At 36.7% G+C, this 72,089-nt stretch overlaps 1 protein-coding gene across 1 annotated transcript; it reads left to right on the top strand.

The window, feature by feature from the left end:
- Window positions 1-21,301: 21,301 nt before the first annotated feature.
- On the top strand, window positions 21,302-45,602 carry LOC135088482 (ionotropic receptor 40a). The gene is made up of 15 exons (XM_063983307.1): window positions 21,302-21,483; window positions 23,242-23,335; window positions 24,073-24,168; window positions 24,798-24,934; window positions 30,704-30,863; window positions 31,470-31,576; window positions 31,705-31,798; window positions 32,793-32,951; window positions 37,562-37,715; window positions 39,940-40,172; window positions 41,177-41,336; window positions 41,630-41,726; window positions 41,801-41,960; window positions 43,277-43,370; window positions 45,403-45,602. Exons 1-15 carry the CDS (start codon window positions 21,302-21,304, stop codon window positions 45,600-45,602), a joined length of 2,127 nt encoding a protein of 708 aa, XP_063839377.1.
- Window positions 45,603-72,089: the final 26,487 nt, after the last annotated feature.

Raw genomic sequence — 72,089 nt, 5'->3', positions numbered from 1 at the left:
AATAATTATGCCTAATTTAGTAGATGATCTATAACTCACCGTACATTTTGAGCCTTTTTGCCTACCGGTCTATCACTTAATTGATAACTTTGTAATGGAAATTAATTAATAATAGGTATGTTATTGATCCTTTTTTCTAACTCTCCCTAACCTCTAGACATGAACTATGACGCATTATACTTAGAAAAAAGAAAGAAAAATTTGTTTTTGGTTCAAAGATAGTTGGTGCACACTATAAATAATTTGACAGAATTTCTTGAACCAAAATGGCTCCTACTCAGCGTGTATACAGAACAAGATGCTGGTATTCTGTAGGAACCATCTTGAAAAGAGCATTACCATGGACATGGACGCAATAAACATTGGCATTTCACCATAAACATTAGATAATAGCTAGGTACATTTTTAAAGTTATTATTCTGTCTTGTGTTTCTTGTGTCTTTAGTCAACTAAAGTTATTCAGGTTCTATTCTACAGCCATAAATTATAGAAACCCACCAAATCTCCGGTTGTTTTGTTTTACAAAAATCCTTGTTGAACATCGAGAGCGTTAGTTTCTTAAGAGATTTACCGACTTACAATATCGGTTGTTTGTGTGTAAGTGTGTTAGTTCAGGACGCGGCTTGGGACTGTACAGCATTGAGCGGACCTTAGGGCGTGGACACACGCCATTAAAGGGCAAGCGTGTTTATTTTTGACTAGCTTCTTCACACAGCTTTGTTCGACAGTGTAGCTTCGATAAAATTGCCTATTTAGGTACTATTCTGAATGCGGGCAGCACAGGACCGGTAGTTGAGGAAATCCTTGGAGAAAGCATTTGTCCAGAAGTTGTTGTCAACTTGTCATTTGTCAGTGAAACGAGACAGAACAGACTGAAACGAGTGTCATCAAATAAGTACTTTTTACGGGTTAAACTAACAAACACTCATTAATCCATCTATTTTTATACAGAAACTTTCAACTTTTTGCAGAATGTTCACAACACCTGATGACAATTTGATTAATTAAGTTATTTAATTTCTAGTAAATCGTATCTGACAGTACTTATACCATGTAACCGCGGCCTTAGACGTTACAGAATTTACGTTTATTGTCCCTGCTTAGATTTTGCTTAGGCTTAGATAATAAAGGCTGGGGTTTACTGTCTTGGAAACCAGGACTTATAGTGAAGTACTAGGCCTCTACATTCCTCTTAGTTCTAATAAAAATAGCCTTGAGGGAATCCTTGATAATAACATTAATATTATGGACTAGTGGTAAGTGAGACGAACTGTCTCATACCTATTGGTCCTGAGTTGGATTCCTTTTCATCAGGTGAGAATCAAAACAAAAGTAAATAATGACGTCAAATGTCTTCGTAGCATAATTTAAGTAAAGGAATCAAACACTGTGAGAAACCCGTCTGTATTAAAACCTGGCACTTATCAGAAAGATTAATGTTTTATTTCACTCGTTCTTGTGTTATTAAAAAAAATTGTTACATTACCATGAGCTTTTGAGTGTTTAAACGTTTAAAAATATCAAATAGTTTATTTTTTTTTAATAATTCCTAATGATAATAATTATATTTGCAGAAAACATTCTACAATAAACATAACTTGATGAGATTAATGTCACCAGAGCTCTTCGTAAAAGACAGTTATGTAAGTGTTTATTGGAAAAATATTTTTAAAGGTCAAAATTTTCCTAGAACACTCCCTGTGAAAGATTAAATCTGATCATTGACCGTCTGAGTGATGGTTTCAATACAAAATACTGTAAATATTTCTAAGTACAGTCAGTGACCTACGTTAAATAGTACCTTTAATTTTTTCTAACAAATAAAGCCTTTGTTGTTGTTTGATGTTTGATGTAGGAATTTAGTGATTATGAGATCAGTGTTACAACACTGAGGTGACGTTTGGTGCAATTTATGACGCTGTTTTTTCTGTTATAAAAAGCGAAATGTCACAGACTGACTCACTCATCACAAAATCTCAGAACTACAAGTGCTAGGAGTATTAAATTTTGCTTGGAACCCTTTTACTACTCATTAAGACGGGATTTTGCAAAATTCAACCCCGAAGAGGTAAAACAGAATCCACGCATACGAAGTCGCGGGCGGCTGCTAGTAATAAGTAATTTGCAAATTAAGTTTTGCTGTGCTGAACCCTTACCACAATATGTTCCGTAGTTCAGTCTTATATCATAATGCATTTACAAAATTGTTACGGACTATGTAAAGACAAGTCAAAAAAAGAACACCAAAAAAACGGTCACCAAAACAGGTGCGAAAGTCGGTCAAAGTGGGCTCGATTCGGCAAATCGTCTCAACTCGACATAAACGAGCGGTGACAATCGAAATACTTCTCGTTATGAAGACCCTGGGGTGATGACGTCGAAATGCGTTATCTTCGCGGCGCAGCACTTTGGGACCGTGTGAAACGTAAAACCATACGGTTTAGGTGAGACAGGTGCGATCGAGCAAATGAGTTACTCTAAAAACACACGTTTTTACAACATTCTAATGTTAAATCGGCACTCAAGAATTAGCGGTAGCGGGGCCTCCTGTAAGTGTATCTGCTTGTTGGTGAAATAAACGATTTTTATTAAAAAAAAAACAGAATAGATTGGAGCCTGTTAGATCTAAGTAGGTAGGTATTGAAACTTGGCTAATCGCAGACTGAAATTAATTAGTTAACAATTAATGATAATTAGGTCAAGTCTGTGAGTTTGTCAATTTTTTTTTCTAAGAGCGACGATTTCTTTTAATACGTCTTTGGATTGTTTTTAATTTATTTTTCCTTTATAAAGTGCAAAATAATTAAAAACACTTAGTTTTTTCATTGAAAACGTGTTAAATTCTTACAACGTCGTTTACAATACAGCACAATAAACTGGTGACTTAAACACACAAAACGTCTTCATTAACTAATTTACCAACCCCATAACCTTTGTTCTCCAAAATTAATGAAGTACAAATACAAATTATTCTGCTGTACACACCTAACAACCGTTTTAACCCTCTCATACCGAGGTACAGTCTGAAAAGGGTTGGTACCGATTCGGGAACAATTCGTTCCCTCAGCATAAACACAATGAAGTTAAAGAGATTTAATGAATGCATCACGGTAATTAGTGAGAGATCAAAGAACACGACAGTGATAATTGCACAGGTTTACGAGTATGTAGCAATGACAGAAGAGCCAGGCGTATCCATGTAATATGTAAAGACAGCACAACAAAGTACACACGGCCACAGTGTTAACTATCCATTTCCGTTTTTGCTCTCGCTCTCATTAAACTGTGATTCTTTGCGATAGAACGAGACGACATGACCGACAATGTGCAGTTAACACTGTTGCCAATAGTACAAATTTTTGCTGTAAAATCGCTGTTATTGTAACTTCATAAGGTCCTTTGATAATTTAGCAACACTACACGTGAAAAATATCACTTCCTTTCATATGAAGAAGAATAATGAATTCCAGATCCCATTATCAATGAAGATTTTTCATGTAAGTTGATATCGGCAAATAAATAAATATGCGAATGTGACACTGTTTTTACAATCTTACGCCTTATTGCTAAACTTAACTTAATGAATTATAACAGGTAGGTATTATCATTGTAATTTTGCTTTCGTGGAACCTCACTGAGATTAACTCAGTCGACAGTGTCCCACTCAATTAATGCTGGTACCTTTGAGACGTCCGGCAAAATCGCATAACAAATACCTGTGTCACTGGGCCAAATAAAGTTCAGATACAATCATGACCCGAAATTATCACACATTCTCTCTTATTCCAACGGGTCAAGGTCTAAAGTCCATTTGCCCTATTTTTATAGTATCCCAGTAGGTTGTTTACAAGCTACGTTGATTTGCTTGGCAGTTCTCTCGGTTTTGTTATTTTGAATACAAAGGCAGAATCGATCGTAGAAATTTTGGGGAAACTTGGGCCCTTTATACCCTCTATAGGATTAAAGCCTCGTAATCCAGGGTGTGGTCCGAGATATGGATAGACAGCGGACTTATATTTTACATAAGCAATGTATCTCTTATGTAAACCTATTTGACGAACGATTTGGCACAGCGGTTTCGGATACTGCGTCAGATTTCGCGAGTTTGATCCGCGTATACAAACATTTTATTAGTAGGTAGGTATACTTAATTACTTGTAAAATGTACATAATGCCTTATTACATTATTTACATACTAATATCGTAAAAACCATAAAGGTATGTAAAGGAAAAAGTTAGGTTTCGCAAAAAAGGTGACGGCTTACTACGAGTAAGTTACTACGTGTGGCGAGTTCGATTCCCTGTGCAGACAATACAGCAGCAGAACAAAAGCAATAGCAGCTATTTGAAAAACATTATTTTATTTCAACAAACTGTGTAGTAATATTACGTCACTTTACAAATGAAGTCATAATTAAATTAATGTTTGTCAATTAATATTTGAACTGTAGCCTCATTTAACTTTACGCAGGAGAAAATGTAATTCATACATTAATGTAAAGCCTCAAACTTCAAACTAAATTATCAATGCATTAAATTCGTCCAACATTATGAAAACTGTATAATACAAAAAAAATTTACAAAGCAGCAACTAAAAGAAAAGTTCGTCTCGCCCTTTTCCGATTTATATTGCTGTACAACAGTTTTATATTGGTGTACAACGGACCCATTGTGCAACCTCCGAGTTGCCAACAGTCGCCCAGTTGTAGCGACACGCGTCCCAGACTACCGACCGCGTATTTTCTAACACCTGTACAATATTATCTTGTTTACTTGCTTCACTTTGTGCTGTACTAGAGTACCGTTTGTACCGCTCCAAAGTTAACTTCTTGAGATTCAATGGCAGCAACACAAAATTCTTATTACCTATTTACTTTCACTTATTGTTGAACTAATTGTTACTTATTGTTGTACAATATGTATTATTTACCTAAGTATATTTCAACAATACACCTAAAGGTGGCACAATGATGCTTTTCAATAGTTTTTACAAACATTATTTGATTGACCTTAATCACTATCTGATTTCATCGTATTTTCTTATTTTTGCCAAATGTAGTATTTACCTAAATATAATATGTACACAACACACCTAAAGATTGGCATAATGATGCTTGTCAATAGTTTTTACATCAATTATTTAATATCAACCTTAGTCACTATCTCGATTCACACTCTTCTTTTCTTACAAAGTTTAGTTTCCACTACCAATTATAATAATCAACAATTTATCAAGTACACATCTAGTATAATATTTCAAACATAATAAATAATGTCATTTTACACAACCTCTATCATTTCAGACACTACTTGTATCTGGTTTTAAGAGATCCGCCTCCTTTGTTGGTCGCTTTATCTTTCTGTTTTAGCACCTGACTCCGGATTCACTCAGGCCAGCGAGGAGCCTCACTAAAACTAAAGGAAACTTTAGCTCTGAATCCACAGTGTTTTTTTTTTGTTTCTCTCTCGTGGCTGCAGTAACTTTTGCATTTACGAACATTTTTACTGTGTTACTTGCGCCAGTAAACAACGATCGATGTGAGTTTTTTACAATGGGAAAGATTTGATGTGATTTCGTTTTGGGAGTTTAATGGGTTTTTCAATTTCAAGTCACTTTTTGGTTCTCAGTAAATAAACGTTTATTAACAATATCCCTACTACGCAAGGGCAATAACTAAGCGCAGCGTGAGACGCCACAAGGTGGACCGACGACTTCATAAAGGTAGCAGGAAGGCGCTAGATGCAGGCCACCACCAACCGGCAGTTGTGGAAATCATATGGGGAGGCCTATGTTCAGCAGTGGACGACCTATGGCTGAAATGATGATGATGATGATGATCCCTATTTCTCTTTAGGAGCGTGTAGTATATCTAAATGAACAAAAAAGTACAGTCAACAGCAAAGAAGACTATGATTTTTGCTGCTAAAAAGCCCCTATCACGACTGCATAAGATGTTGATCAACATGGCAACAATTTTAAGATCCATCTACTACCTAACTTGGGAATCTTGGGATACGACTATTTACCGCCACTGCCAATATCACTGTATGTTATCAAAGCACAAACTTAGTAACTTTAACTAGGAACTTCCTATTCCAAGCCCAAGATTGGAATTCCAATTTTTCCAACACCCAATCGTTTATCCTTTGTTAGCCGACCCAATAAGTAAAGCGGCGCCTACACAGGGCCGGACTTTGTACCATTTTAAACGTACGGGATAAGATACAAGTAAATGATGTTTTGCCATCCATACTTGTTTTTGGTATATTTAGTATGGGTTGATTAAGAAATGCATTTGGGTAGAATAACGAAATTATGTAATGGGTAGAGCTAGGAATACTAATTTGGGATGAGTGATGAAATGGGTAGAGATGTCATGGGTGGAATACAGAATAACCCACAAAATAGTAGCTTGTCCATTGACATTAATTTGTTATCGATTAATAATGAATTGAGTTATCAAATAACTTCAAATAAGTAACGTTGTAGGTTCTTTTTTAAATATTTTGGTGTTACCACAGACTAACAGTCGCAACCAGAGGGATGGCAAAGATTAATGCAAAACAATTGACGAATAATGCAAAATTAATATTTGAAACAAAGTCCAAGGTTCTTAACCTTCGGAAGGCAACAGGGGTGACCAGTCACCCCACTAGTTCAAAAAAGTCTTCATACGTTTAGTTGCAGTTGTTGTGTCTTTCTGTTGTTTGGTCTATTCTCTAATTGGAGGGAGAGCTATCAGTCGCATGCGTCAACATATCGCGTTAGATTCATGTTTTTGATATTTTGACACTGCTGGGGTGACTCATCACCCCTGTTGCCTTTTACGTATACTTTATTTTTTCGTGTTGCTAAAGTAAATGGTTGGTTTTGGAGTAAAAATGGCTTTGTTTTCGGATGATCAAATCGACAAATACTTTCATGGACTTGCTGATGTCAATTCCTATGATAAACGCTGCTCAGATGATAATAAGATTTCTAAAATTGAAGACAATAATCTCAGTTCAGTCGGAGGAGGAATCCTTTATTTCCAATAGCGAAAATTGTTACGACAATGCCGTTCTACCAGGCCTGTTTCATCTCCGCGAGTTTACATTGAAAACAAAACACGCACGATGGCCCACCTACAGGATACTATTCGACAAGGCCTCACATACGAGCGAACATTGACTCACGCACGCGTATTCTTGTATATGATGGAAGAAAATAAAGAAAATGCTGTACTAAATACTGTGCAGTATTTAACTGCCTAAATAATAATAAAAACACAGAATGTACTTTTTTAAGTTGCCTCGAGACACTGAGAGGTAAATAAGTAGTTAATATAATTCATGCTAAATCATGTATTTCCTCCGCCATTTTCCGCAGTTTGGCACCTCACGTCACATCATTTTACGGAAGTCAGCCCTATAGCTTCGGCGCAGTGCCGATCACTGACGTTTGTCAACAAAATGGTGCTTGACTCTTGAGACTCTTGAGACAGGCTAAATTACACCATATTGTTAATGACATTGAGCATACATTTTTTTAAATACCTTCGCGAAGTAAAACTTCTGTACGTAGTACTTATTATTATTCTGTGGTTCTACTAGCACAATTCAAACAAAATGTGCTACTATGTAAGAACAGACATGTTTGGTCTTCTTGGTTTCATCACCTTGGAGTCAAATACCTCGACGAAATATAGTAAATCTTGCGAGAGATGCGAGAATTATAGATCAATTACACATGGCATTCTAAATAGGAACTAGGGACCTCCTGAGGGTGCACCTTCAGCAAAGTTATAGAAGCAGGCAAGGTGAGTGCTGTGTCAAAGAAAACTGAACAAAAAAGTTATGACATCTCATATAAAATGTCAACTACCCTCATGCCCTGAAAATCGAAAAGATATTTGCTCGCTGAGCTTTATGTTAAAAATTAATTTGTTAAAATTCTATAAACTGTTAAATGAAAGCATTTTTAGTTTTACAATGAAACCAAGTAATAGATCTAATCATTAATAAGTTTGATTTTTCATTACAAAGCTATTTTATTTCAAATTATATTTGTGGGGTGACTGGTCACCCCTGTTGCCTTTTACGTATACAAAAATAGTGTTGCCTGCCGAAGGTTAATGTTATGTTTCAATATTCCCAATGACAACCATGTTATTTTGGATTCTGTTTGGTTCCAAACTGCCACTTTAGTACCTAGCGTAAGTATGAGTAAGCCAAGGACGTGAGTATATGAGCAGATGCCCACGTCCAAGCTTCGTTGGGACCCTTCAAGGGCTTATTCTGAGTCCAGCCCTGCGGATGCCCATCGGAGCGTACTGACTCCCAAGGTGGCTTGATCTCATTTCTTAAAAGCCTTCCGCGATCACTGCTGCTGCTATATATCTGTCATCCGCGCGATCGCGGGGGAATCAATGCTGATTGTTTTGTGCCAATGTGGATGCGATGTACTATTATGGGTTTTTGCTGCAGCAATTCCAAGTAGTGGTTCGGGTTCCCCATAACTTTTGAATTGGTTTATTTACCTAATTTGATTTTTTTTATATAGCATTGTTATACAATCACCATCATCATCAGCATTATGAATACAACGGCTTCCATCATTAGGTATGCGCCATTTTTTTACAGATCGTTGCTCTACGTAGCAAGCTACTACGCCAAAACATGTTATACTACACTTTCAATGCTATTAAAATGAAAATGCAATGTTTTTATATTTTTCCCCACTTTTTTAAATAATGTTAGATAATAATCCTAGACTGCATCTCACTGAACATCAGATGTGATTGCAGTCAAATACCTGCATTGTCTTGCATAAAAAATATGTTACATTTACGCCCGTATTCACAAACATTGACGGACGCACAAGGTGACACTAAAACCAATCACAGAGCTCTATTCAACGCTGTGCGTTCGATTTGCTGTTTCACTTAAGCAAGCATCGTTTGTGAATTCGTGCGTTAATTACCTAAGAATATGTTATTTTAAAGTTACCATTTCGTTTAGTCACTGTTTCTTTGTTACTGTAAACTTTGTTACTGTAAAAATGTATTCTGTAAACTTCCAAGCACAGTAAAAACCACAGCGTCTCAAGTAAAAAATCTTCATTATGCTCGTATTTCTAATGAAGTTCAGACTGGACATAATTACCCCTTAGCAATGTAAAAAGTTGGATACGCGCAAAAATGCTGCCGCTGGCTGCTTGAAATACCGGAGCCGGCGAGATTGGCGAAGAAGGGTTGGGGCTTGTGCAAGGAAAAGTCGTAGAAGCTATTCTTGAAATAATTGTTCGAACTAAAAACCAGTCTATTGAGATATCTGTGATTATTTAATATGATCACTTGATTCAATAGTTCTAAGACAGATTAATTGCACTTAAAATAGGTTGGAAACACTAATATTTCTCACTACGAGTATTTAAGGAAATCATTCATTGAATCAAACTTAATGTTAAGGTACAAGCTGAAAAAGGTTTTGAAAATTTATTTGCAGTAAAAAACCTTAGGTGAGAAATCTGAATATGAAATTAAACACCGCCAGCTCTCCCAGAAATATGGTCTGAATTTCGACGGAAAAAATGCCCGATGTAGGTAGAAAATAGAATAGAGATTGACATGACTAGCTGGGGACATGACTGGATGAATAAAGATTACTTTTTTCATACGACAGTGGACTGCAATTGACTCTCTGATCGTTTTTTAAAGATCTGGAACACTCTTGACCGCTCTAACTACCTACTCGATTCTGCGTTGATTTTACAAAGAACTTCTATACTTTTTCCGTTCTCAAGTAAAACAAAAGTTTGTGTATGCGCAAGGCGAACCGATGCGGGCCGATGGAATCCAACCCTTTCATATCGGAGTTCAAAACTTGCGCGCTAAAAGCGTTTGCGCATTCAACTCTTTTGTCGATAGGCGATTTAATATCTTGATTGCACGATGTGGTTTTCTGGATTGATGTGTAAACCGGTAGAAAGTGGTTGAAAAGTAATTTTAGTTCTGCTTAATACGAGTTATTGAATTATATTTAGATTATTTTTGGATAATTGAATTATACATTAATACAGTCTATACAACCGTGTCTACGGTTTCTGTATTTTAATCTGGTACATGAACCGATAAACTAATCTAAACAATTGTGACTGTTACAAGATGTACAAAAAAAATATGTGCTTCTTTTTTATTTTAACTTAATCTACATTTTAGTTAAAATCAATAGTTGAAATAAAACAACCAAAATAGATTGTTGCTTACATTGACCACTATCCCATTTTAAATAGCGAAAAAATCCGAACTCGGTCTTTAGAAACTATTTTGAAATCACTCTACTTTTTGTACACTGCGTGAAACTGGACGCATCGGCGCATAGGTAAGGTATAGAGTAATTGTTTCCATTGATACCAGTAAAGACCGATCCATTTCGAGCAGTTCGCTAACTGCCGGCAGTTTGAAAAATAAGCGAACCCGTTGGTTGGTATCGAACTATTATTAAATTTCCATACACATTTTTTTAAATCCACAACACTTTTGTGTGCTGCTATTTTGCAATGGACGTGTAAACAAGAGTAAAGCAAATATTATATCTGAACAATGTATTTTTGAATACTTGACCTTTTTATTACACAAAAAGGATTTTAATTGAAAGGACTGTGTACACACAGCGTTTTGTTTACACCTACATAAAATATGTATAAATATGGGTGGGTGATGACAGTTTAATAGTACCGATGTATTTAAAAAGGATTTTATACTTTATCCATATCAGCCTACGCTGATAACCGTAGTAGATAGTAACGTCCCGTTCTTTCTATATGTGTTACTACGCGATCTATGCCTTATAAAAACAATGAAAACATTGTGTAAGAGTATAAGGCTGAGTTACACGAACTTACTTTAACCGTCACTTTAACAATAACGGGTGTATTTTGTATAAGTAAAATTTGACAGATTTTTGGCATTTGTTAAAGTTAAAGATGATAGTGCAATTCATCCTAAATATTAGTTTTGCAGGGTCTCATAAAAGGCCGTAACAAAACTCAGTTGAGTTTTGTTACGGCCTTTTACTACGGGGTTCTTAAGGCATTGGCTACCAATCCTTTCTCAGCAAAGCACAGTAGTATAATGTACCCAATCAGGGGACAAACGATTGGGATAATGAATTAGTCATTATCACGCCCCCGGGACAATTACAGCGTTCATTATCCCGACAATTAGTACAGATCGTTACCGCGCGGCGCTGCGGTCGGCACCTGTTGACGGGATGGTATGCTGTGGATGTCATTTTTCAAGATATTGTTTCTGTCTGGTAAAATATGCAGATGAACTGTCCTCTGAGACTCACTACTAAACGATAAGACCACCTTATGTCTGCCGTTCTAATTTTAGGACAGGGTGGGATGCAAAAAGAATATCTATTGCTAACTTTGCTTTTACTGTAAATCAGTCAGAACAAATTACTTTTTTATGTATGGATGAGTTACCAAAAACTGAACATTCTTGTGTTTATTTTTCGATAAATCAATGTACAAGGATAGAATAGATAGACAATGCATTCTACGAAGCTCTTACGACCTTTTAACTAGAACCGTGATTCCATGGAACTTTCGCTAAGTGGCGACAGATGCGACGTGATGGACAGAGGAGACAAAGTCAGCCATGTGTGACCTTTTAGGCCCGCCATACATGGACAGCATACTGCATAGCAGCTACAGTATTCCACGTACGCACTTAAATGGAACGCTCGAGCAGCCTCAACTGCTTCCATAGTTTGCTATGCAACTTGAAGCTGTCCGTGTATGGCGGGCCTTACATGAGTGTATGTACTTACACGTACTTACTACTTACATGAGTTACTTATCCACATTATAGCAAGATATCGTTAACAACATACACCCGCAATTTAAGCCGTCAAGGAATCCGCGAACAAAAGCACAAAAGCTAGTTTCGAAATAAAACCGACGCCTGATAAAGGAAAAATTATAGCAGAGTTAAAAAAGATATAAAGCTGTAATTAGTGTCCTGAATACAAAGAAAATTAAATCAGAAATAATGCTCTTTAGTTATTTCTTGATCTTTATAATTGTATAAATAAATCTGTATACGAACTGTTAATTAAAAAACATATAAATAATTAATAGAAACCTACTTAGAACCTATGTTTGTGGTATGCAACAAAACTGTTTATAAGTAAACTTTAATACCTATACCTTTAAACCTTTCTTAGTATTTCCTTTCTGCCCGTTTCTAAAGGTCCACTTAGTCACTGTACAATGCCAATTTATCGTAGGCACCCACATAAAAGATGTTTTGTAAAGGACCCAGAAAGGGCCCAGAGCTATACCTTTTAGGCCCAGCCATAAGACTCAATTAACTTTAAAATATCCCTTTGGCGATTTATAACGCCTCGGTGGGGTTTGAGCTCGCTTGGCCTTTGAGGTTTGGGTTTGGTTCTCGGTCAAGTTTGAGTACAGAGTCAGTTTGTTTGACATTTGAAGTAGGTACACTCGACAGCACATTTTTGTTGCAAAGTAGGTCCTATTACATTTTCGTAAGATCTACAATGCTTAGCTTGACTTGTCTATAAAGATGTGACTAAAAATTGGGATCACTTTACATACATTTTGAAAGAAAGGATTCCTAGAAAGTGGAATTTAGTACTGTTTAATTTTTACCCGACTCCACTGCGGTTTGTGAATGAGTTTGTTTGTCTTCACAAGGCTGTGTGTTTGCTCACAGACTGTGAAATTTCTTGGGATGTCTACAGTCTAGATCCCTTGTTTATAAAAATTTAGCTCAGAAAAAAATGGTCCTCAATTTAGTCCAAGACACACGTATCGTCTGGTGAATAAATAAATTAAAATACTTGGAAATGTAGACACAAACTAGTACAAAATCCTTGGGGGAGGTCTTTGTCCAGCAGTGTACGTCATTTGGTTGAAACGATGACTTTTTTAAATAACGTAAAAAAAACCTATTTGAAGCAGATACCATGTATTCTCCTGTACAACATGAAACATCGAATTATATTATTTTACAAAAAGAATATGACTAACAATATTGGATTAATTTACTTACTTAAAATAGCATTGCACAGACGTTAAAGCATAGTTAAACATACGGTTTGAGCGACGCGACTCCGCGATTGCGGCGGTTGGCCACAGACCGCGGCATCATTGGGGCACTGTATGACATTACCCGTGAAACAAATTTATACAGCTTTTACTCTGCTGGTTAAAATATAACAAAACAAAGAGCGTCTCGGCTAATGAAGCGTAGGACAAGATGGATGGATGGAAGTCCAGGATAGAAATATTTTTTTAGGCTACGACTTTGACTTTGCTAGTTAAAATATAATAAAACAAAAAGTGTCTGAGCCATGAAGCGTAAGACTAATAGTAACCTAGCGTAATTTTTTTTAAGGAAATAAGAAGCCATTCATCATCATCATCATTTCAGCCATAGGACGTCCACTGCGCCTTCCTGCTACCTTTATCAGGTCGTCGGTCCACCTTGTGGGTGGGCGTCCCACGCTGGGAGTCATTACATATTAGACAATTGACTAGGCATAATGAAGTTTACCTGATACGTACCTAATATAGCACTGACGTAGCGAAGTGTTGTCGATTTCGAATCATTGTCGCTTTTGAAATCTTTTGCAGTTTATGTCTAAGAAAAATGGACTCTACATTTAGATGGATATTTGTCGCAAAAACTACTAGACCAATTTTCGTTAAACTTAAAGTTTTAATTATTAGGTCTTCTTTATTAAAAATTCATCTAGTTTAAAGCTATAAATTGCCTGAAGCCCCAGAAATTAAGCCACCCCTATAATTTTACGTGGCTCTCCGCCCCATTGTTTTTCGTAGTGGTTAAACAATCCATTGGCCAGCGGTGGGATTCCCCGACCACAGCCTCGTTCAGAACGCACCGGGGAAATAATTAACGCCAACAAAATACAAACTATAGATGAGTAAAAAGTATTGTATGGCTATTAAAATATATAATAAGTTACCTGAATTTTTTAAACTGTTGCCGCTAGAGTTGTTTAAAAAAAAGTTGCATATCTGGCTTTTGAATAAATGCTATTACTCAGTACAAGAATACTTTGACGACAAATTATTATGATTAACAGACTATTTAATTTTCTCGACTAGAATTATTTATTGTAAAGCATGTTAATATAATCCATTGTAATAATAATCCTGACATTCAAACGCTGTAATTTATTATTGTTCTTTTGTACTTACATTTTTTTTTTCAATATTTGCACGACTAATTAAGTCAACATGTGGACATGCCAATTGTAATAATAATATCTTGTAAAACCATGTAAAAGCAAATAAATATTTCTGATTCTGATTCTGATTCTAAAAAGCAGCGATGTAACAGAAAATAATTTTGGCTCAAAATGACGTTGCGTTGAATGCTCAAACATTTACTTCATGAAATCTTGATGAACAGTATGACAATACCTACTACAATCTCCAATCGTAATAATACGTGATATAAGCCTAGATGTGAGCGGAGCAGGACCGATGCGAGGAAAATGTACTTATCTGCTATCTGTTTTAAATTAATTTTGTTTACTAATTTTGCTTTCAGCAAAAGTTATCAATAATACCTTCTTTCAATTAAAATACGATTCTATCTACTTATTTATACAGCGCACATTTTGATATCCATTATACAATCAAATATGTTGAATCGCGTCGATAAAATGTATAGACGATGGCAGATGAAGCTAAACACTGCGGTATCATAATTGGTGATAAGAACGAGTTTGCAACAATAATGTAGTCTGATGTAGGTACCAACTGCCGCTGTACACTGTGTCATACAGCCCAAACATACTGCAATCAACAAACTAAGTAAAACGATAAGTATCAAATCAGTCGATCTTTTTGTGACAAACTGAATTTTGCACGGCCCTTTGTACAGCACAAGCCTACTGCAATAATACCCAATGCCGCAGGTTTGGGCGGGCGGCGCGGATCTCCGCAACCGCGGGCGGGCCGCCGCAGCCCGCAGCGAGGCGGCCGGAATTATTTGACAGCACTATGATATTGTGTTGTGACTGTTACACCTTTACGTTATTCAATAAAATAAAACAATTTTATTAGTGTAGCGCTTGAAGGTAAATGAATTGGTTTCAAAAATACTTTGGCTTTTCGCATGATTCCGTATGCTCTTGTAACTTATGTGAGTGATTGCTCAAAAAATATAATTTGACTAAAGAAACTATCTTCATTTCAACACGATACTAAAAAGAACATTATGTATTTGATTAGCATTTATATTCTTGTCTTTGCATTAGAAGACGCTCTGATTCTTTAAAAACACACAAAGTTAACATGTGGATAATTATCGTTAAATAAAACATGTTTCAACCGGCCTCACAGAAATACACGACAAAAAGGAAAATAATAAAAGAGCAATAATATTAAGGTCAGACAGAAAAAGCCACTATAGCATAAAGACACCAAAATTACGAGTGCTCGATCTGCTATTGCCTAACCCACCGAAATAATAACGATACAGACATTATAAATATTAATACTCTTCGAATCAGAAATAACATCACAATAAACATAGAGAGGGATATTAAAAAAAATCTTCTGTGTGGATTCTTAGCCCGCGGCGCGACGGACGTGGTCGCGTGACGGGACACAAAAATGAGGGAATACGAGGAAAACGCTAGTTTTATTGTGACAAAATATCATCTTACTGATTAATTCTGTTTAGTATCGGACAGTTTTTCCTTTAGGAAAGAAAAGGTCGGTGGCGAATGTAAGATGCAGTCGAGGACAGATCTAATTGCTACTTTGATGATAATCATGTTGAATTTTGACTCAATTCATCATCATCATCATCATCATTTATCAGCCATAGGACGTCCACTGCTGAACATAGGCCTCCCCCAATGCTTTCCACGTTGATCGGTTGGTAGCGGCCTGCGTCCAGCGCTTCCCTGCTACCTTTACGATGTCGTCGGTCCACCTTGTGGGTGGACGTCCCACGCTACGTTTTCCGGTACGCGGCCTCCATTCCAGAACCTTGCTACCCCATCGGCCGTCAGTTCTGCGTACTATGTGCCCTGCCCATTGCCACTTCAGCTTGCTAATCCGTCGAGCTATGTCAGCGACTTTAGTTCATTCAATTACCCAAATGTAACTAATACACAGGAAGCTTTGCGCTGTTATATGCATTTGGCATGGCTGGCCGAAGACTTATTGTATCTTTAAAACTGAAACTACGTATATTTCGCAAATTCTGGGAATCGAAACAGGGACATAAAAATCATGAGAGGTCTAATCATAATTGAATTGTTGATACTTTACGATGCATTTATATTACCACAAGATTGTCCCCCTCTTAAAAACCCTGAATAAAACTATCCTATATTTTACTTGGATCTCAAACTATCTCTATAGACCAAGTAGGGTTACTATAGTTTTCGTGTACCGCGTAGCCTGGATATAAGGAATTTCATCATTATACAAGAACTGCTCAGTTATTACACTGGCGATTGTCTCAGCCCGCGGCCGCCGCAATCTCACCGCTTCTCGGCTTCACTACACAAATTATCACGTCTACCAAATTATTAAAGAGATTTTCTTTCCTCTATTTAAATGGTATTTTTGTTATAGAAAACGCTTTGTGACACCTGATATGAAAAAAGCTGAGTTTTGTTTTTAAGAAATCTGCTTACGCTTGTATACGACTGTGTTGAAGAGAACAAAGTATTAACAGAACAAATTTTTGATATTCTTTCTATCTACTTAGTGTTACATTTATATAAATAAATATGAGTTCGTTAGTAACCAAATCACTTGGGATCGGTCATAACATGGTACTATTACTTATATATTTGTCGGCCGTTTGGTGTAGTGGTTCAGAACGGACTACTGCCGAGAGGTCCCGGGTTCGATTTCCGGCCGGGCAGAAATTGAAATGATGAATTTTAATTTCTGTGACGGGTCTGGGTGTGACTATGTATAATATTTATGTATTTAAAAAAAAAAGTATATAAGTAGTATATCCGTTAAGCTAGCACCCATAACACAAGCATTAAGTTGCTTACTTTGGGGCTAGCTGGCGCTGTGTGAAATTGTCCAAAGATTTATTATATTATTATTATTATTATTCTGTGGTCATAGATACCGATTTGGCTATTTTATTTTAAAATTTTCGTATGAGTCCGAATTAGGCTTTCACGGAAAAATACAATCACAAAACATTGACGGAGATTTTCGAATTCCGGAAAACTGAAAGTCCTTTCCTCCATAGGATTTTGTAAGAACATCGATTTCACCATAAATCACGATTTAAACGATGGATTTTTTTTTCGTGGAGAAGTTAACTGACAAATTCACAAAACCAAATGGCTTGAAACGGGACGACATTATTTCTGTCGACATTTCATAAAAAGTTTTTGGAAATACAGGGTGGAAACGTTAAGTGATCTCATTCAATTATTTCTAAACTATACAAGACATTGAAAAACTGGTTACTGATCCTGAAAGTGCTTCATGAGTTCATTCAAACGGTACCAATAATAGGTTACAGAATAAACTGGATCTATCTGAAAATTCAATGTTTCCAGCTTCCATACTAAATGTATGCCAGACACACAATGAAATTTAGAAGTGTATTTTTTTTATTGAATTATAAACTCTTAAAATAAACTCGTAAATTGTATTCTTATTTAAAATTATTCATGGAAAACATTGGTTTTAGGCTTTACTTGCTATAATATTGTCAAGAGATGAGTGCATGACTGTGGTAGTACTAAATGTATGGAAGAAGGAAACATTGAATTTTTGGGTAGATCCAGTTTATTCTGTAACCTATTATTGATACCATTAGATAGAGCTTGTAAAGCACTTTAAGAATCAGTAATCAGTTTTACGATATCATGTGTAGTTTTTAAAATAATGTGCATTTACCAAATGTATGGAAACTGGAAACATTGAATTTTCGGATAGATCCAGTTTATTATGTAACCTATTATTAGTACAGTTCAATAGAGCTCATAAAGCACTTTCAGGATCAGTAACTAGTTTTTTGATATCTTGTATAGTTTAGAAATAATCGAGTGAGATCACTTATCGTTTCCACCCTGTATAAGTAGGTATGTACTTAATACCAAGAGTTTGCCTTGAATGTATCCATCATTATCATCATCTAGACTACGTTACACACATCTTATTATTCATTTTGCTCCAAATAAATAAATATCCTTGGACATTTTACACTACGCTTCTAGTCCCAAACTAAGCAAAGCTTGTACTATGGGTACTAGGCAACGGATATAAACATACTTAAATACTTTTTTTTGTGAATAAATACAATAATTATACCTACATAGTAACACCCAGACCTATCACAGAAATTAAAATTCATCATTTCAATTTCTGCCCGACCGGTAAATAGGTATGTAAAAGTATTTTGTAACTTCATGACACCATATTTAACTTGATAATAATATGCTGTCATCGCTCCCTGAATTAAATAACATACATCAATTACAATTTATCAAACAAGCAACTTCACAAGTCATCTCCCACGAACTCCACCAAAAAGGTGTCGCGACAACATCCACATGTTCCCGCGATGCAATATTAATAACGCGGGTAATGCTCACGGAGTACCGTCAAAGGAAAATGGCTTGTGGTAAGTTGGCCATAAAGTTGAGTTTAGAACAAATATGCAACATATTGTTCCGGTGTGTGGCCCAAGATAGGAGAGATTAAAAATGCAGTTTATCACTTAGTGTAAGGGCGTAGCAACTTTTGGTAACGTCCCGCTGTATTATTTGCTATGCATGTTTACACACTCGCAACACGCGCGCAAATAAGAAAACTTCGTATGCTGATAAAAACTTTATTAAACAGATATGCAATAGCCAGGAAAAAAACATGATACCGCGAGTCAAGTACGGTTAACGCCATCTATGAGTGAAAATAGGAACTAACATTTCCAAGGCGTGGCACCATTGCGCAGTGTCGTACATTTTTACCTTAATCTAAACAGTGCAAAAGGCATTGATGTGTAGTCACGGGTATTGTTGCTGTAAGAGTGGTTTAGATTTACGACAAACGGTGTCTGTAATTGTAATTTCAGCTAATAAGTATGTTTATTTAAAAACACAAGCTTATTTAGCTTAACTTTCAGCGCCATGCGTTGCACGTAGTGTCAACAGACGCGTCTCTAACTTCTAGATTGTTATGTAATGTAAAAATCTGATAAGCTTATGTCGGACGACGTAATGAGATACTAAAGGCTTGGCTGGCTTGAGATGGTAAATAGCTATGGTTTAAATTTTAAACTCAACAATATTCTCATAATAGCCATAAAGAAGAAGAAAAAGAGAGTATAGTCACTTTGACACTAGACTTATGAATAGAGAACGATTCCTTTATCAGGAAATGGATGAAATAGGTGTTAAGCCTTTCAAAAATGAGACTGTATCCCGCTTTTTCCTTACACACGCTCTATTCCTTGTATTGTAACAAAAACAAAAATATGAAACAGAAGGAGCAGACAGGCGTCTTCAGGCGGGTTTACCCGCCGGGGACGTGTCGGAACGTACCTGGGTACATACCCGCGTCAACATGTTGAAACATGTTCAGATAATAATGTACCCGCATTTTGTTACATGGTACAATTTATTTTAGTTTCGCTTTTGGACTGAATCGGTCCTAAAACAGGACAGAAGGCTTGAAGTTTGATATTTCATACTAGTAAATAATTCAGGGCCGGGCTGACAGCTCTCAGGCCCGACACGTCATGGCACTCTAAGGCCGAGTACTCACTGCCCTAGTTTTCATTTGTGAATGCAACACTTAATACCACCTAAAATGCTCAAAAATTAAATTACGAGTAAAACTTAATTTAGGGATAAAAAACATTTAATCCACTGATAATAATTAATGTTTATGTATAATTTAAAATTATGTAAGCTTGCAATTTGAAATTATGTAATCAGGTCAACTGTTTCCTAGTAGGTAGGTATTAATTTTGGGTAGGTTTAATCACGGTTTCATAGAACGGCTTTGGATTGTTGCTATTAATCTACCATTATGTTTATAATAAACTAACAATATGTTATTTATTTTGTATTCACAATAAACCGGCCACTATTCATGAAAACGTATATTTTAATTAAGAAAAGCTGGCACGTGCCATATTCAATTTTAATTAGATTTTTCATAATCATTCGGTCAGTTAATGTGACGTCAAATGTGGGTACCATCCCAACTCTATCAAGAATCAACGCTTTGACAGCTGATAAAAAGTATCTCAATTGACTGTTAATGTAGGGGACATTCAATAATCACCTATACTACTAAGGCTGAGTTGCACCACCTTATTTTAACCATAACAAAACATTAACCGGTGATTTTGTATGGAGTTTGACAGATTTTTGACGTTTGTCAAAGTTAAAGATGGTGCAACTTAGCCAAATGTTTTACTCATTGAAATAGGTTTCATTACTCCATCTAAAGGCAGCAATACAAACTCTAGGAGTGATTCAGTGATTATGTCCCACGTATAGACCCGTCCCTACGAAGGTGCTCGTAGTGGCTACATGGTAAAGCTTTCAAACCATCGGTCATGTAGGCCCTTCCGATGAAAAGTAGCCACTTACCTCGTCAAATGCCAATCTGGGGGAGGGCTATTTCTTGCAAGCTGACAAAGATTAACGGGTTGGAATTACAGATGCTACATAGTTTTGGAGTGGTATTTAGCATTGAAATATTGCCTGAGGTAATGTAGATAATGATAATTATAATTAAGTCCATTGAGTGGAAAAATCGGTGAAAATCTCATAAAGTCGCAATAGTATCTGATGAAACGTCATATTACGATAAATACTGTAACATGGATGTCTCCATTTTTTCTTTGATAAATGTTGAAATATATTTGCTGTTGTTAACTAATGAGAAGTAGATTTCTACAGTACTTAAACAAAGCTATTGATATAAACTTATAAAAACAATTGATAATTATGAGACCCCGACTGAAGAATTAGCTTGTGATGGGTCTTAATAACTCTATGCTTGTGCTTAAATCTAATTTGCGAGTGCCGTTTCTTAATATGAACTTTAAAAGCATGCTGCCTATTGATACTTCTATCTACATGATCTTTGACAAACCATAACCTTAAGTATCTCCAGAAATATTAATAAGGTCTTCTATAAACGTTGGCAAGACCCGAAACTATTATCAATTTCATTCCGAACACCTGAGCAAAGTGTACTCCCAATAATTTCTCCGACGGTTTATCTCCAAGATAAAGTTACAAAATGAAGTTCGTACCTTTTTTCCTTTTTCTGAACACCGCTCACTGCTTTTTCGATATACAAGATATTATATCGGAAACTATGACCAAGCTCCCAAAAGATTTCGCCGTGGCTATCAAGGACATAGCCGAGGGACTGCCAGCAAAAACTATAACCGTAGTGAGAGGAGAGTCTACTAAAATCAGGTAAGCCTCGCTCGGTTTATAGAGAAAAATACGCCCGTACTTTGTTCAAAGAATTTTCAGCTGCGAAAAAAGTTTTATGTAAGTAACCCTCCGATTTTGGGATGGGCATTCTTATTAGAGGTTCATACATAATATTATGGCGTAGGTGCTTTTCTACGTTTTTACTGAACGTAAAGTTAGAAGAGTAAACCTAAACAATCTTATTACGGATGAACTTGGTAAAGTAACTTCTGAATACTGTAGAACAACGTATGAAATACGATATTATTTAACCCAAAAAATGTCTATAATCACAAAATTACTGGTTTAAAAGGTAATAATAACCATCAAACCACTGAATAGACGGTTTAAATTTCGATTGATAACCAAGAAAGCGCTTTATTATTTTAATTTCGTGCCTATTTTACAATTGTGCTTAATAAACACTCGACACTAAAAGCGATTTCAATAAAAGAAGGACAAGGAATATAACGCAAATTCAGAAATAAATTACCGAATTTCCTTTCTGCGAACAAGCGATAGTTAGTTTATTAATTTTGCCTTCAAAAGAAACGTCTTGCGAGATATAAAATCATTTTATTTGTCAGCGGAAAAAACGTAAAGAGCGGGGCCGCGTCAAAAAAATATTCCGAAAATATTATACGCAATGTAGAAATATGCAGTAGCGTGTCGTAACGACATTTTACATTTTATGTTAACTTACGATATTTTGTGGTAAATTCCAGGCTTGTAAATAAACTATTACACAGTTTTTGTCCTTCAATAGTCGAAATTTATGCTCTATTAAATACATTTACTTACGACAGAAAAGATAAAGAGAATTCAGGTGATAAAAGAGAACATAAAATATTATATAATTGTCATGATTTCAATTGTACCTGTCTACTTTTAATAATGCTCAAGATAGGGAATAATTGAACACACTTAATAAAATAACTAATTAGCACTACCGGCCTCCATAATGAAACACCACTCTTCTAGCCCATTAGTAATGTCCATTAAAATATACAACAATCTGCCAGATTACTTAAGAAATATAAAAGATAATAAACACTTTCAAAACGATCTCAAAAATATACTAATAAAAAATGCTATTACACTAAAGGGAATTTTTAGAAGATAAAAATATCAAATAGAATACACAAAATTAAATATCTAAAACAAATATAATATTAAAACAAATTACATAACCTATAATAAAATATATATTACAGTAATATTATATTAGTTATAATATTATAATACAGTGGATACAATAATTTAATATTTATTCTAATTAATAATATTTAAGAATCTAGTCTAACATCTACAATAATAATAATTATTTTTTAGATTAATCCTCTCCATTGTTGTTGTGCCCGACCGGGTTCATGGTGATCCAATTATATATTTAAGACCTAATGTACACTGTGAAATGCAATAAAGATTTGAGTATTGAGTATTAACTCCATGAAAGTTATTACTTCAAATGCCATCATAGAAATAAATTATCAACGCTTAAGCCTTGATCACATGTACCGAGTAAAGGGGCGAGACAGTAAAATGTTTACTCAGTCGAGACAGTTGGGTGAGCGAGTCACATACTCGAGCGCTCGGCCGAGCACTCGGCGTAATGTTCATACACACCGAGTATTTGACCGAGAGCACTGTCTCGCCCGTTTGCTCGGTACGTGTGATCAAGGCTTTAGTTGCTATCAACCTACTGATCTTTTCTACATTGTAATTACAAAGCGAGAAAAATTAAATTTCTCTTTTCAGATCTCAAGATATTTTCCAACTGCTGTGCTTGCTAAGCGAACACAACATCCAAGTTATTAATTTGGACATCACAACGAAACAAAATAAAGACAAGGTGGACTATTATCATATTTTGAGCTCTCAATAACTGTCTTGTTATATTGTTTAGAAGTATCAGATAACCAATAATGATTTACGAAGAATTTAGCTAACAGAATAAGTATTGAAATTTGAATTGTTTATAATTTGATTAAAGCTATTGTTTTGTTGATAAGGGTTCTGATGCGGACTGAAAAGTGTTTGATATCACGTCTGACTGTTTAAGTTAGTGAAGGATTCAAAGATGAGTTGTCACAAATTATAATTTTAGTTGAAGACCTACTTCATAGGAACATTTTTATAAAGCTCTTCGCTAGACCTTCTCATTTTAATTGTTCGCACATGGCTGCCTCCTTGGCCGCGCGACACTGGCCACTAAGAAAACTACATTATTTTTCATCGATGAATTTCGATGTTCTTTTGTTTTATTTTTCTCGCTCTCAACTCGATTTCCCACGTAATGCATAACCACGACTTGAATTTGTAATTCATTTTTATTTGTTTTAATAAGTATAATGTGTGACATACCTTACTGAGTGCCAAGATATTTTATCCTCATGATGCACTTAAGTTACCGCATCTGTGTGCGCAATAAATGTAATTCAAAGGTTTGCAAAACACATAAATACACGACTGCCTCGCCCCACGGGCAAAAACCCAACATTTTTACTTTTGCTCCATTGCGATCCGCAATGAGCACTGATGGAATCTTGTGCAAGTTAATAAATCATAATGTTACTATTTTCATTTCAGTATTACAGCTTCGTGAAGCAAGCATTGGACATTTCAGAAGACCGCACAAGTTTGATCTTGTGCGAGCCGTTTGAATGTGAAAAAATCCTGACAGAGGTAAACTTTAAGAATATTATAGTACAAAGTTCGAAAAACTAATTTTTAATGTAAAAAGTTTTTTTTATGCATAACAAGGCAGTTATTTTACCACAATCGTACTTGATTTTAAGTGGGGCATCAATCAAAAACAATCAAGAATGGTCAAAATTGAGGCAATTTCAAAAATTTATAAACACAAATATGTAGTTTAAGGATATTTATTATTTTTTATTACTTTATGTGTCCTAAGTCGTTTCTATTTGAATTTATAAGACAACATTACTTGATGGTCATTACCAACAAGTAAGCAGGTATTCATTGAATATTCCACTATTTTTTTTTATCTTAGGAAGCTCTTAGCTTGCATCTTAGCTGGGTGTTTTCTATGTATAATTATTATACATAGAAAACACCCAGCTACTATGTACCTATTTACAAAAAAATTGTAGTATTTAAGTATGTTTATAATATCCGTTGTCTAGTACCCATAGTACAAGCTTTGCTTAGTTTGGGACTAGAAGCGCAGTGTAAAATGTCCAAGGATATTTATTATTATTTATTTATTAATCTCACCTGATGTTATGATGATGAATGATGATTGATGACCTAGAGACGATGATGATTATGACAGTTTATTTTATTGACAGCTAACTGACAACAACCTAATCCACCGTACGATCCTGTACATCTTCTACTGGCCGTACGGAACCGTCTCAGACAAGTTCCTGAACACTATGAAAGAGGCTATGCGAGTGGCTGTCCTCACAAACCCGAGGGAGAGCGTGTAAGTTACTCTATTTATACAGGGTGTGGTTTTGTATAATGTATAATATTTATGTAATATTTTTTAGGCATCAGTGTCGTGTCAAGATGGGCGTTGTTTTACAATGCCACATCCTGTATTTAATTTTATTGATGATGTAACTAAGGCCTGGTTTCCACCAAGGCGGAACAGAGCGGAGCGGAGAAGTGTTTTGAATAACTTTTTGACTTTTTTCATTTCTTGTATCCGCTTCGCACAGCTCCAAATTCTGTAGAAAAATTTGACGGTCCGAAACTTCTCCGCTCTGCTAAGCTTTGGTGGAAACCGGGCCTAAACATTGCATGAAATAAGTTTGCTTTAACAGCTTAAACATTTTTATTATTTTTAATAATCTTGAATCACTATTTCTACCTATTTATCACAGGTAAATTGATTTCATTTGAGCTTTTATTTTTTTATTATTTTATTAGTTACATGGGTAGCGTAAAGCGACTGAAAGTTCGGTTAACGTCTTACGCTTACCTAAACGGAAAAATAAAATAATTATTTTATCTCAGTTTATCTCTGGATAAATTGTTAGTATTTAAACTCAAACTTCACATTGGATACATTCCAAAAAATATATTTTAAAGCCAATTAATTTAAAACTTGCTTAATTGAACCGCTGTTTAATAAAAGTCCTCGACAACTGCCAATATCGTTCAACTTATCAACGGGCAGATTTCATTATTAATTAATTACCGCATCAAACCGTAACTTGGCTCGTTAGTGTTGATTTACCACTGCAATACCGGTTCTGTAATTAACGATATTGTGCCGAAAGGCGTGATTTGTGCAACGATACTGCACCTGTATGGCGACGATCGCGATTGATGGCATAGGTTTACTGTTGGAATCTGCTTTAAATGTCAGCCTCTGGATTGTAAAGCTATATTTAACTACATAAAAGCTTGAATTTCTCGCAGCTTCGACTGCTTGGATTTTCTCTTTCGTTCTCGTTTTGATCTGAAATATGCCATCCAGATAAAGGCCTCCCTTCCATGGATTTTCGCAACAACCGGTCTTATGCTCTTGCGCTGCGTGGATTTAAAATACTTACCTTATCATTATAAATTATAGCCACTATACTCTGTTTAATCCCTTCTTTTTCTTGTCGTGTCGACAGCAAACCTATACAGTGTCAGCCTAAAACTCCGCTACAAGAGTAACATTCATTTAATTCCTTGATCATTAAATAGGTAGGTGCTCTGTTATTTTGATGATTAAACACTGTAAGGTTTCAAAAAATCCGGTTCAGTAGATTTACGTGAAAGAGTAACAAACATTCCTCACATTTATTATATTAATAGGAAGTATGTGTTGCCATGTGGACATTTCATAATTTTATTGTGTAATCTAAACAACCAAATATTTGTATCACATACACGAGTAGAAACGCCTAACAACAAGGGTACCCACTTTTCATTATGTTGAAGGTAGCTGCCAAGTTTCCAAATATTTGCATTTACTATGTCCTGATGAATTTTTCTGTTTCAACTTAGGTATGTTTTTATTATTTATTTCATGTGGTAGTAAAAAATTCTAAATATTAAATCGTATAGTGGACGAATTTTACTAATACACTCGACGTCAAATAAATCGCACCTCCCGCGACAAGCATTTTCAAACGTATGCATCCCCATTTCCTACCAATATTGGTACCATTTAAAAGCCTAGTTCTAACCTTCATTTCATTAAAGGAAAGGTTTTTACCCCAAAAATGTGTCTTTAGAAGGATCCAGAGTCACTTCTTCAAAAAATAGGTAGTTACGCTAGAGCCAACTTTTATGGCTATAAAACTGTTAAGTTGGGTTTAATTGCTATCCATCTGTTAAAGAGGACACGTGAAATCATTATTTGGTTTTATAACCATAAAAATTGGTCTAATTGATCCCATAGGTGGGCCCAAAGTGAGGTATTTTTTCAAGTCACATTTATGGTATATGTTAATCATTTATTAAGAAATTAAATGTGTTTTTCTTTAAGGATATTTATTGGGCTTTTAAATAACACCAATATTGTTGGGGTACCATGATTGTGTCAGAAGAAAATCGTTAAAGTTCGCGTCGCGGAAGGTGCGGTTTATTTGATGTTGAGTATATTCCATTTGTATTATGTCGCAATATTCACATTTAAAATAACATTTAGGGAAAAAACACTATTCCATTTTCATGGCAAATAATAACAAACGTGTGTTCGCCCGCAGGGAAAGTTTTTGCAATAAAAAAACTTTACCCACTATAATTGATTAAATTGTTTTTTTTTTTTAGACCACGCAACTGTGACGCAACACTAACAAACAAATCACTGATTCTCATCAATACTGTTTGCCAGGTATTTACTGCCTTGCTTATCACAGCACGTCACTGACTTCAACATTTGCATTACTGTATGTTTTCAAAGACTCTATCTGAAGTTATTTTAACTTTTCGTATTATGTAACTTAATTTGAAAGAATTTTATCTTCCTCTTTTTTATGTAAGGTCAGTAAAACATATTTAAGTTTTAGTACAGTTGTTTATCTAACAAAAGCTTGACTAAACTAGGATCGCGACGTGCAAAAGTACTCGTTGAGACTATTTGGGATATTAAATAGGTACCTAAGTGAGTTTTTACATCATGTAAAATTTTGCATTGTGCATCATTTTCCATTTGGATTTTAAACTTAATCGCCGGTGTGTTAAACCGTTTAAAGTAAATCCGGCAAAGTCATATAGAATGTTGATTTCGCGGTACTAGATTTGTGTATATCATTTCCCAAAATTTCAAATCGCATGGTGAACCTACGGGAATCCCAACAAGCTCTGTCCACGCATTGTAAATTAGTTAGCTTTTGATGCCGAATTAGATTGTTATTTACTGTTTACCTTATAATATTCATGCCAATATTAGAGGATCACAGCAATATTGCGGATAGAGGAATTAGGCAGCTTTGGGATAGATTCGAGTAAATGGTAATACTAATGTATAGGCCCTAGGCCATTAGAGCAGCAGTAAATGAGTTTATACCTTCATGGATGTATCCAGCTTCTAAGGGTAAGGTAGTCTGGGGTCAAATCGGATTTTGTAAGCGCAAAGTCTATCGCGATGAGACACTTAACAACGAAATATAAGGTATACCATATCCAGAGGGATACTGCCTCCATACTTAGGCTGGGTTGCACCATCTTAATATAACTTTGACAAACGTCAAAAATCTGTCAAACCCCATAAAAATCACCGGTTATCGTTAAAGTCATGGTCAAAGTTAGGTGGTGCAACTCGCCCTTGATGTAACAATCTATCCAGTTAGTATTAACTCGTGACTTCATTAATTTAAAAACGCCCCGTAAATCAGGACCCTAAAAACGTCAACCCACACACTGGGGTAATCAGCCACTCATTAAATATGTATTGAAATCATTCACAGCAGGTAAGTAGGTCATTACGGCAGCAAACATCATTGAACACACCTCCCATGTTAACGTCACCCGGCTGTGAAACGTCGGTTAATGAACAGGGGTAATCATGATTTGTGATATACCTACCGATGAGTTTTTCGTTGGCCAGAGCTATCAACGCTCTAAAGTAATTCAATTGGAATTTTAGGGTTACATTTGGTGGAACGACTTGTGATTCTATTGCTTTACGAATAACTACACGTCTTAATTTTACACAAGAAAAACCCACTTGATCAAATCGTATAACTTTTTTGGGAAGCAATAACACGAACACATCAAAAATAGCCATGCCATAGTAAAACAAACTAAATCCACATAATGTTTGCAGTCTAATTTGCCTCTCAAAAACTTGAAACGAGTCTAAAAAAGCGGGCCCTGCCAAATTTGAAAAATGTGTCGTTATAACGTTCCAACATTTTAGCAACAAGCAAATCACCGCTGCAGCGCTTGAGAAAACCTGCTCTCGGTTCAGCGCTTGATTGCCCGCGGCACGGTCGGAGGTATTTCCAAAAATTACATTTCTGCCCGCTGTACCTACTTCAAAAAAAAGATAGACAAGAGCGATCCGGGAAAGTGCCCTACGAATTCTGCTGCTGTTACATAATCAAGATTATACATAAATTATACATTTGGATCAAATATGTAATAATTCTGCAGAAAATCTTTCTAAATTCTAAATCATATTTTCTACAACCAAACATACCCTTGAGAGAATCATCCTTCTTCTTTACTCGTATAAAGACGACGATAGGATGATGGAATATAAACCACGGCAGTTCGTAGAATTATTTCTGTTTGTGATTTATTCAACGCACAACACGTTTGCTGTCAAAATTTCTCCACAGAAATCCATATTCAATAGAAAAGGACGTTCAGTTTTCCCGGATCTAAAAATGTTTCAGGAAAACTTAAGCAATGTTTCTCTTCCAAGAAACCTTCCTCAAGTTTGTAAGTACATCAGGAAAATAAAAGCTCACTCAGCCTTGTAGCCGTTCCGAGTCGATCCCAACACTTTCATTTTTGTCTTACAAATTATGATAACAATATAATTAACTAAATTCTGGAAACTTATCAACACCGAGAATCAGTGATTCCTCAATAACTGAAATACTTTTTAGCCTCAATAGAGGGTTCATCAGATAAGTCTAGAAGGACGAAGGGTTTTCTCATTTAGACATACATCGGTAAAGACAGAACCCTAACCTCGCAAAAATACAAAACACGTGCACCTTATCCCGTCCTAATAAGGGCTCATTTTGCCAATGAAATTTGCTCCAAATGTCAGAGTTACGGAAAATATAAAGGCCTGCCCCCCTAGACAAAACGCACTTTTTGATCGAATCGAAAATCGAATCCGTCAAAACTCCATACAAAAAAGGGGCTTTTCGACCACTTTTCGACTGGTTTGCGATTATAATTTGCACTTTGTCTAGACCCACTGGACTATCACGTACTTTGTAATTCGATTGAGCCGAACGCCGATTGAGAGTTGGCCAAAACATATTTTATGAGTGCCAAGAAAAATACAGTTTATTGGATACGAATTGATGAAGCTTTATTCGTAAGTGCCCAAAGCTTGGAGATTGTTACTTATGTTTCTGAGAGCCGCTTATTTTTACTTAAAAAAGAAATCTTGGAGCTATTTCGAATGTCTAGTGGACATTTAGGCCATTATGTTGTGCGGTCTTTTACTCAACAATATCCATGATACGAGTTTAAAGTGAGTAGGAATAATGTTATCTAAGCAAAAATTTCCTACTGCTAACATAACATTATGCCAAAATAAGCGCTAAACATAGTCTACTAAGCAATATAAAACGACATATTTTTATAACCAACTAGCGGCCGCCCGCGACTTCGTAGGTACGCGTGGATCCCGTTTTGCCCCCTTAGGTGTGGAGTTTCATAAAATTCTTTCTTAGCGGATGCCTACGTCATAACATCAACCTGCCATAATTTCAGCCCGATCCGTCCAGTGGTTTGAGCTGTGCGTTGATAGATCAAAAAAAAATTTTTTATTGAGCCATCCATTATTCTTACTAACTAATCAACAAAAACATTACTTATCAGTAAGTGTACATTGTTTGTTTACACATAGTTGTACATAAATTATATTAACAGTAAAAAGTACTATTGAATAAGCAATAATGAGGGTGGCAAAATGTATCAGATTCCGTCCCCTAACCGCCGCTAAGTAAAAACTGTGTTGCGACTGGTAGTGTTCGTCATCGTCCAACCGGGCAACGTTTGGCCGTTCAGATCACTATGTCAGTCAGTCAGATGATCACCACAATTGTCATCATTTTCAAAGGTTCCGTGTATACTACAACCAGGCAACCCCTGACCGTCTCCACCACCTATCCTTGGTGAACTGGTGGTCAGGCCGCCTCTACAAGTCGCCGGTGCTGCCGCCAGCGGGGAAAATCTACCAAGACTTCAAGGGTCGTTTGTTCGACGTCCCAGTGTTGCATGTAAATATCTACTGAAACTTCTAATCTAGTTTAATAACGGAGAATGGTCGAATCTCGAAAACAGTCATCATCATCATCATTTCATCCATAGGACGTCCAAGTCCACTGCTCCTCATAGACCTCCCCCAATTTCAATCACAGTTTAGGGTTCTGGCTACCTGGTACTGATACCTTTTATCAGAACGATGCATCGATATTTACTCTTAATTTCAATATTTACCGTCCATTTTATGACCCGTTAGATTCATCATCATCATCATTTCAGCCATAGGACGTCCACTGCTGAACATAGGAATCATCATCATCATCATCATCTCAGCCATAGGACGTCCACTGCTGAACATAGGCCTCCCCCAATGCTTTCCAAGCTGCCCGGTTAGTAGCGGCCTGCGTCCACTGAAAAAACTGCGCTCGCCAACCCGCCTGCCAAGCGTGGCGAGTATCGGCAATAATCCCCTTGATGAAAACGCAGCGTGAGACGTCCACCCACAAGGTGGACCGACGACATCATAAAGGTAGCAGGAAGGCGCTGGACGCAGGCCGCTACCAACCGGGCAGCATGAACATAGGAATCCGTTAGATTAATCTGTTTATTTTTGCTTCTAGGCACCTCCGTGGCATTTTGTGAGATACAACAACGATTCGTCGGTGAACGTAACTGGTGGTAGAGATGATAAGCTACTTTCACTCATTTCTAAGAAACTTAATTTCAGGTAAATGTAGCATTTCTATTATTCTATGTCGATAATTTCTTTCCAAGAAGTTTTTGTTCAAATGACTTTGCTATGCTTTTTGCTAGTGTAAAGTAAAAAAGAATTAATGTCTGTAATTTTTTTTACAGATATCGGTACTATGATCCTCCAGACAGAAGCCAAGGTTCGAGCATCTCTGGAAATGGCACATTCAAAGGAACACTGGGATTGCTTTGGAAACGAGTACGTGTCTTATAAATACTGTTTTCACAAAAAGTTCAGACTGAGACGACAACAGAGTATACATTATGTAAACTCGCCCCTATTACAACTACGTAATGACCTCATTGTGTTGCTTGACTCAGCTTGACGTGCCGTCGTCTGTATCTTCTTGAAATACAAATTATTATTATTTCTCTTCCAAAATAATAATTCTTCAATGTAAGCCTAGGCGCAGACCACCGACTTTTTGTCGGCCGATAGTTGGGTCGGGCTGTTAATCAGTACGGACATGTATAGAAGTGCGCACATTACACAGATTTGATTTTCATACAAATTAAAATCGAGCCCAACTATTGGCCAACTTGACTCGCCGAAAGTCAAAGACATTTTTCTAAGAATTCTCCAATATTACTAAAGTCTGGCCATTAAATTAAATAATCATGAAAAGAAGAACTATTAAATCTATACGCCCAATTCAATAGGATCACGAATTCCAACTTAGAGGCTTGCCCGTAATTAAATAACTTCTGCCAACAAATTACATTGATAAAAGTCACCAATAAGTATAAGGTTTTCGTTACTAAGGGTGGGTTGCACCATCTTACTTTAGCTTTGACAAACGTCAAAAATCTGTCAAACTCCATACAAAAAGCACCGGTTATCGTTATAGTTATGGTCAAAGTTAGGTGGTGCAACTCAGCCTAAATTAATATCGCCACTGTAAGTAAAGTCACCAACACAACAACCTAAACTAGGCCCAGTTTCTTGATCCATAGTTAAAATAACCAATCAGTTTACATTTTGTTTATGGGCCTAGCCAAAGATAGACAGGCTGAGTTGCACCAACTTACTTAAACCGTAGCTTTAATATTAACCGGTGCTTTTGTATGGAGTTTGATAGATTTTTGACGTTTGATAAAGTCAAAATAAGATGGTGCAACTCAGCCATAAAGTTCAAAATCTACAGCAGAACCTTTTCAATTTTTGTTTCCGTTCGTTTTCACTTTTAATATAGAAAGCCGACTTCTTCATTGGAGACGTGACTATGACGTGGGAGAGGCTCCAAGCGGTGGAATTCTCGTTCCTGACGCTAGCTGACTCTGGGGCCTTCCTGACACATGCTCCTGCCAAATTGAGCGAGACTCTTGCCATCATCAGGCCTTTTAGATGGGAGGTAAGATTCAGACTGACTTTAATGTGATGACTTTAAACGCCAATACTTTACGGTTGCTCTCTCTGAACTCTGAACAACAAAGTTTTATCTTCTTACATTGATTGGGGCTGTAATTAGACTGTACAAGTATTTCTAATAGGTACTCTTATCACATACCCAGGTTTAGTTCCATTAAAAATGGTGTCAGATTTGTTTTACACTCTTAGTTTAGGCACAGAATAATAATAAGTACTGTTTAGGTACCAAAAAGAAAATATTTGTGTATTTGTTAAGAGCGTTTACGTCTAGCGTGGCATGTCAAGTTTAGGTAATTTCGATGCTAGTTTTATTCACACTAAAATAATTATGACTGTGTGCGTGTTCTCACGCTCTATAGTCAAACCAAAATACTTTGATCCACCATCGTAAAAGTGTGCCAGGCTGTCAAGTGACAGCTCAAGGAAACTATAAAATCTTCAAATCTTCCAATACCGACTCCATAATTATAAATAACTAGCGGCCGCCCGCGACTTCGTACGCGTGGATCGCGTTTTATCCCCTTTAAATTTTTCCTGAATTTTCTTTGCTATAAACATCACGGAGCCCGAGACCTTTCCAACGAATGCAAAACCGTGGAAATCGGTTGGTGCGTTCTGGAGTTATAGCGTCAGGAAGGAAAACCCGACTTATTTTTATATAGTAGATACTAGCTGACCCGGCGAACTTTGTTCCGCCTTAATGGCAATAAATAAGCAGACTTTTTTTTAAATTCGAACGGGATAAAAAGTATCCTATGTCCTTCTCCTGGCTCTAAACTACCTCCCTGACAATTTTCAGCTAAATCGGTTCAGCCGTTCTTGAGTTATAAGTGGAGTAACTAACACGACTTTCTTTTATATATATAGATGGTCTACATTAGTCCTAATCAATAATAAATACGTAAATTCTTTATCAAATAGTAAATTATCAAAGGTTTTTTACTATTTTGAGAATATTTTATTCAGCCTATGTTCAGCAGAAAAAAATTTGAATTTTAATGGTGAGAGATTTTTTCAAATCGGTTCTATTCAAAACAAACTTTTCCTGTTTACTATTCTTTTTTTATCCGGAAAATGCATAACATTTCATACCCACCAGCTGCGAGGGCAGCTAGTGGGTTATGTGGGGTTCTTCCTACCAGAAGGTGGGTAGCCCCTACACCCACTAAAAATCTGACTGTTTCTGCCATGATCCATATGAGTGATATGAGGGAACGCGGGACATCGCCATTAGCTGTTGCCTGTAGCATTCGTCCTTAGCCGCCACCAGACACCTCCATGTCTAGCGACCGAGGCTTGTTAGGAAGGGACAGTTGGAGACCATAAGCTGTCCTCTTGCGCCCAGGGTGTCGGCGGCGGATAACCGGAGTGTCGGCTGAGGCCTCTCGCTCCCCCTTTCCACTGCTTCTTTCTGTGTAAGAACACTTTCACAGAAAGTAAGCACACTATACCATAAGATTATTTGTCTCATCATATATTTTATACTAATGTAGATATTGTTTCCGAAAGCGAGCGGGTTCATTCCGTACCTGTATGCTTCATGCGTTCTCTAGCAAAAGCTGAAAATCAGTGTTCTGCCCTTTTGAGGGTAGTGTTTATACTGAGCTCTTTGCTTTTTGCATCGCTGCGGCACACATCACTCTGACGCAGGGAACTATTTGAAACGCGAGTCATCTTTATCTTATGTTGTTTTGTCACTTTTGTTATGTTGCAACTGTTGAAATTATTACTAACCTGTGTAACAAAATACCAGTGGTGTCACCTAGTGTGTTTCTTGACTAACTAACTTTATTTCGATATTGAAATGAATTTCAATAGCAACTATACATAATGTGTGTGTTAAAAGCATTAAAAAAAGTGTGTTACAACAAATAAACAATTTATCTATCTATCTCACGCCTCTTCCCGATTGGTAGGGAGAGGTCATTTCCAACCGCCGCTCGTTCGCTTAGGCTGGGCACTGTTGGAGCGTGTCAGTCTGCTGCGGTGACTCACGTGCCAAGACTGCAGTGTTAACTGACAACCATCTACAGGCTCTCGGCCTATACGGTGGAGGAATGGCCCGAAGCACCCATGGCCCGGTAGAACCTGGGTCACCCTTTGTGTGAGGCGATCATGCCGTCGCACCCACTCCTCTAATACAGGCAGAACTGCCCCTATGGTGCGACGTAAAATTTGGCTGACGGCCAGGCGTACCCTTCAGCACTCTAGGGCCTAGATCCTCAAGCCTCTACCTTTTGGTTTCCACCTCTCGTGGTGCAAGTACACGTACATTTCCCCTTGGGACCTATGGTCACCTCGCAACTGGCGTCTATTCTCGGTTGTCGACACTAGCTTTGTCGCATAAATAATATCGATTGTCACCAGTGGTGACACATACTTTCCCAGTTGTAGCTACAGGCTTTCTCACAACTTATGACAAATTAGAAAAATACATCCCAATTATGCCTAGTGGGGACGTACACAAATATTGACGCAAATGTCATCGTGCATGACATACGTAAAGTAAAAGTCAAGTAAGACCAGATGAATACAAATATTATTAATTTTATTTATAATTCGTACGCGTGGACCTCGTTTTACTCCTTAGTTCGTAAAATCTGTTGTTTGATATCATGTTGATAGATGACGTTTCACGGCTTCCCCCGCATGAATATTTACGAACGTCAAAAACAGTAGTTTGTCCAGCGCTGTAGATTTTAACCAATGACGATAGATTGCGCTTTTTAGACACGTCTTATTTATTTATTGAAATTTATTTGTCACATATCGTCATAAATTATAGCCTATAATTATGTTAATCTGGTTTATAAACAATAATACTGTAAAGTTTCAACAAAATCCGTTCAGTAGTTTTTGAGTGAAAGAGTAACAAACATCCAGACATCCAAACTTTCGCATTTATAATATTAGTAGGATTGTTATACGTCGCCACTAATGACAATATTTTTTTTCCCATTTATCCTCAGTAGGGACATAGTCAGTGTCCACAACCGGGAATAGACGGACTGCGGATACTATGCGGTATCCACGAATTACCTCAGCCTGTGCCTCAGTGATATCATGCGTTGCGCTTTTTTGAACAGTAGGATGCTCCACGACTACACAGCACTGTGCCATACTCGAGCCCCATATAGGACCATATAACGCGCGACGCAAAAGTATAGTCAGCGACTCAGTGCAGCCGGGCCTCCGAGATTAGGCATCAACCGGCTTAGTGCCGGCGGTAGCCAAGAGCTTAGGGGTGAGACGATTCAAGTGGCCGTCAAATGACCACTGTCCAACTAACTACAATCCGAGGTACCTACCGCAAAGATTTTCCGACTGTAATATGTTGTGTATGTTCCCCCTACAACTAGGTGGGACCCTGCTGGCAGAGCATTCCTATTAACTATTCTGTAACCACCTATTTATGGCAAATAAATTATTAGTATTATTCCTCTTTATAATATTAGTAGGTATACATACATAACTTGCTGTTCCAAATTTTCGTCATTCGTTTTCGTTTCATCGCTAAAAATAACTTAATTTTATTTTTCATTACGTCTGAAATAGAATTTGTAGTAAAAATAGACTGTAATGAAAAATAACAATAAAATATTTTAATTACCACGTGATCGCAAAATCTACCACCAAGATTTTGCGGATACACTATAAAAGTCCAGCTACCTGTCAAAGATCAACGTACGCGTGACACATGTCAGCAGAGCACCGAGCGACGTGACCTCACTCTGGAACGCCTCGAGGCGGACTGAATTTGAACGATTCGTGCGCGGCGTTTTATAGTACTTTTCAAATACTCATAGAAAAAAATTACAATGAATTATTTTAAATTTTAAAGTAAATATTTTAGATAAGATATTCTTCTATTATATTAAGCTATTTTTGTGTTGAATAAAGGAAGAATATTGGTGAAAAAATCACTTTGATTTTTGGGTATTTCACGTTCTTTTAATTTGTGATTTCTTATTGTAAAATGCTTAAATCTAAAAATTTTCTCAGATAACTATTTGCCCAAGGATCTATGCTATAGGATATAAATGTTTGTTAAATCGTTTTCACAGTATTTTTATAAAAATTTCAGCTTGTAAACTGACGCTAAAGTGGAAATTTACAAAACCTGTGTGGACTTATCTTGATAGAATTCTTAAATGCTAAACTAATCGCAATATTTTCTCAATTAACTATTTAGACGACGAAATTGCCTAACTATTTATGCCTATAACATATTTGTAGTATTACTGGTTAATGATTGTAACGAGTTGAAAAAGTACTGTTTTTGCGCCAAACGGCGTAAACGCTCTTAAATCTATTAATATTTACCCTCAGTCATGAGAGTCATAATACCTACATAAATAAATAATCAAGTATTTATTTTGATGAAAAACTAGGTACAATACAAGGACCAGCAGTAGTTATTTCAAATGTTATTATTTGTTATTATTAGTTACATGTATTTCAAATGCATGTGACTAAGAACCAATTGAACATAACTCATGAAAAGTTTACATCTCTAGGTTGGGGTCTTCTAGAAATGGGTCGGTATTTAATAGTATAGTGGCACATCCCAAAATAGTCTTTCCTATTCCTAAGGTTTGGCCGCTGGTCTGCGCTACAGTGCTGGTGACTGGCCCAGCTCTATGGGTGGTGATCGCGGCTCCATCGCTATGGCAGCGTCGGCAACGAGACCAGCTGAGGCTCCTCAACAACTGCTGCTGGTTTACCACCACACTCTTCTTGAGACAATGTAATAACACACTTCTTACAATTTAAAATTCTTACATGTTTAATTGTTTAATTTGATTTGCCGAAGACTAAGGCTGAGTTGCACCACCTGACTTTGATAGTAACTATAACGATAACCGGTTTGTTTTGTATGGAGTATGACAGATTTTTGACGTTTATTATAGTTGAAGTAAGATGGTGCAACTCATCCTTAGTTATAGACGCTGAGTACAGCACATTAGAGTATGCATTTTTATTGCAAACTCGACTCTATCACAACTGCATAAGATTCTACAGTACAACACTATTTACCTTGATGTGCCGTTGTCTGTAGCTTTTGCTATGGCTGTGGCTTTTTAGTTGTGGCTTTCTAGGGTGGGAGGCCTATATCCACTGTTATTCTAGAGGCAAATGATACTGATACACTTAGATTAAAAAAATGTTACTGTTATTAGTATTTTTCGTCAATCATCAATGAAAGTAACATCAATTAATTTATCCGATTAACTACAGGTACCTATATTAAATAGCATTTTATTTCCGTTGGTTTGATCTCTTTCTTATAATTAACGGAAAGCAATAACATCAAAATTACTTCAAAGAACTTCCCGTTTGAAATCAAAAACAACCCTCTGTCAATGGAACTACCGTTATTATAACATCATCAACTTGGGGTGTGTACTTAATAATAATGTATTTATAACCCCGAAAGCCCGTAATATAATACAAGCTTAACAAGGGTGGATCTGCAAACATCCCTGGAGAGTGAGACTCCGTAAAACCTGTCATCTAATTTTTAATCAACAAGCAAACCCTTCTCACACTGTGACAGTTTTGAATCACTTAATTGTTTTCCGATGGTCCTCTGTCCGCGCCAATGAATTCTGCTAAATGAACGCTTAATTTTTGAAAGGAGTGTCTGATGTTTATCTTTTTCAAAGCTGCAACAATGACATTAGGTATATTTTATGGGGCCCTTTTGAAATTTAAAGGAATGACGGCTGGATACACAATGTTTTAATGCTCTGGAGTTGCTTTTAAATTTTATCCTAATATTATAAATGCGAAAGTTTGGATGTCAGGATGTCTGGGTGTCTGGATTTTTGTTACTCTTTCACGCAAAAACTACTGAACGGATTTTGTTGAAACTTTACAATATTATTGTTTGTAACCCAGATTAACATATAGGCTATAATTTATGCCGATCTGTGACACTACATTTCACGCGGGTGAAGCCGCGGGCAAAAGCTAGTTAATCATAAAACTTTTTTTAGGTTGATTAACCAAAAGATGACAAATAAGACACTTAAAAAACACTTCATTTTGGTCCTGAAAAGTTTTCGACTGTGCTTGAATGCTCTGACTAGTCCTAGGTAGGCAATAGTTCGAACTATACTCAACATCAAATAAACCGCACCTTCCGCGACGCGAACTTTAACGATTTTCTTCTGACACAATCATGGTGCCCCAACAATGTTGGTGTTATTTGAAAGCCCAATAAATATCCTTAAAGAAAAACACATTTAATTTCTTTATAAATGATTAACATATACCATAAATGTGACTTGAAAAAATACCTCACTTTGGGCCCACCTATGGGATCAATTAGACCAATTTTTATGGTTATAAAACCAAATAATGATCTCACGTGTCCTCTTTAACAGATTGATAGCGATTAATCCCAACTTAACAGTTTTATAGCCATAAAAGTTGGCTTTAGCGTAACTACCTATTTTTTGAAGAAGTGACTCTGGATCCTTCCCTAGACACATTTTTGGGGTAAAAACCTTTCATTTAATGAAATGAAGGTTAGAACTAGGCTTTTAAATGGTGCCAATATTGGTGGGAAGTGGGGATGCATACGTTTGAAAATGCTTGTCGCGGGAGGTGCGATTTATTTGATGTCGAGTGTATTTGTTAATTATTAATTTAGTGACGTTATTGATTTTCAGTGGAATTGGTTCATTCATAAATCGACTATTGTATCGTTAAAACAATGAAATAACTATCAAACAATTGAAAGTCTATTCAAAGTATTTTTAAATTAATAGGTACCTGATACAATAGAATACAATAATAGACTATACCTACGCAAGAATGCAATGATAGACATACAACACCTATTGTTAACTTCAATTATTTAAATTAACGTAATTACGTCTACCGTTTTTTACGTAACGTAATGTAGCAATGCAATCGCGTTTAAGAATCGAAATCGAACGTATAGGCATTCTTTGCTTTCACAGCTTCTAGCAAAGAACCGTCGAAAACCCACAAGGCTCGACTGGTATCTGTCCTAGTATCCCTTGGGGCTACTTATGTGATCGGTGACATGTACTCGGCGAACCTCACCAGCTTGTTGGCAAGACCTGCCAGGGAGAGGCCGATTGGCACCTTGCAGGCGCTGGAGGAAGCCATGAGGGACCGCGGGTACGAGCTGGTGGTGGAACGGCATAGCTCTTCATTGGCTATCTTGGAGGTAAGGCTGTGATATTTCTAAGTTATCTAAAGAGCATTATAAATTGGGTCGAGTCTTAGCCACATCATGGACTTCAATAAATTTCGCACCAGCACTGCTAACCCTAGCACATACCCCCTTCATTCCCCTTAATTACACTTGATCGTGTCACATGAACCTACATTCACTAAATTCACTGAAGAATTAGTTCCAAAAGTCCCAGCTTCAGAATTTGTTTACATGAAATGGTATACAACGTGCTCCTTTTGTTTTCCGGGAATTTTAGGGGTGTATTCTATAAATAAAAACTAGTTAAAGAGTCTTAGGAATATGTGTTTTTAAAGGCATATTTTTGAAGATATTGTGGATTCCATATTAAGAAGATACCTAGTTGATTTTTAGATTATACAGGGTGTTAGGTAAATGGGTATATGAGCCGACACTAGCCCATGTTAACATGGGCATATAAATGGTATGGTGAAGTCAGAAAATTGATATCTTCATTTTAATTATTTTAATTTTCATACAAATCGGATTTTATAAACTTTATTTTGTATAAAAATTAAAAAAAATAAAATGATGATATCAAATTTCTGACTTCACCATACCATTTAAATGCCCATGTTAACATGGGCTAGTGTCGGCTCATATACCCATTTACCTAACACCCTGTAGTATCATCAATCTAGTTTTTTTTTTTTTCAAAATTGTCACCTAGTCTTTTTGTGCAGACTTTTTATTGATAAGTGTATTAAATTATGAATTATTTCAGTGAAAAATTAAGTTTTTAAATAATTTCGTATGAAAAAATAAGTCGAAAATTTTTTTTGAATTTAACAAAAAATGTAATGCTATTCCATTTTTTGTAGTGGTCTTATTAATACCCTAGAGTTCCAGGAAATCAAAAACAGCACGTTGTAGATATCTGATTATTATTAATTTACCTAAACGTACTATTATGTATAATAAAGAGTGAGAATTACGAGTTAGAAGTCGTGGATTGAAACCTTTTTTCTATTTGACAGAACGGGACAGGTGTATACGGGCGTCTAGCTCGGCTAATGAGGCGTCAGCGCGTGCAGCGCGTGCGCAGCGTAGAGGTGGGCGTGCGGTTGGTACTGACACGCCGGCACGTCGCCATCTTGGGGGGAAGAGAGACGCTGTACTACGACACTGAAAGATTTGGTAAGCTTACTTCTGTAATATGGAAGTATACGCGCGTTTAGCATGGCTGATGAGACGGCAGCTTTGGGGATCTGGGAGACGTTGTATGGTTGTACTATGACACCAAGAGACTGGGTCAGCTTACCTTAGAACGGGACAGAGTTGTAAGGGAGACCCTGGACTACAACACCGGAGGATTCGGTAAGCTTGCTTTGGACTTTGTTGGCTTGTGGAGTATTCTGTATTCGGCATAATTAATTAATAGACCAGGTTCACAGTGTCCTATTAACAATTTTACATGATTTTCCTTTCAGGATCCCACAATTTTCATTTAAGCGAAAAGCTGTATACCAGATATTCAGCTATAGCCCTTCAAATCGGATGTCCCTATCTGGAACCCTTCAACAACGTGTAAGTGTTTAGAGAGTGCGTATTTTATATTTAGAGTTGGTTTAACTTAATCATTCTGATAAAAACTTTTTCAGAGTAATGACCCTCTTCGAAGCTGGTATCCTCGCAAAAATGACGACAGACGAGTACAAGAACCTTCCAGAGCAGTCTAGAAGATCAGAGCCGGTGACGGAAAGCGATAAACCAAATAATGATATCACGGGGGACTCGCTAGCCGCGTCGCAAGGCGGAACGGTATCATGACTTTATTTTAAAGACTAGCGGCCGCCCGCGTTTTCGTACGCGTGGATCCCGTTTTACTCCCTTTTTTCCCGCTAACTCCTGTTCCCTTGGGAATTTTGCAATATCCTGTTGTAACTAAGCTTTAAGTTTACTAAGGTACGTGCATGCCAAATTTCAAGCGTCTAACTTAAGCGGTTTAGATTTTTCATACAAAAGGATTTTCCCGCTAATTCCCGTTCCCGTGGGAATTCCTAAGTATACTATAACCTGCCCAGGAGTATGAAGAATAATTGTACCAAGTTTCGTTAAAATCCGTCGATTAGTTTTTGTTTTTATAAGGAACATACAGACAGACAGACAGACAAAAATTGTACTGATTGCATTTTTGGCATCAGTATCGATCACTAATCACCCCCTGATAGTTATTTTGAAAATATATTTCATGTACAGAATTGACCTCTCTACAGATTTATTATAAGTATAGATTTGTTATTACACAAATTAACTTCAGCTTTATAATATTCGTATAGATACTTGTATTTGATAAATAAGACTTCTTTCCACGTGTTATTTTGTAACAAAGCTACAAGACCTGAAAATGGTATGAAGTGCTGAAAAGTTTCCCTGGAAAAAAACTTCATAATCACGACAAATAAACTCACCTCTGTGTTATAAATAGAAATTGATATTATAGAACTACAATAAATAGAACTGCTTACCAATCTCAAATGTCATTACAGCCGACTTACTCAAAAATACTACCCACATCAAAACTCGTTAGTCTATCCTAGAATCAAGTCGTCCTGAAGGCTTAGACTAGGTAACAATCTAGAATCGTATTCTTTTGTAGAAACGTCCAAAAATTGTGAAGATTGAATATGCAACATTCATATTATGTAACTTATTTACCTCTTTACTTGTAGACATTGTATGTAATGTATCTTGGTTATGTAATAAGAATAATAATCGTTTGAATTTTTTTTTTTTTAATATTGTTTAGTTTCGTAAAGCTTCTTGTCTACCTATGTATTTGCATTCAAAAATACTTTCTGGTTAAACAAATCTAGAGATGTTTTTATTAATAAAAATTACTGATATAATTAATGTGTTTTTGAATAACATGTCCATAATATTAATGTAAATAGTTTGTGACACAAAGCAGAGGGAGGCCTATGTTCAGCAATGGTCGTCTACAGCGTGAAATGATGGCAAACATAGTCATGCAAATCCGAGTTTATTTAGGTTAGCGTTAAGCATTGTAGACAGCGATTCTCTTTCTATGTCTAAGCCCTGTAAATGCTCAAAAGCCTGCTTAATTTTAATTGCAGACGCCAGGGGAGTCGACAAAAGCGCTAGAGCCGGTTTCGTTGAGGATGCTGCGAGGCGCGTTCTGCTTACTCGGGATTGGACATCTGTTGGCAGGTTGGTCTTTTATTTACAGCCTCGTAATTGCAAGGACCCTAAGACTTGCTGGTGAAGTTAGTTTTTAATTAAATGTTAATAAAAGATTCCGAGTCTGACAACATCGTGTAAAAGTAGAGACGACGAAACATCAAACCAAACATGGCGGTATCTTATCAAATTACAAAAGATGTTACTTTGCAACAAAAAGTCCAGTATATTGTCGTTTATTTCTACAAGTCCTCGAAGACTCAATAATCATGATGAAGATCATTTACTTGGAAAAAGTGTGAAATTAGGCCAATAAATTATTTTAGTAATAATAACCGGAGGCTTGAAAATGAGTGATCCCCGTTATTAAAACAAAACTTTTGAGTGATTCTGACGTGACACCACCTCTCTGAGACCTTTCAAACAAGTTATACATGCGTGGCCACAGAACTTATACATTACAAAACGCTGCTGGGAAAACAGTAATAGTCTTCAAAATAAGTGTCGAAAATAAATGCTCGGATGGACAATGATTTAGGCCAGTAGAATTAAACACAAAAATTGATTAAATCGTAAATAATTCCTACAAAAGATTTTTTTGCTTTAATGGCTTCATTGGTTACCCATTAAGACTCTCCTAAGTTTTCGACTTCGACGGAGTTGTGCTTAAGTGGTGGGGCCCCCGAAAGGGGCGTTTTTTCGGTTTTCCGGTTATACCGCGTAAAGGACTTACCCTATCGAAAAGTGGTCTTCATGACGGTTAAAGGGCACTTAATCCTGCATTGAATAAGACCAAATTCATATGTTTTGGACAAACCGTTCTCGCGCTAAAGTTCGGCAAAGTAGAAAATATACGTATAATTAATGACCCTCTCCACGTCCAATGGCTTGTTACCCACATGCTTCCAAGCCTTGTAAAGGGTCGCCTTAACCAGTGTAACCCTAACAAGGCTCACGAGTTTGATTCGCTTATCATTGTTCGTCCCAGCCGTTCCTTAACTGCGGTTGCTGCACCTCTTCCTGGCACTCTCCTGAACGACTCTGTGTTACCTAATGTGGCTGCCCCTCTTCCTTGTACCCTCCTGTACGATTTCATTGCTTAGCCATATGCCTGGTCCAAGGTTCGACGCCACAAAATCAACTTCGTACGAGTGAAAATAGTTTAAATACTATTTCCCGTGCTTGCAACATTTTTCTTTACTGCTTCGCCTCTATTAGTCGTAGAGTGATTGTATATATCCTATAGCCTTCCTCAATGTATGAGCTATTCAACACAAAAATAATGATTTCAATCAAACTAGTAATTCTTAAGATTAGCGCGTTCAAACAAACAAACAAAAAACTCTTCAGCGTTTTAATATGAACTTGTTGTTGTTGATTTTTGGCGTCGAACCTTAAACTAGGCATACGGCTAGGCAACGTAGTCATGCAGGAGGACACAAGGAAGAGGGGCAGCCACAGTAGATAACACAGAGTCGTTCAGGTGAGTGCCAGGAAGAGGTGCAGCAACCGCAGTTAAGGAACGGCTGGGACGAACAAGGATAGGCGCATCAAGCTCGTAAGCCTTGATAGGGTTACACTGGTTGAGGTGGCCCTTTTCAAGACTTGGAAGCCTGTGGGTAACAAACCATTGGACGTGGAGAGGGTCATTAATTATACGTATATTTTCTACTTTGCCGAACTTTAGCGCGAGAACGGTTTGTCCAAAACATATGAATTTGGTCTTATTCAATGCAGGATTAAGTGCCCTTCAACCGTCATGAAGACCACTTTTTGATAGGGTAAGTCCTTTACGCGGTATAACCGGAAAACCGAAAAAATGCCCCTTTCGGGGGCCCCCACCACTTAAGCACAACTCCGTCGAAGTCGAAAACTTAGGAGAGTCTTAATGGGCAACCAATGAAGCCATTAAAACAATAAAATCTTTTGTAGGAATTATTTCCGATTTAAAAGCTAATTCTACTGGACTAATTATGAGCAAGTGTATTTTTGTAGGGATGTTTTGAATAATATACGTTCAAGTCACATGGGTTGTATATTTCATACTACTTATGTGTTTTAGCTATAGCCTTGGGAGTGGAGATCCAAATTCACCGTCGATCCAAGAAGTTCATCAAGATAGTGGAGCCAAATGGTGGTAAAAATGTACCCGGGAAGAGAGCCCTGAGGAAGGCTAGCAAATTCATCAGGCAAGGAGTCGGGAGGATGGTAATGGCCTTCTGCAGGTCCGTTGACAGAGCTTTAGGGCCTGGTAATCAGTAGCAAGAGAGTTAATCTTTGAACAGGTAATAAGCATCCAAAATTCATGTTTTAAGGATAATTTTTCTAAATTGCAAATTGTTTGTCTCTCTTAGATAAAATATTGATTTTTTATTTATGTTTCCATGTTGATCGATTGGCAGCGGTCTGCGTCCAGCGCTTCCTTGCTACCTTTACGATGTCGTCGGTCCACCTTGTAGGTGGACGTCCCACGCTGCGTTTTCCGGTACGCGGCCTCCATTCCAGAACCTTTCTGCCCCATCGGCCGTCAGTTCTGCGTACTATGTGCCCTGCCCATTGCCACTTCAGCTTGCTAATCCGTCGGGCTATGTCAGCGACTTTGGTTCGTTTACGGATCTCCTCATTTCTGATTCGATCTCGCAAAGAAACACCAAGCATAGCCCTCTCCATAGCACGCTGTGCAACTTTGAGCATTGGGGGAGGCCTATGTTCAGCAGTGGACGTCCTATGGCTGAAATGATGATGATGATGATGATTTATGTTTCAACTACAAATTAAATTGAAACCAATCAAAGCTTGTATAGTATTCCGTCCATTATTATGAATTAAATATATCTGTGTGATTTTATCACGTTTTGATTAATTACGAATATTACGACCACGGACCAGGGGATTATACAATTAACCTTCACGTAGTTTTAAGCACGAATTGAACCAAAAGCACCGTTTTAATGTATTCGTGTAGTGTAAAATTAAATACATTTTAATATTATTTCGTGCATTATTATTTATTTATCCTTCCTTTAGTTTCAGCTACAACAAATGCCGATTAAAGTATTTAATACTTATATTCAATTATAGCTATAGCAGATTAACAATATTATGCTAAATTATTTATTTGCAATAAATAGGGTAGGTTTGCGTGCGGTGATCCTATTTATTGACCATAACATTTTTATCTCAGGTTTAACATTTTTTTTTTACTTCACCGCAATATTTTAACTAAAACCAGGCCCCCGTCACTCGCCTATGCCGGCCGAGATAATTACCTACAGCGCGCGACAACTTCAAGTTGCAAATCAGTCCGGGCCGCCACGCGCCTGTTTGCACACGCGTATTTCTATACACGCTCGGTCGATCATCGTCGCAATCTAGGTTTATTGTTCCAACAGCACTGTTATTCTTCTTTAATGAAAAATTGTAATATTTAGGAATCATAATTAACTGTAGTGATTTAAATAATAAAAAAAAACTACACTTTTTAAATAATAAATTATTTTGAAATACTTATGACAAAAAACTATAGCAAAAAAATTATTTTAGCTAATAAAAACATTAACTTTACTTCACCGTGTCTATTTTCCGACACTACACCTTTTAAAACTGTTTGTTTAATTTCGAATTATCGCAACACTGAAGTTTATTAATAGGTACTTTAGAGATGGTACGATTATACAAACTCCACTAGATTAAAGTTTTCTAATCGTAAATACAATAAATGCTTCTTAAAATTAAGTTTTTATTTATTTTACTTTGCTCATACAACCCTGACGCTTGAGCGGTGACGTAGATCAATTCTAAACACAAAAAAAATGCGCTCTTGTGAGCGTGGTAGTAAGGTGCGATTTCGAATGCACCATGTGCGTTGGATATTTTGCATTATTATTATTACCGTTAAAATGTCGGCATCTGATCCTACACAAAGGAGTGCAATTTCTGTTGCTACTATTATGTATTCTGTGCTAAAACTTCCTCGATTTTTGTTAAGATTGAAGCAAGGATCACTCAATCCACATGCACATTCTGCTTTGACACTCTTGTTAACCAATTAAATAAGATAATATTAGCCTATTTGGCATAATTTTTAAATTAATTTTTTATCGTATTAATATTCTGTAATTTGTTGTTCTAGTGTGCCAAATAAATGTATTTTCTTTCTTTCTTTCTTCTTCTTTCTTTCTAAATCTAGATTTTTTAACAGTCCATGCTATCGTTGTTACAACAGAGAGAGTGAGAGACATTTTCAAGACAATTTCCTAACCCGCGTTGGCAACAAAAAAGCATTGTAAAAAAGAATTAGGAATACTTTGTCGTACATTCACTTGTTTTTGCTAGTCAGCCAGCATTATACAACAAGACAATAGCAACTTTTAAGAACTTTTAAATGCTATCCGATCCTTTATACAGCAGGTCAAGGTCACTTTTTATACATTAGGAAGCAGTTATCGTGCCGGCAATCATGACCTTGCTCAACTTAAAGGTATTGAATCAAAAGGTCACTGAAAAGTCTTTCATACAATTTGTAGGAAGCCATTATAGTGCCGACAACCGAGACCTTACTCAACATAAAAAGTATTAACCAAAGTAATCAGAGTTGGTTATATTTTACGAATTGAGCAAAATTATCTCAATTCAACAAATTTATAATAATCCGATAAATTATTTTCCCTAATCCAATCCTCTAAAGAAACCGTGTAAATTATAATAATTCCTTTACCCTTTTTGCTCCAATGAGCCCAGTGATCCTCCATTTAACTTTACTCTCTCATTAAATCCTCATTTGGCAAAACAAATCTTAATTTGTTAACTACTGGGGGAACCAATAAAATAATGCGCCATTAGAATAAAGGCATTGTAACGTGTAATACCCGGGATGATACACACGGGCAAGAAGGACAGACGACAATTCGGTACTGAAATAGGGATTTAAAATATTGAGAAAATGGATGTGATTGGAAAATCCTACTTCGTTATTAATTCTACTTGTTTTTAAACCGTTTAGACTGCATTGTCACCACCTAACTATAATGGTAACTATAACGATAACCGGTACTTTTGTACGGAGTTTGACAGATTTTTGACTTTTGTTAAAGGCAAAGTAAGATCGTGCAACCCAGCCTTAGTAGACTTTTTGTAATGGTACAAATACAATCATAGTAATTAACTCTTTTGAAATCGCCAGAATTATAAAATATTCACTGATACATACAGCTTCCACACATTCTTCCATTACATAGTCAGCCGTCTCAAAGAATTCAATAAACAATCTGGGGGCACGGCAGTGCCCCCACCAAGTCGAGCAAAAAAGCGGCACGGCCGTACCATCCTTTTCTCGAAGCAATTCAGGCCATTTTCGACCGCCTGTAACTTCGTTGTGGATAAAACTAGAAGGCTGAATTTTCATTAGCTATGCAGGCATTGTAAAGACACGGTATATTTAAAATTTCATTCAATTTGAACCAGTAGTTTAAGAATTATAACGGGTCAAAGTTACTTAATTTTGTCACTCACTGACTCACTGACTCACTGACTCACTGACTCACCGATCATCAAAATTCTAAGGCACTTCTAGCAGACCTAGAAGCTTCAAATTTGGAATATAAGTAGTGTTTGGTGTATGAATCAAGGAAAAACTAAAATATTTGGGGGCACGGTAGTGCAACCGCCAAGTCGAGTAAAATTTTTGAATTTCGGTCCAGTTTTCTAGATATTATGTATCTAGAAAACTGGACCGAACCGACCTGCTGTCTACAAAATACAAAAAGAAATGAGATTTGGGGGCACGGTAGTGCAACCGCCAAGTCGAGTAAAATTTTTCAATTTCGGTCCAGTTTTCTAGATACATAACTGCTGTCTACAAAATACAAAAAGAAATGAGATCCCATCAAAAACAATACTTGTCAAAAAAACCAAGTCTCGCAACTCAGTTGTTCTACGGTAAAAAGTTGCGCATGAAAACACGTGTAAATTAAATTATTTAGTGCGATGGCCAAGTCAATAATTTATGTAAAACGTTAAAGATTTCCTGGCCTGGACTTGGTATTACATGGATCTCACAACTTTTTACCGTAGAACAACTGAGTTGCGAGACTTGGTTTTTTTGACAAGTATTGTTTTTGATGGTAATATTAACACTAAATAGCCTGGAAAGATAAATAATGCCTTGCTCTCGGAGTAACCCACTAGCCCCGATAGTAAGAGCAAACCGATAGCACTTCAACGAAAAAAAACTATACATTATGTTTATTCTCAATTAAAAGCTTTACAACTTCAACGTCTCTGAGTAGGTACTCGTACTAAGTTCGAGTACAAAAGAGGCTTGCTTTACTGAATTTATTAGCGATGAGAACTCACTAATGAAGTTAATATTACAATAATATTTCAGCGTTCCTTTTACAACATTTCAAAGAAAACTTCATGTAAAAATATTTACACCTAATCCGTTAATACATAGCACCGTTAAAAAGTTTTAAATTACTTTCTCAAGCTTTATTTAACTACAATAACTGCGTTCACAAACAAATCTATACTTAGAAATGTAATAAATTGACACTAAATGAATAGGTAGCACAATATGAATGTTTAACTATTAATTTAGCATACTAATTAATAAATAACAACAAAAATAGTCATGACATTATTAATCCTAAAAGTTCAGTTCAACTCGGAACAGTTTAAATGAACACGGGTCAAATGCCTCGCGGTGGTGCGGATGCGCTAATTAAATTTATTATTATTAAAACTATACGACTATTGTTTGGGGTACGGCAGCCGAAATCCAAATATATTGACGTGAGTGCAGCTGCCAACTCTAGTTAGTTCGCAACTTGCTTGGATTGAGGGTGGTGCAAGTTATAGAAGATGAGCAATAAAGAAGATTTTAATATTTCGAAGCCATTATATCAAAAGGCACTATGCCTTTTCATGCTACTCAGAAAAGAAAGAGAAGCACAAACTACAACTATCCAAAGATTCCCGAGTATTTGGGCCTGACCACTGACCACCGCATTTTAAGGAAAGTCGACCCCGCGTATCGTTAATGAGCGATGGCAAAGAAGAAGTCATTTTTGAAAAAATTGCAGGCAGTTAAATCAACATTACTTATATTTCGAACTGCTCTTATATTCTTCTAGTTAAATTCGTTGCTGGTTCCAAGAAAATAAGTTAATGGTAATAATACCTACCCAAATACTTACCTTTACTGCTTGGTTTTCATTGGAAGCCAAACTGTGTAGATCTTAGCTTTTCTGGAGTTGCAGTGATAGGTGGAATTAGTCCCAATGCATTGCATTAATTGTCTACAATCTACATGATTCTAAAATATTGCCTCTTGCAATAAATTTTGATCTTTTAATTTAAAAGAATAGAAATTGAATTGAAATAATGAAACCGCTTGAACTTTTGGTTTGAACCACAAAGCAACATCTGGACTCTACGTAGGGCCAAATGTTTCAAAATTTAAAGTTTATTGGGGCCCCGAATGCCGACAACGGCCGTATATTCCGGTATTGGTGATTATTTGTTTTATTATTGTGTAACACTAAGGTGAATTTAGGTTACGACTGCTAACAACAATGTTCTAGCCAAAAGTTTTATAATTTTTAAATGTTATCGTGATGTTTTATTACATAACGTATCATAATAAGAGATTTTGTCCCGATACAAGTGACTAGGCATGTCAAATTTTCAGATTATGTTATGTTACAATACACATCAAAAATATTAAAACTGAAGCTTATTTACCATCATAAAACTGAACACTTTTAATAAGTGTTCAAATCAACAAATATGTACAAACATTCTCACGGATAAATCGGTGTAACACCTACCTACCTTATAATAGTGAATTCAGTCGAAATTAAAAAAATCCTTCCTTTTTGAAGTCGGTTAATACGACAAGGATAATCTGAATATTTATAGAGCTACTCTAAACTTGCAAGACATAAATTATAATGACAGTTTAATGTAAATACATAAATTAACTAGCTGACGTCGCCCACTGCCTGATTCGCTATTGAAGTTTAAATTAAATTTGGGGATTAACAAATCAGATTATGCTCAAAACAATCAAATCGTCTCGTAATTCAAATAACAATATTTTGTCGAAGCAAATGTATTTAAGACAAAGTGAGCGGAAAATGAAAGCATTTCTAAACTTAGTAACAATTTAATTAAACGTTAACGTACAGATTTGGCGTTTACAACATACATGTCCTAACAACATACTACGACATACAACTGATACAACCTACAACTACAAGAAGGTGCTTTAGTGCTATGGTCCCAGCCAAGGTACGAACATTGAACAAAACAAAGTCATTAATAATTTCATTACTAATTAAGTAGGCTATAGTATAGAGATGAGACGTATTTACTAGAACAGATCCACACACTAGGTATTTTACAGTACTAGGCGGCACCTATTCCAATTTTTTAAATACTTGATCCACCTAGTATTTTATAAATTACATGATTTCCGACCCTAGTTGCGTCAAGTATGCTAAACTACTAAGTACTAGGTGGAATAGGTATTTGGATCGAGTATTAATAAATACTAGGAATAGGTGCACCTAGTATCAAATTTACCTAGTATAACCCATCTCTACTATAGTAGTAATCGCTAATTCTGAAAGAGATTTGAATGCTTCTTAGTAATAAAGCCAAATTGAGCTATTTCGATTTTGTATTAATTTTGTTAGTTTTGTATAGTCTCTATCTATCTAAATGAAGGCAATTCATATACAGAATTATAATATCAAAACTACGTTATTAAGGAATAATATTTGTAAATTCAAGATTTAATTAAATCGCGTGTAAAAAAACGCCCCGTCTGTAAAACCAAGCCGTTGCGTATTGTACGCGTTTCAAATGTAGGCAAAACACAAAGGATAGTTCGTTAATGAACGAAATATGATTTTAGGTAAATGGATACTTTGTTCAGGAACGGAATAGGGTGGGGTCGGATAATGGCGGACGGTAATTTAATTATCACCTGATATTTAAAGTATCTTATTCAATGTTTCTTATTTTTTACAGTACAAAGTTTAGGGCACATTGAAAGTTTAGTAATATTAATGGAAATTATTTTAAGAATTTATCTATATACAGGGTGTTAGGTAAATGGGTATATGAGCCGACACTAGCCCATGTTAACATAGTCATATAAATGGTATAGTGAAGTCAGAAAATTGATATCTTCATTTTAATTATTTTAATTTTCATACAAATCGGATTTTGTAAAATTTATTTTGTATGAGAATTAAAAAAATTAAATGATGATATCAAATTTCTGACTTCACCATACCATTTATATGCCCATGTTAACATGGACTAGTGTCGGCTCATGTACCCATTTACCTAACACCCTGTATATAAAAGAAAGTCGTGTTAGTTACACCACTTATAACTCAAGAACGGCTGAACCGATTTAGGTGAAAATTGTCAGGGAGGTAGTTTAGAGCCAGGAGAAGGACATAGGATACTTTTTATCCCGTTCGAAGTAAAAAAAAAGTCTGCTTATTTATTGCCATTAAGGCGGAACAAAGTTCGCCGGGTCATAATGACGGGTTTTCGGATGATCAACGCGTTCTTCATCCGATTACTTCAGATTTGTGACATAACTCTCATCACTCTCAGCATCATAATGAAGACAAATTCGATCATATCAATCAAATCAAATCAAAAATATTTAATTCTATTTTGACCAGTATTTTGGCACCTATGAACGTCAAGGTTAATAGAAGGTGATACTTATGGACACTTTACATTGCATTGCTGATAAACTGATTAAATTAAGCTAATCAAAGATTGGATGCGGGCAGCGCAGGACCGTTCATTGTGGAAAACCTTGGGGGAGGCCTTTGTCCAGCAGTGGACGTCATTTGGCTGAAACGAACGAACGAACGAATCAAAGATTAGCTTAGTTCCCGCTGCAAGTGAGAGCACACAAATAATGTAACTGTAGAATTATAATCGTGGCTTCCATGCTGCTACATTGTTACGAGCTGCGATCAAACGAACAGGTAAGGAACTAAAGTAACTTGGTAGGCTCTAAAACTGTTTACCAGTCTGTGGGAACGAGGTAAATGTAGAGCGTAGGTGTTGGCTGAAAGGGCCCTTTGACTTCCAAAATAGTTCAGCCGATCTGAAGCACCAACTTCATCAGGTCTATCTTGCACTAAAGCACCCAGAAACACTGAAAAAAAAATGATTTGGTTACTGCTTACAAACAAAAAGTTACCTACGAACTGGAGCTTAAACTAAACTTTGGATATGAGGAATAACATGTTGTGTAAATTAAACAAACTATTTTGTGTGAAACGTGTGAGCTGAACTGGTTTGGTTATAGGTTATTCGCAGTCACTATTTGGTGTCAGCGTAACCAAAATTTTTTTTGTGTAGGCTTTGGTACAATAGCCCAAAGAAAATGTCCCTAGTTCTTTATTCTACGGGCTATGTGCTCCACCCATAGCTACTTACTTATTGCTATTTACAGCTCTCTAATTGCTATTTAAATAACTCAGCCTACGCCGCCTACTGGGCATTTTACCTCATTCAGTCTTGTAAGTGAGATGTAGCTGCCATTGTTCTTCGCTAAGCCACGCGGCTTCTCTAATTAAACAGATTACCAATAATGAAAGCATTCGTTTAGATTGTGCCAGATTTTCTATGATACGTGTGATTCAGATATTTTTAAGAGTTCCTTTTCGTAATAATAATAATAATGTTTGAGATTATACTAAAATGGGAATACGTCGGCTGGTTTTTCTAAAAGTAGCACAGCTTGTCACTACTATTGTAGCATTTAACAATTACCTACTTATGGATTTGAGCCATTATCGCTCTCGTTCATACTCATAATTTCATGCTAAGATTACGTATTATAATGTAGCTAATTTCTAACTAACAGTGGCCCACGACTTCATCCTTATGTGTTAAGCCTTGTTTTATCAGTGGGGATTTTTGTACAAATGTGTAAAGCCCGGTCGCCGAGCACGTAGTCTCGTCGCACACTCACTGCGGCTGCCCGTCGCACAGTCGCGACAGCAATATAATTACGCGCGAGCGATAAGGATGAGTAGCTTGGGGTCATTGGACGAAATTCTACGTGCTCGGCTACCGGACTATGGTGTGATTTGCGACTGTACAAGTAACCACTCTAACATTGTCAGTAAACTTAAATGTCCTCTAAGACGTCATCAGACCGTAAGACCAGTGAGTACCCGCCTCAGATCGGAGGGCATGGGACGGGTCCCCACAACTTTGTTGGTAGTGTTCTAACCGCAGAACATTGTATATACGTGGCAGGGACATAGCCAATATCAGACAAAATTAAACAAACGACACGAATTACCAAACTCTTTCAATCCTGTTGAGAGCACGTTGATGAGATTCTTTACCTAATTGGCCTGTTAAATGTTGCCCTGCATATTGCACATTTTTTTGCAATTAAAGGGTAACTTTGATGTTAGGTACACATATAATTACTGACTTTGACATTATATTATGTACCCACTCGTAAAAAATCAATACATCTTCATAGCAGTCATGAAATCTCACTACGCAAATTAGTTTTTCTGAAGTAGTCCCACACAAAACCTGTCTTTTGCTTATGCGAAGAAAACTTCAAACAAAGTCATACATCAAAAAGATTTAATTGACAATGTGACTGCCACATCAGAGAGGCCGGACCGTCGTCAAATTTGTAAAAGTGTTAACAAACTTGTAGGGTGTTCACCAAAAGTTAGGCGAGTGTGATCACGTTGGCGAACGCGCGTCACTGTGACGTCACGAGGGATGAGGCTGGACCCACTGACAGGATATTTGCTGATTTAATAAATTCACTCCTCCGTACACATTCTAGTTATAAATATATCATAGTGATATGTTTTTATATCTACGCGATAGACATTCTTATCTAAGAGCTCTAAGATGCCAGGTAAATGGTATGACGAAGAAGCTTCTCTCAAAAGTATATAGGTAGATAAATAATAACATCATTCAAATAAAAAATCTAATCAATATCGTTTTCGATGCCTTAGGATTAATAAATAGTAGAGTTCTAAATATATACTATTTGCCCGTGTCTGTATGTGATTTGAGTTTATAAAAACAGCGAATTTTTAACGTATCACAATTAAGCAACTTTCCTCTCATTTATTACGAATCCACATGACGTCACGGAAGTTTCCCCGAAAATTTAAAGTCACTAACATACTCGAGAACAATACCGTGCTAGCAAACAAATTAATCATACAGGGTGTCACAGGTACACTCAGACGGATTAATTATACCGACGACTTTGTATTCGGTAAGTGGGCTCCATTAATTTAGGTAGACGTTAATATCATACGGTTACGTAACTGAGTGCTACAGAAATTTGGTACGAGACTGATTTATTTATAAATGCGAATTTACAGGAATGGGAATCACTTTAGCGCTGTCAGGCGGGCTGTCATAGCTGAAACTATACAGGGTGACTCGTGAAGTAATAATAATTGATAGTACAATTTTGTAGTTCAAAAATAGAAGCAGCTGGCTTCTATTTCTAAACTACAAAAAAGTAATTTTGTCGAAATACAAGTACTTTCAGATTTTGACTGCAAAGTCAGCATTGTAAAGCGATAAACATTAATTTAGATAATTACTGTATTAATCGTGCAGACACTGTTTTAATAATGCGAAATTGTAGAGAGCTATATTTTAACCTATAATATAATCTATGTTCAGATTGTTCAGTCAAATCTATATTCTTGGAAATACTAATGTTGATTTGATTGTACTGAGAAATGGTTTTCCTAGAATTAATAAAATAGAGACTCCTTGTGAAAAACTACTTTTTTTTAGAAAAGAACCACCTCCCTTACACACTTTCATTTTTATAAAAAAAAAGAAATCGTAGAATACCCCATAAAGCTCGCTAACATGTAACTTTATAAAAAACTTCTTTACCTTTTCAGCCAAAACCCGATGACAAACCCACGTGCTCTTCATCTTATTATACAAGCATCCAAACAAATATCCGAGTTCATCCATATCATTATCCCAACATTCTTTCCGGATTCAATTCAGCGCTAATTTCTTTCCCACGTCACCCGGACCGTAATTGTCCGGACAGACCCGGACAGCCGGACGCGGGCCGGACGCCAGCGCAGGAATGTTTAATCTGTGCTCTATTTCTTATTGTTGCGGGAAAAAAAACACGGAATGTTCGAATTAAGAACGGCTTCTAATTGGATAAATTGAGCGCAATTGAATTTTTGGTGTAAGAAATAGGATAGGAAGAAAAGCTATTGAATAATACTGAAATTGGTCTAAGTTATGTTAAGTTTTTCCCGGTGACAAAAAGTACTTTCTTGTAAATCTCCCGCGTAGTTTTTTTTTTATAATTTTACTGTAATTTTTTCCGGGATAAAAAATATCCTATGGGATAAAAAATATCCCATGCCTTGAAAAGCAAAGTTTATATTTTTAGGGGTTCAAAGAACATGAAAACATTATATGGGAAGATAAAGGCAGATTATCTAATTAGTTTTAACATCTTTTTTATTATCGCTCCCCCTAAATCCGGACCTCGTCAAACTCTACACTAGCTCAACGCGCAACATTTCCGATCGGCGGATTTACAACTTTTTCATTAATACGTCCCAAGTTCGATTCCCGAAGATTAATTGTTCAAATCGGCGGCGGCATTGTCCCAGTTGTTGTCGACGCTTTGGGCCCTTTTATGAAATTCGCGGCCCATTGTTTTGGTGGCGGATTTATAAAAAAGTTTAAAAAAGTTCTTACAAAATCGCCACCAAAAAATACGAGCGCGAAACCGCAATACGGACAATTGTAATCTCTATAAGCAAGACAATAAAGGTGTTAACAAAACAATACACGTGCACGATCAAGTTTGCGTTTAAAATAACGAGGTCACCACGTTTTTTCGTTTTTTGTCGGTCATTTAAAACTTTCATTAGTGAATTCGTGCGAGCTAAAATTTTCACTTTATTTTTCTTAAAGTTGTTTAATTAAATCGGATGTGAACTATGTTGCCAGCAACAAGGCGATGTCGGAGCGAAATTAGTTGCGCGTTTTCTCTCCATTTTTAAAATAAACCGTTTTAAACGTTAATTATGTTCGCACTTAGCTTAATTAAGAAGAAGAGGGGATCTCTTGAACTCGTGCAGAACTTTCAATATAATTAAAAACATTAAAGATTACACTTTAACTTTGTTTGTAAAATCTTTTGTTGTTGCTACACTCCACTATTTAATATCAGTTGATAGTAACAGATCTTGATGTCTATGGTTTTTTTATTCCCATATCGTGTGGTTTGTTTGGATGGATATTACATGTATTTACTCTTGCCCTGTATAGATATAGTAATAAATAATAAACAAACTTTAAATTACTTTATAACTGAAACGGCTTTAAAAATCTAATAAATACCTACCTAATTTCTTCTAAGCCGCTAAGCTATTTATCTGGTCGCGCTTGCAATACAAAACGAAAGTTAGTTTAAAATACGATAACTCTCTAAGCTGATAATATTTTTGTCTTTGAAAATTTCAGGCGTTTTCAATTCTCACTTAATTCTTTATTAACATTTCAAAGCTCGATAAGATATCGAATGATCGATATATTATTAATTCGATCGCGATTGCCCCACGCAAATCTACGATTAATATCTGTCAGGCAGAGGAGTCGTAAAAAATCGACGAAGGACATAAAAGGTGTGAAGGGAAGATCCTTTCCCTTGCGTATAACTTAAGTATAAGACCACTTACTAACACCCTGGCTTCACGCACTTATGGTATGATAGTAATTTTATAACTTTTTGAAAGAAACTATAGATCATTCCACTTTATGTAATTTATGTGTACCTATATTTAAATATTTACGAAACAAGACGCAAAAGCTCTCAAAATAATATTTTAATTCCAAAAATTCATCATTTCTGGTGCAATTCTGTTTTTACTAAAAGTTCATGGTCTATAATTTTAGTTAGATATTCTTTTCATTAGTGAGTAGGTACAGTGTATTCTGGCAAAACAAACTGTTAAGTTACTCGTAAGACTTAATCAAAGTAGAAGAACTAAGACAGTCCAAAATCAACAATTTGAATCAAATTGCAAATACCTACATAGATAGATCTAATGTAAGAGTAAACTACTTTGTTCGACGCGTCGTTTTATTACTCCTATCCTATTATTGCCCATCCAGTGTTCAACTACAGCCTGTATTAACATCTGTTGTATTTACGACAGTAGCATTGCCAAGCGTCCGGGTAAAGCCGGACAGCATTATCGATGCGTGTCCGGTACAATAAGAAAATCCGCCTGTCCGGATTGAATAAGGCTTTAAAAATTCGATCAGTCACACACACTGTTAAACATGTGTTGTTATATCAAAAAGTGATACATAAATTAAAGAAATCCAATATTATAATAAGTTATATAATTTTCCATCAGCTGAGATGCAGACCAAGAGCTCTCATCGAAAAAAACGTTTGTTATACTATACACACGTCGTATAAAGCTCTCTAAATAAATAACTACTACGTATATTTCGTTACGTGCGACTGCGAGTTACATGCCTAATTTGGACACAGGTTGAAAAAATCGCCGTGGGAGCCACCAGTATAAAAACAAAACAATATGTATTCTGTATAGATTCTCGGAAGTTTAAGACATAAGGATGCCCCAATAATTACTCAAACAACTGGATAAACTGGCTGTCTATCCGGTTATCCGGTTTTAAGAGCTGGCAACTCTACATAGACAGTTTATTACTATGTAGCGACTGTTTATTTGAGTCATAAACATCGGTCAACTCGCCCGCTGCCCTGGGCATCCGGGGCATCTCAAACTTGTCAAAGGTCAGGTATACCGGGTGTCCGACGGCCCGATACATACAGGCGATGTCCGACGCAATGTTCCGATGTTAAGGAGGGACGCGAACATTAACTCTTGTAACAATCTTAGGAAGAGGGCCACGAAAAAAGCGTCTTAAACAAATGCTCGTTTAAAGATTAATTTAAAGATTAGATTTGTCGGCCGTTTGGTGTAGTGGTTCAGAACGGACTACTATGCCGAGAGGTCCCGGGTTCGATTCCCGGCCGGGCAGAAATTGAAATGATGAATTTTAATTTCTGTGACGGGTCTGGGTGTTACTATGTATAATATGTATGTATTTAAAAAAAAAAGGATATAAGTAGTATATCCGTTAAGCTAGCACCCATAACACAAGCATATTAATTGCTTACTTTGGGGCTAGATGGCGCTGTGTGAGATTGTCCAAAGATATTTAAAAAAAAAAAGATTAGTGGCAAGTTGAATTGCCTTAGAATTTATAAATATAGAAACGAATACTCGTTCAAGATCGGCGGCAAGTCAAGTTGCCATAGAATCTATACTAATATTATAAATGCGAAAGTAACTCTGTCTGTCTGTCTGTCTCGCTTTCAGGCCTAAACCACTGAACCGATTTTGATGAATTTTGGCAGGGAGATAGTTTAAATCCCGGGAAAGGACATAACATAGTTTTTATCCCGGTTTTTAAAACTGGGATGCGCGCGATAAAGTTTTTCTGTGACATATAAAATTACACACGGGCGAAGCCGCGGGCGGAAAGCTAGTTTAAAAATATTAAACACTCGTTCAACAGTGAACATCAGCATGTCAAGTTGTTGTAGAAATCACAAATACAGAAATGAATGCTCGTAGAAATTGTCATCGGCGAAACGACTATTCGGAATATTGGTAGTCGGCAAATACAAGTGAATTATTAACACTCACCCGTGTCCCGTGGTGCCCGGTGCTTCTCGCTAAAGGTCGCGATGAATCCCGATCATTGGTCCACCGAGTAGGAGGCCTCCCTACACTATATTTTCCGCTTCGTGGTCGCCACTCGAGAACTTTTTTATTCCAACGACCATCAGTACTAACATCTAAAATCTATTTGGTTTTATATTAAGTAACTACCCGCGTTTTCCCTAGCCCCACCGGCGTCTCGGGCGAAGCTATCTGAACTCCGTTAATGTGCCGGGCAGATGTTGATTAATCCACCCGCATGCCGCGCGGGACGGCACTAATTAATTCGAGACTACCCACATGTTCATTCGGTTAGTGTTACAGGATAAAGCGGTTATGGCGGTCGTCGGTGGAAGATGTTTGTTTATTAATGTTATTTTATTGGTTAGTGCATAAAATAGAGACGGGAATTCAGTTATTTCAACAACCTATTGGAACTAATTAGATACTGACTTAATCCACTAGGTGGGTGCTAACATCTATTTGCTTGAATTGAACTTCGCCACATCCGTATGGTCTTAGAACTATGCATCTATAACTGCAAAATTAAGGTAGTAAACCTAGGCTCAGTCTCGCAACTTTTATCTGACGATTCACCTAACTTTGACCGTAACTATAACGATAACCGGTGTCTTTTGTATGGGATTTGACAGATTTTGACGTTTGTCAAAGTTAAAGTAAGATAGTGCAACCCAGCCTAAGTTTATCAAAACATTCCAAAGTTTACATCCATTGTTTACTTACGTATCATTTTCCAGAGTACGGGCACATTTTACAATGAAATTGGATGTCATTTACGACAGTCCCACGTCAATATTGTCGGAAGGGTGCATCATTTCATTGCCTACACCCCCGATAAGCAGAAATTGATTGGGAGGCGACTAGCATAAAACGTTTCAACGACCCCTTCTGAGTCGTATCAAATCTGCCGAATTTTAAAAAGACCCGAATTTCTTAAATATGAATCAAAACTCTTTTGAGTAAATAACTTGAACTCAGAATATGTTCTGTAGTGGTCTGATAACTTTCTGGAACTGTTAAAAATAATGAAAATAGGTGTTTTATCTCATAAATTACATACTTGATTGACTATTATATGAATTCGTAGCCAAAACTACCTACTACTAATACTGATAATAAGAGAACATTGTGTAAAGTTAGATACTACATAATTTATTTTATTAATATGACAATAGCACCCGCTAGGAATAGATTTCTTGGAAGAAAAGGTAAGAAGGAAAAAATAGTACATTCAATAATACTTATTAAGTAATTATTTTTACAAAACGTGCACAAAGACATAGCACATTTGGCTTTTAACAACGAAAGCCTTCATAACGAAGCAATGCAGTAGCTTCCTTGCTCTACAAAAATTCATAAATTTATACAAGCTCTTCAGGAACGTTCCTGGAAAAGTACATAATATTCAGAGTCAATAAATTAGCCGGAGTGCGCGTTCTGAGCGTTCTGAGCGTTCTGTAAAGTTCTGAGTGCATGCAAATAGAACAATGTTTGAGCTGCGGTGTACTAGGCTCGTTATAGAGACCACTTATAAGTGGTATAAGCGAGGTTTTAGTGCGCAAGCAAAAGATTTTCTTTGTTTCAAAGTGCTTTCATTGTTTTAGAAAACTACAAATTGCACACCTATACAAATAAATTAAGAATGCATCCCTTAAAGCCGTAAGAGGCTCTATTTTCAACATGATGTAATGGTGACTGTGAAGACGACATCATATCAACCTAAATACAAAATATACTATTGTCAGGTGTGCTGTCTGTACATAAACAACCTCCCATGACCCCCAAGTTCAAATTCTTGTAAAAATTACAGCAGCATTCACCTCGAATTGCGGCATTAGAACTCGTAACCGCAATTGGCTGTGTAAACATCACGTTAGAGCAACGCCAAACTATAGTTTTTTCAATAGAAAATCTTGTTAATGTACTTTTTAACTTAGGGTAGACTCGACCAAACAAGAGTAACGCCCGTATTCACAAACGATGCTTGCTTAAGTGAAGCCTCAAATCGAACGCACAGCGTTGAATAGAGCTCTGTGATTGGTACGTGTGTCACCCTGTGCGTCCACGCGCACTGTCAGACCTCATAGTAATGTTTAGGAATACGGGCGTTAAATATTAATCTCAGAATAAATTGTCAGTTATTCGAAATTTTGACATATTATTTCTCATATTGAAACTGTCAATGTGCCAGTTATACCAGGAATTATTCTCGGATAAGTTTGGTCGTATCGGGCCTTAGAAAGCTAAAATGATACCTTCTACAAAGAAACTTCTAGACTTTCGAAACCTAACGGCGTCACGTAATCACTCACTCGTCACCAAAGAAGGCCACGTTTAGCTTATCTTAAGCAAATATTACGCAAAACCTTCTCCCTGGTGTCGCACCTAAGTGACAAATTCCCGCTAAAGCCCAGGATTATTTGGGGGGAAGGGGGGCTCCATCAATCACGACGAATTCGGTATGTTGCTGATAGATGTAGTTTCTTATCTACCCGATAGTCGGTCTCGACACAATAATTGATTGTTTTTGGAAATACTCGAGCTTGAAATTGGGAGTTTTACATAGATCTGTTTGTGATTGTAGGAGATAGTGATATCGCTTTCACTCTATTTGGTCGGTTGCAATTGGTCGTTTGAATGTGTTTCCTTCTCACTCTAAAGTAGGAAGGGTGAGATGCCTGAAGTTTGATATCAATTAGAATCTCCTAGGAACTACCTATTTAATACCTAGGAACGTCTGTTCAAAATAGTGAAAACTAGCGCCCCGCTCCGGCTTTGCACGGGTGCTAAGTATACATATAAACTTTCCTCTTGAATCACTCTATCTAATACACAAAACCGCATCAAAATCTGTTGCGTAGTTTTAAAGATCAAAGCACACATAGAGACAGACAGCGAAAGCGACTTTGTCTTATAGTATGTATGTAGTGATGATACACGATCCGAATAATCTAGATACATTAGTAGGTAACTAGGCTTTAAACACCCGTCAAACATGAGAAACAAACTCGATACAACCTAATTTTCTATTGGTTTAGATATTTAACCTAATATTCTATAAAGAAATTGAACTCTATAACCACAACTTCTCAATAAATCAGTAATCATCCTCCATCAGTCTTCCAGTCCAGTCTTCAGTCTTCTCTCATCGACGTAATACTTGAGTCGGAGCATCTCTAGTTTAAAATAAAGACGTTAGTTTTCATCGCTGACTGCACAATGGAAGGCTAAACTTCGCTGCACTACGGAACTGTCCGGCAAGATGTAGCCTAAGTACAACAGCCATACAATATTATTCACTCTCTTTAAAATTGGGATGTTTTGTCCCATTTGAAATTAAGTAAAACATTATGCCAAAAATCAACTCATTAGTTCAGAAAAAGCCTTTTCCATTTTTGTAATCCAGACTCAAATGCTTAGGACCGGTTTCCACCAAAGCGGAGCGCAACAGAGAAGTGTTTTAAATAACCAATCAGATTTCTTATTTCCACTTCCGCACTGCCGTTTCTGACAAATTGTATAGAAAAATTTGACAGTCTGACATTTTCTGCTCTGTCTTGGTGAAAACCGGATCTTACATTAAAGCAGTATTCTATGTCAATTTTAGAATGTGCTTTTACTTTTATAATTTCATTTTCAGTCAGACTCAATTGGTTAGAATAATAAAAGATATCAGAATAAAAGAACACATATTAAAAATATGAAGAGGTATGTGGAGGCCATGCCCTATTACCTATAGCTATCTGTGCGAGATTTCCTGTCACTTGATATTACAATTTCCTATATTTTTGGACAGGCTTTTCTACCAATGCTGCGGCAGCGCGCTGCAATCGGAATTATGTCCCGGCGCCCGACGCAAAGCCTGCTCGCGCTAACTCATATCGACGTCTCTGATAAAACACTTCAGTAATTCTATTTACGACCTGCTTCCGCGACAAACGTGTACTTAATTTTGCGCTATTATTTCCTTGGAGGCTAGGTATGACAATTTGCGACAGTTAAAGGCAACTTTGTAACGTCAAGTCTGTGAGGTCTGTGCTGTACTCTTTGTTAGCATCTTTTATTAGATGAATAACATTGCATCAGCTCGCACTAAGCGATTCGATAAATAACTCTTTTATAATGTGAACAGCTAGGGACTGGAATTCGTTGCCTGCTGCTGTCTTTCTCGAACACTATAATACTTTCAAGGCGAGAGTGAATAAGCACTTACAGGGCAGATATGTACCATCCTAGATAGCATCTCACCTAACATCAGGTGCGATTGCGGTCAAATACCTGCCTTGTTCTGCATAAAAAAAATACTGTTGTGCCTCTTTTACTTCAGGTTTCATGGGTTCGATTGCCAATCGTTGTTCCAGGAGGACGGTCGTCTTCCGCTTTTCTTTTCTCTCTCATAGATACAAACCGTTGTATAAAGCACGGATAATAAGCAAAACTTAATTATACAAAATATACAACTCTGATTAGCACGTAACTTCCTATTATTTGTCAAATACAACGAAAAAAGTGTGTGACTGAAAAGCTGTAACAATAAGACCTACGTGTGTCAACAACCGGGTATTTGTAACATTTATAACGCAATCCCTGTATGGAGACGACATGAAAAATACCAAATACTTACTAAAATACGAGCCAGCCTTCGTATCCGTCTCAAACGCGTCAAACATGATACTTGCAAAATAAATACACCTTAACATTTATGAACCCCGCATGCCACAGTTCGGGGAATACCTTAATCAAAAATAACGCACAGTAAAATTCAATGATGGCATCCCATAAAGACGTTGTAATGAAAAATATGAAATTCCAGAGACAAAAAAACGGTGTATAATACATTTTATTCGCGCGTCGCGGAGAACATAAATAAGTTTAATTTTAAGCGCGGCTGAGACACGGCCCGAGCCAAAACTCGCAAGGCCGGTTTATACGGTGCGAGGACTTAAGTAAAACAAATGTTTGCGATTTCCCATTTTAGGACGTAAGAAATGCTGCATAGTTTATTTTAGAAGCGAACCTGTTTTGTAAAGTTTTCATAGTACAGGCGTTGCCAACTGCCAGCTACGGTTTTGTACAGTCGCCAACACATCAACCACAATATTATACGTTTCTCCGATTGATTTTCAAGCGTATTTTTAAGACATTAAGTTCGAATAGATTGGAAAATTACGTGATTTTGAGGCACGTTGAACTGTTTGTGACTGTACAAGTTAATTGGCTAAACGAATACTGCAACGAAATATTACATTGTTTGTTTCAGCGGCTTTCCGTTAAGGTTCTATTTGTATGACACCTACTGATAAATGTTTCCGTCATTTTATAGTGGCAACAATAAAAGCAAATCCAATTAATTGCTACAACTCTGTACCAGTGATAGATAATATCAATGTGTTTTAGAAAAGTTTACTTTGATTGATTTTCTAATGTAGTAATATTGGTGCTGGATGTACCGACGGCTTCAAGAAGCTTGTGACTGCCATTGACTGATTGATGATTATTTTACCAATTTGAATCTAATATAATATACTTCGTACTTAAATGTCGTTTCAATATAACACCTTTTGTTATATTTCAGTGAATTAAATGAATCTCGTGTAGATTGTCCCTAGAGTAAAAACTGCCTTACCTACTTGGAACTAATGAATAAGATATTTATTAGAACGATTTTTTTATGGGACAGTACAGATCACCTGATGGTAAGTGATTACCGTTGCCCATAGACACCCGTAGTCCCAGGGGCGTTACAGGTGCGTTGCCGGCCTTTTAGATGTAGATACGCAATACGACGACGGACCGACGCCATTATAAAGGTAGCAGGAAAGCGCTGGACGCAGGCCGCTACCAACCGGGTAACATGGAAAGCATTGGGGGAGGCCTATGTTCAGCACTGGACGTTACATTCCCTCTAATATGGTCGAGTGAAGCGATGGCTGGTTCACTCGTCATGTCTGTGAACAGGCGCTGCTTTCGGGGACTGGTCAATCCAAGTTATTCAAATTTATGTATGCGAGTCATTTCTACTAGTACCTTAATATGTAAGTCTAGATATTAGCACGTCACTACCTTGTTTAATATACCACGCAATCTTGTATACCCATTGAAGAATGCATGGTAAATTCAGTGAACTGCTCCTGAATCGAATGTACCTACTACTACTATTTCTATTTATTTATATTAAACGGCAGACAGTGGTGACTGAGTTTGTTGCGGCGCTTCTTCTCAGCACTTGCGAAATTTTGGTCTCGAAGCGCTGGTAGGGTAAAAAGATTATGAGACATGTAGAGGCTCCTTAAGAGCAAAATGACGATTTGTAAGAACTATTTATTAGTCTAAACAAATAAAGAAATTTTGACTTTGACTTTGACTTTGACGTCCTATGGCTGAGATGATGATGATGATGATGATGATGATGACGCAATACGAATTCTTCCCTACAAAAATATTAATCAAGTTTACGCACTCACAAATAGGTAAAGCACTAGGCATTAAAAAAGCCTTTTTTCAACCTATATCTCAACAGGTAGCAACATTCCCACGTCCACCACTCAAACAATCTGTACCGTGCTCAAGCGCACGCCGCTGCATACCAAATCGGCAGAAGGGTTCGCAGCACATAAAATATTTGGGGAACGATCGCTAAACGCTTCGGCACTGAAAAAACAGTATTTATGCTGAGAGCAACACGTAGGGATGTCGGCATGAAGAATTGTTTAGGTTTTATGAACGATATGCGAAGTAAGTTTAAGTAGATTCTTACTCAAGAATCGACTCAAGCCAATAATTGAAATTCAACTTATCACATGCTTAGATCTATCTATTTTTGAGTTGTAATCATCAGTCATTCCTTCACTCGTAAATACCATAAAATAAAATAAAATTTTGGAACGTCTCTACAAATGGGTAAATGTAGAGTTAAAGAAATTTTAAAATCTTGTAGTTTTGTAAACTGCAAGAACTTGCTTAATTAATTCGATCTTTACAATTTGTTAAAAAAGCTACAAAAAAATCAACATACCTACATACTATATTTCTTACAGCTGTCAAATTACAGTTTAACGTTCTAAGAGCTAGACAAAATCAGAGGTCGCAGGTTAATACTCGTACCCCAAATAGAAAATTTTGCTTTAAGTCAACTTAAATAATTCCCACCCCCACACCTTGCGCCAAACATTTTCTCGTAATGTTTTAAAGCATTTACATTAAAGAAAATCTTTGGGCCCTTTTATTTGGCGACCGCAAACATATGCACATACATATTTATGTCGCACTCTAATATGTGGAAAGCGAAGGTTATACGTTGCCGCCGGTTCTTATTGTATATTTTTTGTGACGAAACGGCGGCATCTGGCGGGCAGACCGCGCATTTTAAACAATTACACGAAGATACAATGATGTACAACTAGTTTACTGGAAATGCTATTGAGAACTTCACAAGAGTTCCTTATTACAAAAATAGATCCAATCTCAGTCATAGATTCTGGCCTGCGAAAGGTTTAAATATTAAATCATAATGTGGTTGCCCCTAAAAGCTCATATAGACGGCTTGTACCTAGATGTTTTCATACATTTGAGCGAAACTGTCAACAAAAGAAAGCTTTTTAGTTCAGCCACATTAGCGATGTTTATCAATTGCCCTTTAAGCTTTGACAACATAAAGCACCGTAATTAACAATCGCGCTTGGTTTGTCTCTGTAATAGTTGTGATACAGTCACAGAGCACAAAATGGCGCTGTAACGAGGCACTATTTGCGGTCATGATAATCAAGGAACGCATGATATATGTAATGGGCGAAAACGTGTACAAAATTAGGAGCTCACAAAAGTCACATCTAGATAATCTAAATCAGTGTCACAGACAGATATTATGTTTTTTGTCACCCTTGCAGCGCTCCGCTCGTTCCGAAATCATTGAAATAAAATGGCCTTTATTACCTCAAATGGTATCTGCTTCATAAAGCGTCTGTTTATCAGTTTTTGAAGTGTGAATTAAGGTTTTATTCTATTTAAGAAGCCATTGAGCAGAAAGCTGTTTGCAGATTCTCCTGCTGGCGTTCATTACGAAAAATAGGTCTTTTTGCTGGACTAATCTTACCTCTCGTTCTAGCACCACTGAAGGCCAATTACTGTCATTGTACTTAGGTAAATTACTCATAACAAAATAGAAAGACATTGATATTGTCAACTGGAATTCCTCCAAAGCAACAAATACGTGGTTATAGTACTTTTAGATTGAATCCATTCAATTTTTGATGTTCGTTCGTTTCAGCCAAATGACGTCCACTGGTGGACAAAGGCCTCCCCCAAGGTTTTCCACAATGAACGGTCCTGTGCTGCCCGAATTCAGGCTCCTCCTGCGACCTTTACCAGATCTTCGGTCTGGCTATGTCTTCCAGCCCGTGGTCGGCGAATTTTTGACGTAAACCAGTAAAAAAGCATGACTTACGCACTTCTTCCTGACTTTTCCAAACTTCCCGACCGTGATACCGATAATATCTAAACTTATACCGATAAATAATTTCGTTTCACTTGATACCGGTACCAATAAGCCAGCGAGTTGTATTAATGGCAGCCATTAAGCGAGGTCGTGTCAAGACATAGCCTAGTAAATTGCCTGTGCTGCGCTGTATGACTGGATTATTCAATCTGTGCCTGTATTGGCTGTTAGATAACGCCACAGCTGGGTGAAAACAGGCAGGCTACTTGATAAGGAACACTAGATTACCAAGTGACGAGTTCTTTTTTTCATGTCTAACGTAGACACTTATTGTTTTTCTTTTTTGTACAAATATTTGCCAATCTGTTTAACTTTATCTAAGACGTTTGATGGGAATGTCTTGACTGTTATTTCTTGATTGAAAGTATGTTAATTACATGACCACCTTTCTCGGAAATATTCTAAAACTCATACTGTCACATAAATTAGTTCCAGCACGTCTTCATTCTTATCGCTTTTCTGTGAGATGGCTGTTCTCTACAGCCTGTTGTAACGTTCTGTGATATAATTGGGGTAAATATTTGCAAGCGGTGCTGGTTATTTGTGCGCGCACATATCTATGAGATGGGTATGCTTATAAAGCCAACTTTTGATTTATGACTCACGTGAAACAAAATATGAGAAGAGTTAATATTCTCGTAAAATGTGTCAGAGACAAGGGACTCGGTAAAAGTAAGTTCAAATAATGCCAAATCCCCATTCTGTCGTTTATCATAATTAATTAATGCCAATATTAAAGCGCGATCCGTAAAAATCATTTAGTGATACAATTTTGTATTCTTTTTGGGAACTTGTGTCTTGAAAATATTGGTGTCAACTGCCCAATTTCCATAACAAGTAACAAGAATGTTGTCCATTACTTGTCCAGTAGCTTTAGTAAACTTATTTAATAAAAAATCACAGTTAGAGCTTATTTATTATTCATATATGTTCTTCACATAGTAACCAAAGTAAGTTAGACCATTTTAGTTTAATTCATAACTTACCTTTGATCGGGGAGCACCAGCAAAATTCCATCTTGTCGCATATATCGGCTTCAAAGGCGAATTCCCCCGTGAAGAAATATGATACACGAACTGATCTGTCAAAATAAAGTATTAGATTGATGCGAGGGCTCCGCGGAATAACTTCGCGATCTAACTGATGTTCCTGTGCACCTTAGGGACCCAACTTTAGTAATAAATGCGCGAAATGTTTTTCTACGTAAAAAGTTAGGTTTAGATTCATGGGAGGGCAAACTTGGAGGTCCGCTTACGGCAATCAGTGGTGGGATGAATGATAGATGTTGGGAGCGCGAGTGAATCTCAATACGGTTGGGCTTTATTTTTCATGGCGTAAGTGATAAAAGTTTATAGCTTTAAGGTTGGAGTTGCTTGGTTTTATTTATTTATAGCGGATAGGTTGGTACTTAAACTAATGATCTCAAATAGTAAAAGGTTAAACCCCGGTCCGTGAGCACGTAGAATTTTGTCCAATGACCCCTAGCTACCCATCCTTATTGCTCGCGCGTAATTATATTGCTTTCGCGACTGTGCGACTGGCATCCGCAGTGAGTGTGCGAGCGCGATAGCAACATAATTACGCGCGAGCGATAAGGATGGGTAGCTTGGGGTCATTGGACAAAATTCTACGTGCTCACGGACCAGACTATAGTAACGGTAACTGAATGTTACAAAAACTCCAGCGCTACGAATGTTAAATCGCTGCAACTGCTACGAGAAGCTACGGAAACGACTACGAGCGAGACACGCTACGAAGTAGACTACTACGAGCCAACCGATTCTTTTGCTACGTAGTCGTAGAATCTACGACGTAGACGCTAGTGTAAAAGAAGGCGCACACCGTTGATATTTCATCGGCCGATAGTTTGGTCGGGCAGTTGATCAGTATGGGCATGTATGGGAGTGCGCACACTACGCCGATTCGATTTGGCCGACTCTTCATACAAATTAAAATCGGGCACAACTATCGTCCAACTAAAAAAAAAAAAAACACATACGGGTCGAATTGAGAACCTCCTCCTTTTTTTGAAGTCGGTTGAAAATCAACGGTGTGCGCCTACTCTAATAGTAACTACGAGGAAACTGTCATAATACTACGAACAAAAGTCATTATTCTTATTTTATTTTGTAGCACAGAACTTCAAAGCTTAACACGTTAATAAAACTTGACACACAAACTAAAACCATCACTCCAAGCAGGTAAAATACTAACCAAGATTCCTAATAACGAATATCATAAAATACTTTTCCGCGAACCGTGCCCCAAAGTTTAAATCCGGTTCAATCAGTCGCAGTCGTAAAGGAATTAGTTTGATATTCTCGCCAGGAGCGCCGGCAGTAAAGTCGGAGGTCGCAATATCAGTTCGTGACGAACAAAAAACCTTTGGTCGGGTGTCGGTCAGTGACGCGTTTACGGCGCCGCCAGATGGCTCCAGATGTAAAGTTAAAAGGCTGCGACTGTACGTGAGCGTAGCGATTTCTAATCGGAAGATTAACACAGTAAAATATTAAGAATGATTTTAGAGTCAACGTAGTATATTGTTAACTTACTTGGAGGGATATAACTAAACAGAGAGAAATTATGCTTCTTTAATTTTTTTAAGAGCCTCGCTTTTTATTGTTAGTTATAAGTAGTTAGTTTATGTAGATACAGTGTACCTGTAAAAATGTAATTTATTCTATCGCTTTAAGTTATTGACCTGTATAGATAGTTTATATTGGTGAAAAAAAAAATAAAAAAAAAACCTCATAAACAGAGTTTGAAAAAACTACGTTCGTTCATTCGTTTCTGCCACTTCCGGCGAACTTAGAAGCCTACTGAAAAATAAAGTAATATCTACATATCATGTTAAACATGTCTGAAGGATGTACCATCTGGAAAACTTATTCAAATCAAAAAGATATTGGATAGCTAAACCATTCTGGTTATTATTTTATCCAAAAATAGACTGGTATATGAGCGAAACACAATTTTTTTGGATAAACTGAGAAGGGATGTTTCCTGGGTCAAAAAGCAAGAGTTTTAATTAGTCCGTCAGTTAACTTATCAAAAAATACTCTACACGTATTTTTCACTTTTTCAAACTAATGAAAATTTAAAGAGATAAAGCGCGCCAAAGTTCATAAGAAGAGGCCCGTGACGTCAATGCTTGCATAAAAGTGCCGCACGTTGTGACGTCGTGCGGAACTTCAACGCACCATAACTATGTAATAATTTGTTAGATTGACAAATAAAAAAATATGTGTCCAATATTTTTTGATATTAAACATGACGGACTAAAAAAATTTTTTTAGGAAACTAGCCTATTCAAAATATATTCTTTTTTTTACAACCAAGCCTAGACTGTAAACTGTTTGTATACCAATTACAAATAAATATCACATTTTTTCATACACAAATAGTGTATCTAGTAACACAACCTTAAATTTTACG

This window comes from Ostrinia nubilalis, chromosome 4, assembly GCF_963855985.1.
Source record: "Ostrinia nubilalis chromosome 4, ilOstNubi1.1, whole genome shotgun sequence".
NCBI classification, from domain to species: domain Eukaryota; kingdom Metazoa; phylum Arthropoda; class Insecta; order Lepidoptera; family Crambidae; genus Ostrinia; species Ostrinia nubilalis.
This window is presented reverse-complemented; position numbering and strand designations above follow the sequence as displayed.

What these genes read in the sequence shown, in the direction of transcription:
- LOC135088482 (XM_063983307.1), top strand. Translation starts at nt 21,302, where the DNA reads ATGAAGTTCGTACCTTTTTTCCTTTTTCTGAACACCGCTCACTGCTTT. An exon ending in CACACTCTTCTTGAGACAAT is followed by an intron (nt 37,716 to 39,939) that starts GTAATAACACAC and finishes TTGCTTTCACAG; the next exon opens with CTTCTAGCAAAGAACCGTCG. An exon ending in CTGGAACCCTTCAACAACGT is followed by an intron (nt 41,727 to 41,800) that starts GTAAGTGTTTAG and finishes AAACTTTTTCAG; the next exon opens with AGTAATGACCCTCTTCGAAG.